We start from the raw sequence: 72089 nt of genomic DNA, 5'->3' as shown, positions 1-72089 counted from the left end.
GATTCACTAAGTAATTGAGAGTATTCATGTGTAATTCTTCTTTATCTTCTTAGTAGATTATTTTGTAATTTTGGCCCGTGATTTTTTTATTACAATTGAAGGTGCTCTAATTGTGATTTTTTTCATGTTAAATCATTGTGTCAATTTGTAATTGATTGTTTGATTGTGATTGATATTTACTGTTTTAAATTGAAATGTAATCACGAATCAATATTTTGAGATTATTTAGATTTTTCAGCTTTGATAATCATAACATATTCAATTTATCATGTTTGTATCTACAAAAGTAAACAACAGATATATTTTTAAAAATTGACCATCTTATTTTTTAGTGACAAATATGATAACGTGAATAAATTATAATTATTAAATTCATCTGAATTTTTTTTTAGTAGATAATATACATAAAAAAAATTCTATAAAATGAACGATTCAGATAATCAAAACAAAATCTATGATAAGACTCATGGCTCGAGCAACACCACTCAATTTAGATTATGGACCGAAAAGAATTTAACTCTAATATTTTACTTATTTATTTGTCAAAAGAGAGAACAAAAGTTACATTATAAGACTTTTTTTAAAAAAAAAATTATCCAAACATTATAAGACTTAAAAAGAGGTCAATCCCTTGTCCTCTTAGTCAAATTAATCACATTTACGTCTCAAAGGCTCTTGCTAGCTGACAAGTATCTCTTCGCATAAAAAAAATGAATTTTTTTATAATAAAGAACACAAATAATTTTTACTAATTTCAAAACGCTTTTCATTATTTTGTTAAAAAAAATTTCAACCTTTTAGCAATTTTCAAAAAAAAATTTAAACATTCTAATATGAGTTTATTACACTTTCTACTTATAAACTATCGTCAAAATATTTAGTTTCTAAATTATTGATTGAATATATTTAATTCTTAAAGTATATATATCAAAATCTATTTAATCTCTGAAGTATCGATTTTGTCTACTAAGTCCCTAAAGTATATAAATTAAAGTCTATTTAGTCCCTAAAAAGATTACAAAAATAAAACATATGCTCATACGTATTATAAATTAGTAAAAGACCCTCCTTAATTAAGATTTTATTACAAAAAAAATCTATTAAAATTTTATTTTGTCATTAAAAGGTATTTTATTTCGTTGTGTGTTTAAATTACTATTAGAATCTGAAGTATTGCCAATAAATTATATGAATATTATATATACTGAAGAAGTAGAATTAAATAATAACACTTCTCTACAAATATTAATAGAACAAAATAATATATTAATTAAGTAATAAAAAGAACTCAGCGAAAAACTTAAAAAAAATTAATTACTTATAAACGAAATCTGACATATAATATTAGATAAAAGAAAGTATGTATTCATTGTAAAAGATAAGTAATAAAATATTATAGATAATTACCCTTATCTTTATAAAGAAAATTCAATATATGGATTGAAGCCCATTTTTTCAAAGATAGAATAAAAATTTAAGATTTTTTTGAAATAAAATTTTAACTAAGTAGGGTTTTTTACCAATTTATAATATTTATGGACTTATATTTTATTTTTGTAATCCTTTAGGGACTAAATAAGTTTAAATTAAAAACTCTGGAATTTAATGGATTCAGTCGATAGTTTAAGAACTAAATAAATTTTAATTTATATATTTTAAAAACCTAAAAGATACAATCGATAGTTCAAGAATTAAATAGATAATTTTACCTTCTAATATTAAACAATACCCAAAGACCCTTGTTTATCATTTGTCTATCTCAATTTTACGCTACCTTTTTCTTTTAGACGAATGATAAAAAATAAAAGGGTCCAGCTCGTCTCAAGTTGAGATCAAGACTGGACCGGTTTAGTTCGGCTCATGAGGTTTATTTTTTGAACCCATTTTGATAATCCGAACCGTTCAATGTGTAGAACTCGTCGAGTACTACATGTATGTAAAAAATCACGTTGATCGGAAATCAATAGCTATGTGATCAAATCAGTTTTGTATAAAAAAAATAGACGGTGAAATAATTAACGGTTGATAAAAAACTATTTTGTTCATATAGCTATCGATATCCGATCAACGTGATTTTTTACAAGCATATAGTACTCGACGAGTTCTACACATTAAGCGGTTCAGATTATCAAAACGGGACCCGTGATGGGCTCCCACGGGCCCAACAGCACGGTCCAGTCCGATCTTGGACTGGACCAAAGCCACTGCCAAGATAAAAATGGTAGAAAGTGAAGTAAAAGAAAAAAAAAAACAAATAAAAATTTATTTTCTTGCATAGATGAACAATTTTGTAACACAATGATGGGAAAAAATATAATCACTAATAAGAGGGAGTTATAGAGAGAAATATGGGTAAAAAGGAAAACAAAATAAACCTTATCAAGATTTTTGAGAAAAAAAACAAATTTCTATGTATAATTTACAAGTGTAAATCAAAACAAAAACAGAATATGCAGCGGATTAAAATGATCAGATCATACCTTCTTGATGATAGAACCTTCTTGGATAAATCACGTGCTTCCAGGAAACTTCTTGATGAACCAACCCAGCAGTGGAGTGATATCACAGATTGAATATCACCCACACTAACCACAGTGTCAAAGACTTGATCGTTGTGTTTTTGGGAGAGAGTCAGTGTATGGGTTGAAACAGACTCAACGTTGTTTCTCTTGGATTACCCATAACCATATAACAAATATTTAATATATTATAATATCTATCCATATCAGTTAAGATACAGATAATATCTAATATATATTATATCTATCTATATCAGTTCAAACTGATAACGTCTGTTTCAAGAGTGGTTATCCTAAATAGGTTTGATTTCAAAATCAAAACCTATTTGGATAAGGATTCAAAATCAAATTTAATGGTCATGCCACATGGGCGCCCATTACTAACATCTCCCACTCGCACATGAGTTGGCATGACACTGCCACATCTCTATCTCAATCTCCCCAAAAACGAACAATCTCATACTAGCCAATGCACCGTGCGACCGCTGAGAACACCTGCATGTGGGAGCTCTATACTAGAAACTCAAAATGAGCCAGCATAGAGACATCAACCCAAAAAAAGAAAAGAAATAGTGTCTCATATACCCCAGACCCATCTAATTACACCGGTCCAAAAAACATCTCTAATCCCTCAAAAAGAGCATGTTTGACCCTCTCAATTCTTGCAATATATTCACACTCAATTCGTCTCTCATACAGAGCGATATGAGTTGCCGGCAGTGAATATACAACAGTGGTGTAATACTAGATGATCTTCCCTTTGCACTCATGCCATTTAGTTTAGAATTGACCGCTTTCCCAGTGATGTCCCTTAAGGCCGAATCATGCATGACCGCAGGCAACATACCAAAGTAGCAGAACATCAACCCCTTACCTTATGACATAGTCAAAAGTCACAAAAGGGTACATAAATGAAAGTCATATCAATAATGACACGTAAGACTCACACGGTGAGGAAGCAGGGATCCATTCTCTCACCTCATTACTCGGTCGCCAAGCACATATAGTATGAATACATGCTACGGTGGAGTAACTCTTCCATAAAGAGTGACGTCATACTCGATACACCGTACAGATATTAGTCTAGTCGCTTTCTAGCGTCTAACCCGAATTCTCTATTTGCTCGCCTTCTAGGCGCCAAATGAGATCTCGCATCTGGCTAATCATAACAGGCACAACATGGAAAGTGGGTACTAACATCCATGTTTGGTCCTTAACACGACCTCATCTTGGTTATAACCAAGGCGACATACATAGTGGATGATTTAAGCCTCTCTTGGCTCCGAATAAAAATAAACCACCAGTCTCATCCTTGCTCGCTCCCAAGCGTCAAGGGCGATTGCTCGTGTGAGTGAGCCAATCTTGCCTGCTGACATCATCATTTGCTAATCATTATGACACAAACCGTAATAGTGTCAACATCCCACCATCTCAAAATAAGTGATCGATTTTAAAAAAATTGACCACAGCTTGCGCAATTATAGATTCCAAACATAAGCCTTATCAGCACCTCTTGCGATAAGTATATACAACGGAATCCACCATGTGCGCCTCACATGAAATGATTTAAGATCACTACCTCTTGCGCAATAACCTCTCTAAAGATATTTTTGGTGACCAATTTGCGTTTATTCTTAATGCACCCAACTAGCGCAGATGCGCCCAACTAGCGCATTGAATTTTACAAGGAGCAAATTAAAATGCTTCTAATAAAGCATTTTATCCACAGTCTAATGAGCAAGGTCAATGTCTAAACAACTCAGTTGACCATTTACCAAAGATAACACTTATCATGCCGAATACGCCCACATAGCGTACTTTAGGCTCCCATTACAAAGAAAATCAAGGAATATAGGTCCTCCCAAAGACAATCCGAGGATTCACTCAATAGCTAAGGCTCTGGCTTTTACCGATAGGTAAGTCAATGGATTTGCAATTTTGCATCTAGAATCATTCTAGGATATTCTCTATGTAAGTCATCGAAGACAAACCGAGAATTTTCCTAAAACAATCCCTAAGGATCGTACATCCGAGCATATAAATTACATCACCCATGTCCATCATATCTAAAATAGAGGACTGCCCACCCTAGATGGCGACTACCTTATAAATTCCTGGCTCATAATGACTAAGTAAGGAAAAACTTCTTTTGGACCATTGATCATGCCTCAGTGGTCTTCATCGATCATCGTTGCCCTATCATGGCTTGACGAAATCTAAGAACCACTGTTTGGATAACTGTTTTAGGCTGTAAAAGATTTATTGGAACCAGCAACCTTTTTGCGCTCCTAACTTTTCACCATAAAAGCAGAAGGTAAATCCTTACGGATCTACTTATCCAATTCTCTAATGAAAAAAACGGGTCACAATGTCCACAAATCAATGTTCCGAACTTATGTCAATCATAGCCTAAGTCAAAATAACCTCACTCCCCAGGAGGAAGTCTTCTCATGGTCAACACTTTCCTCAATGGTGCGACCATTCGGTATCTAGCGAGCCTTATGCCTCAACAATGACTATCCAAATTACGCATAACTTTATAACAGTTTTGCGTCATAATGGAAAGTCAACCAAATTATAAAAATGGTTAATCCTCAAAGACTTTGTCTTAAACTGCGCAACATTGATCCACTTTCTAAAAACAGGGGACTAGAGCCTTTGGCATTATCCTAGGCTCTTTATCATCTTGCGGAGCAATCATGAATGTTTCCCTCTCAATCACCCAGTGATGACGTGGAAAATTTTCACATTTGCTACCACGCAACTAAGAATGTAGAGTATTCTGCTCTAATGGAGTAATCCATTAGTAGACACATCGCTCCCACTGTCCCTAGGATATTGGAAATTTCTTTCCATTCTCAACTAGGCTACATAGAGCGCTATGCTTGTAATTCTCCATCTTATAGAGTTCCGAAAACTCTATTCACGTCACCTTTACTAATAAAACTTTATGTGACTTAGTTACACTACCACAAAGCTGCTTACCTATATGCACATGACCCGGAGGGTTTGCATGACCGCATATAATAATGCGCCACACGACCCTTTGTGTTTACAAGACAGCATACAATAATGCGCTATAGAACCCTAGGTCTTAACTTCGCAATCTTATGAGAAGTAGAATAAAGATAAGCTGCTTAATGGTTACAGATCGCCCATAGATGGCTCTCTGCTAACCCATTACTCAAAAATGGAGTGTAAAATCTGATATGGAGGGCACTTAGTTAGGGATATAGGCAACAAACTAGTGCAATTCCCAATTGGGAAACATTTTGCGCCATTATCTACCTAACATTAACAATATTTAATTCCTTATCTCTACTACACCAGTGTGTTGTTGAGTACTAGGAATAATCAATGTTCTAAGCATCCATCTCTCTTCACAGAGTTTTTCTGAAAAAATAACTCAAATAGATACTCGCCACCTTGGTCAAAACTAAAAGCACAAAAAACTCTTATCTAATTGATCTCGACCTCATATGTGCAATGTCAAAAATCATCTCAAAACTTTTGACTTATGGGAGATCAAATAGTCTTGACTCAGATGCGTATCGTAATCTATAAATGTGTCGAGATTGAGGCTTAGCTATTGTACCCTCACACATATCTAGTCACAAAATATCATAGTGGACTAAATGCGCCAAAACAAATGACCTTCTGCGGCTTTCCTACTTACTTGTGCGCACCCATTGCGAACAAAGTTACACATTCACATGAGAGCAGGATGTCATAAGCGAGTGGGCCCGAGAAGGCCTACTCAAACCATCGTGTCATCATCTCATTAATGTGATTAAGTATAATAAGCCACTGGTTCATGACCAATGTCATAAACTAATTCCAATCATCTTAATGTGTGAGTTCTCGAAGACAAGTTTTAAAGGTTTAGGCCCAACTAGGTAATGACTCACGACTAAGTCATATTCACTAGATCATAAAAAGGATGTCATGGAGATATCAACTGCGCCTAAGTCGCAAATTTAACTAGTAAGTGCTAATCCCCTGCACCTTCAAGTCAATTTTATTCTCCATACACTTTAATACATCTAGTTGAAAGATGACGATACTCCTGTTGCCATCTCTATTTCTCGCTTCATAGTTACTTGCAATTAATTCTACTATCCACAAGAAGGAGAGAATAAGCTATCAACTATGATAGCTCCTGAAGTAACTTAAGCGCGAATTAGGCTAAAGAGTCTAATTCAACACAATGCTCTTACAAGCGATGCGTTAAATTCTTAGAGTCATAACAACCTTGTCAGCCTTAACCTTTTCATTACTATGCTGCAACGTTTGCGCTTAGTGGTAAATGTTATTCAAAACGTTAGCCTAGTAAAGGAATCACACAAAGAAGCACCTCATCCATGTTTCACACTCAAGTGTGGAAACAGTAAGTGTCCACACTTAGACAAGTTGGCAATGCTAATAGATTTTGCAGCCACTAAGCGCTAATCTTTTTACTCAGTGTTAATAGATTTTGCAGCTTCTAAGCGCTAATCTTTTAACTTCACGTGATATTTCAACGCACACTATTATAGTGCATGAAATTTCGCTCAATCCACTCCCAATAATTGGGTAGAGAGCAAAACACTGCTCGTACTGGCTACTCGTCTTACACTTAATGACTAATTTATTTAAGCTCACATTTCTTGGATGACGTGACTCTTGAATGTTACTTCATCCAATGATGTAACATTATTTACAAGTCAAATTACAAAGTCAATCCGCGCAGCTCATTAGTCAAGATCATATACAGATCTATTGAGGGCTTACTAATTTCATAACTCCAAAACTCGCCAACCAAAACTATGTAGCGTGCCGCTAACTATAGCGCACACATTAGTTTTTATTGTGCCAAACAAGGCAACAAAAACACGGCGACTTTGAGTCATGTTTCCTTACTTTGGCTCAATTAAGGTTTGACCTAAAGTCTCCAAGACTTTTTCTCATCTAAAGAATGGGATTAGTTTGTTCACATTTGAACATCTCTACTAAGTCTAGGTCAACCAAATTAACTTCCATAAGCTAAATCAATTTAGAGAGAAATTCGCATTGGGATTAATTTGATTAGCATAATATAATTTTGCCGCAAAAATCTAAATTAAATAGTGACAATATTACACAAGTCGCAAGATCGAAAATCCGCTATGCTCGTAATCATCTCTTGCGCCACAAGTGACAATTATCCAAAATTTAGTTTAATTTATGCGCAAAATATTGGTTTTCGGGAGTTAATCTACAAAGATTTCTCTCAACCGAATAACCTCCCACTGACTATGGCATATACAAAGCATGATAAATTCCATACAATAGCATTTTAATGTAAATCTACAAATAACTCATGCTATATTTATTTAATAATGGAATTCTAATAAATAAATAAATAATCATGCTCTTCTAATTACAACATATTACAAACCCAAAAAAATATGCTGTATTCAATATTTAAATTATGCCATAACAGAAAGTACATCATCCTGAAATTTTCTGGAATTTTCTGGTATTTTCTGGAATTTTAAATAACTAATTAAACACACATAAAATTAGAAATAAAAAATCCAGAAACTAGTAAACAGAAACAATATTCAGATTATGCCATAATTAAAATGTACATTGTTCTGAAATATTCTGAAATTTTTCTGAAATATTCTGGAATTTTAAATGACTAATAAATACACATAAAATTAGAAATAAAAAATCCAGAAACTGATAAAATGAGACAATATTACCAGTAGATATTAAAACATTTCAGAAGTCCACAATAAAAATTTCAACCCCAGAAAATTAATCATGCAACACCAGATGCATTTTAAAGCAAAAAAAATGCATTATTAACACAGGAAAAATATTACATATTTTTGTAAAATTTTCAAAATTTTACATAATATAGAAAAATTAATTCTGAGTCTAAGGGTACTAACCATGCTTAAAACAAAGCTATAACGAATAAATTATGGCCAATTAACGCAATTCAGAATTAAAAAACAAACAAACAGAGCCTTAGAGCCAAGCCAGCGCGGAAAAACGGCTCGGCTCGGCTCAGCGCCGCTCAGCGCAAGTCGGCTCAAGGATCGGCTCGGTGCGCGGCTCAGCCTCGGCTCGGCGCGCGGCTCAGCCTCGGCTCGGCGCGCGGCTCCAGCACGCGGCGCGCGTGCGGGCACGGGCGGCGCGCGTGCGGGCGCGGACGGCGCGCGTGCGTGGACAGCACCGCCGACGCGCGCGTGATAGCGCGTGCGGGCGCGTCAGCATGGCATCCGGCGCGTGTAGGCGCGTGGAAGCGCGTGGGCGCGCGTGGCGTCGGCGTGGTGGCGCGTGAATGCCACGCGCCGCCTTCTAGTGTGCTGACTGTTCCGATTTTTGTACTGACGGACTCCTTTTTCCAAAATAAAATCATTTATGCTCTTAAAAATGACATTAATGATCATAAAAATAAAATATTTTTATGCTCCTAATCTGAAAAAAAAAATTTCTACAAATATACATGTGTATAATATATACATATACATATAAAAGTATACACATGAGGAAAACACAAAAATATCCATTATTGGCTCTGATACCAATGTAAATCAAAACAAAAACAGAATATGCAGCGGATTAAAATGATCAGATCATACCTTCTTGATGATAGAACCTTCTTGGATAAATCACGTGCTTCCAGGAAACTTCTTGATGAACCAACCCAGCAGTGGAGTGATATCACAGATTGAATATCACCCACACTAACCACAGTGTCAAAGACTTGATCGTTGTGTTTTTGGGAGAGAGTCAGTGTATGGGTTCTCTTGGATTACCCATAACCATATAACAAATATTTAATATATTATAATATCTATCCATATCAGTTAAGATACAGATAATATCTAATATATATTATATCTATCTATATCAGTTCAAACTGATAACGTCTGTTTCAAGAGTGGTTATCCTAAATAGGTTTGATTTCAAAATCAAAACCTATTTGGATAAGGATTCAAAATCAAATTTAATGGTCATGCCACATGGGCGCCCATTACTAACAACAAGAAATTGTTAGACTAACTAACAAGTTAATTTGAATTGTACCACAAACTTAAGTTTCTATTATGTTTTAGGACTCTCTATCTAATGAAACATATAAATTTTTTTTCTTCTCCTCCTTTCGCTTTTTTGTATTATCTATCTAACTAAATTAAGAGGGATATGACTTCTCATCAGTTGAAAGTAACTCGAATCAATTAGGTCTCTGAGCCTACTATAAGTTTGACTTTTATAATCTGAGTTATTTATTTTGTAAATTTTTATGTGTAAAATTGGCTATGTAAAAAATAAGATTGATTAATTATAATCACATAATTTCTTAAATTTTTTTTTTCCCAAGAGACATTCTTTGACGAAACTATATCCCAAAAGGTGGTCATTCTATGTCAAAATTATACCTCATTTTTACCCCAAAAGGTGGTCATTCTATGTCAAAATTATACCTCATTTTTTTTTTTAATACGAATCTCATGAAATCATATAGTTGTAATTATCAAATAAATTTAATTTTATTTATAGATGACTTACATACAAAAAAAAAACTATAAATAAATGATAAATAATTTATTACATAAACCACTAATACGTCTTAATAGTTAGACTTAATTCCCATCAAGTCCTATTGAAAATAAGTTTTATTAAAATCGTCGTTAAAAATAATTTTTTGTAATGATTTTTTGCATATGTCGTTAAAAATTGATAATTAGTAACTTTTTTATCATGATTTTTATAAATTGTCGTTATAACTAACAATTAGTGACACTTTTCTATGAAGAATTTTTTTAAATGTTATTGAAAGTTAAAATTAATGATTTTTTTGTAACAATTTTTTTAAACTATCACTAAAACTTATGTAACATTTTTTGTAACAAGTTTTAAACTCTCGCTGAAAATTAACAATTAGTGATTGTTTTTGATAGTGTTTAATAAAAAATGTCATTAATTTTCATAGAACGTATTGGACAATATGTTCACTTATTAAAACTTACACGTAGGTTACCCTAATTATTTGGGTCTCATAATGGACTCGCAGGTCAGAAATACGATTAGACCAAAAAAAATCTAATACCAAAAATTTACAAAAATATAGACTTATTTGTGGATATAATTTCAGAGCATTTAAATGAAATTAACAAAATTACCTTATCGTTGCAAAATAAATTTTTTTTTTGGTTTTACTAGCCCACAATAACAAAATGTCAAATTGAAAAAAAAAAAACTACCACAAAATGTATTAAATTCCGTTTTATAAGAGTTAAACTAATAATTACTTGCAGCCATCACACTAAAATGTCTTGATTCTTTGAAAAATAATTACTTACATTTAAATTGACAATAAAACATTTTCCTATTTATTGAGTACCAATAACTTTTCAGCAATGGTAGGGAGCCCGAAATTCAGTGGCTCGAATGGCTCGAAACTGTCAAAACGGCGTCGTTTTGCTGTCAAAACAATGCAAAACGACGTCGTTTTGACAGTTTCGAGCCATTTGAGTCACAGATTTTGTGACCCTCAAACATTTTTCATAACTTTTATTGTACAAACTGAGGACTGATTTTCTGTTAGAAAATAGTTTCCTTTTGAAATAAGCATTTGAATGACCTTTTTCACGGATTTGGGATTGCTCCGCAGAGGAGTCACTGTTGTATTGTAAAATGAATTCATTTTAAAATTCATTTTAATAATTCAAATTATTTATATTTTAAAATAAATCAAGTAGAATATGTTTGTAAAAAATTAAATTAATCGAATATGGTATATTTATTCATTCACTTACATTTGTATCTACAAAAATAAATAATAATTGTGATTTAAAATTTTAAAATGAATACAAATGTAGATACAAATTTTAAAATTTTAAATCACAATTATTATTTATTTTTGTAGATACAATTATAAGTGGATAAATGAAAAAATAATATCCAATTAACTTAATTTTTTTATAGACATATATATTCCAAACTATAAATAATTTAAATTATCAAATTTGTTACATAATAAAAACTGCTATATAGTGCGGACTGCACAACTCACTCCAAATTCCCTTTTTCACTATGCAGATTTTGTCCGATTCCCATAAGAATTTTCCAACTTTCTTTAGTTGATGAAAAGTTAAAAGAGAAACAATGGTCTCATCATCTCCCCCATAAATGTGATTATTACATAACTTAAAAGCAACAGCACCTCGTACCCTTACATTATCATCGTATCGTAGCTAAGCTATTATTACTATCCAAGGCTATATAGCCTCCATTGTAATTAAAGATGCTTAATCAATTAGTGTCTTGTTTACAATTGTCTCTTTCACACTAGGGGAAAGCAAAATTTTTAGTGTTAAAATATTTTTCACTGATTTCAAGGGAAAAGAAAAACTTTTTTACTATTTTTTAAAATATTTTTTACATAAATTTTTAAGAATAAATTATAAATATATCTCCTGATATTTTGCTTAAAATATGAATTATTTCACGTGATTTTAAAAATTACAAATATTCCCTTATTAGAATATTTATTTAACATAATTAATAAAAAAATAAAATTTTTAAATACTCTCATATACAGTAATAAAATTACTTAAATTATTGGTGAAATTTTTAAAGATTTTTTTCACAAAAATTATACATTTTAAGTGTATTTATATTAGGTGTGTCTAATCTATTTTAAATAAAAAATATTTTTAGAATTTTTTATGAATTTTGAATAGAATTTTAGGTTATGTGTTTGGTTATGAATTATAAGTTTTTAAATCAAATATCATATTTCACATCAAAAATTCCAAACTCTTTTCAAAACTCATAACTAAAGTGAGACCTCATGTGTTTTTTATACTTTTTTTTATTATATTTATACTAAAAATCAAATAAATAAAAAAGGCATGTGCTAGAATACTCTACATAAAATGACTATTTTTGTTTGGCCACCCAAAATAGTCAAGCGGTTTTATTGCAAGCTTAACATTTTTTGAACAAGATCAACATTTCTTCTCTCTAAAATTGATTATAAAACCTTATTGAAAGTTGATTGTAAAAACTTTATTAGTAATTTTATATCTTGAAAGTATAAGAAAAACTAACTTTAAAGAACAATTCTATTTTTTTTAAAAAAAAATTAAAAAATATTTTTTAAATTAATATTAAATGTCAAAAGACAACTGATCAAATTTTTGCTTGAGGCCCCAAAAATAATTGGACTTCCTCTGATTTTGACTTAAAGGAAATTGATTGCAACATGCAATAACAAAAATTTACAGCCTGATAAAACTGCTAATCAAACCAATTTCAGAAAAATTAGACAATTTGGAACATTCTGAGTACCATGAATTTTTTACTTATGTTGTGTTTGGTTGAGAGATTTTGGGAGGAATTTGAAAAGGAAAAGGAAAAAGGTGTGTAAAACTATGTGAAATGTAGGTATATTTTTTTTATATTTTACCTATCTTTTCCATTTCTCTTTCCAAATCCCTCTTCAAATCCCTTAACCAAACACAATATTAAGGTTTGGTGCACATGAAAATTTCTCTTATTACCAGACATAAAAGATCATCAAATTTGACCAATTTAAAATATTACCAAACAGACCCTAGTAAACCTATGCTTCTTCTTCTTTTTTTTTTCCAAGTTGAAGAGTTATGAAGGTCAAAAATAAAAAACAAGACATAAAAGGTCGTCAAATTTGACCAATTTATTTTTTCTAAGAACTTAGTCCCTCAAGATATTGTAATTTTTATTTTATTTTTATTTTTTAGAAAATATGCAAAGAACATAAAGTATAAAGTTTGCTGGGTCATGACCTTGTGATTGGCTTTCCAAACCCGACCACTAACTAACTGGGCTTTTTGGATACAGTAACTGTTGTGAGGACCAATGACTACTGTAGAACCAATGTGGGCCCAAAACTGTGACCTTGCAGCTACAAAGTTAACACTCTTATCCAAACAAAACACAACAAAAAATAAAAAATAAAAAAACTGAAATACCATTTTTAAATTTATTTTTATTAACGTAGATTATTACATTGATTTATTTAAAAACCAACTAATTAAACCAATCCTATCACATCTGTATAAATAAATAATATTTAAGGTTAGGTTGTCAATCGATCCTATTGGTTATAGTTATTACCCAATAAGTATTAACTGAGAGTTTTATTGACATACTAGCCTTAAAAATTGTGTTTTTTTGTTGTTGAGAATAATTGAAAAATCGTGAGTAAGAATCGGTATGAATTGAGAATTGTGTGTTACCAAGTTGGATTGTGTGGGTAAAATCGAAAATGCGAGCCTATTAATTTAGAATAGAATTTGCTGAATATTAAATTCGGTCCATAATCAATCCGTAATTGCTCTTAAATTTAAAAATCAACAAAGATTCGGATCCCTTTGGGGGTCACCACCATTAGGAATGGCAACGGGACGGGGCGGGGCTGGGGATCACCCTCCCCGTCCCCAATCCTCGATGGCCAAAACTTCCCCGTCCCCGGCCCCAATCCCCGACGGGGAACCAATCACAGTCCCCATCCCCGTCCCCAACGGGGATCGGGTTTTCCCGACCCCGAAATTCCCCGATCCTCATCAACAGATCAAAAAACAACATCACCACCACCTGATCAAAAAATCAATAACAAATAAAAAAAAAAATAACAAATTTGTTTTGTTATGGTATTTCGTACAAACCCTCCACACAAAAAAAAATCGTTCAAAAAAAATAAAAAAATTCACTTACAGATCTGTTACAGAGATCTGTATTCGTTCAAAAAAAAAAATTACATACACAAACAGATCTGTATTCGTTCAAAAAAAATTTTAAAAAAAAATTGTATACATACATACACATACAAACCCAGATAAAAAAAAAAATTACATACACAAACAGAGGCTGAGGTTTGGTTTGGTTAATGGTATTTCATACAAACCCTCCACACAAAATCTGTTTCAAAACAAGATCTGTGTCGGTGGAGGATGATCGGGGGAGGAGGACGACGGATGAGGATGATCGGCGGAGGAGAACGACGGAGGAGGACGATCGGCGTCGGAGGAGGACGAACAACGGAAGAGGACGACGGAGTAGGCGATCGGCTTTGGAGAAGGACGAACGACGGAAGAGGACGATGGAGTAGGCGATCGGCGTCGCGGAGAGGTACGAGAGTGAGAGTAGAAGAGAGAGAGAGATGAGAGAGAGAGGAAGATAAAAGGGAGGAGAAGAAGCTGCGGTTCAACCAAACCCTATATATGTTATATATATATAAGGGCAAAACAGTAATTTTATATCGGGGAAAAACGGGGCAGGGATCGGGGCGAGGATCGGGGTCGGGGCGGGGCCGGGGCTGAAACATGTATCCCCGTCCCCGGCCCGTATATCATCGGGGATTTAATTTTTAATACCACCCCCGGCCCGTCGGGGGTATTTTTCGGGGAATCACCACTCAATTCGGGGTCGGGGGATCGGTTCCTCGTCGGGCCGGGTTCCGATTGCCATCTCTAACCACCATGACCCCCTTTACTTTTGATTGGTCAATAATTTTTTTTTTCTTCTCTCCCAATCCCCAACCTCCATGTGTGTGTGAGAGTGGTGGGGGTGAGAGTTTTAAGGGGGTCTCAATCATGACCCTTTAAAAATAATATTTTAAAAATCACTAATATTATTCTCAACTACACATGAGCATTACATTCTAAAACCGCGTAAGCTTATAAATCATCACTATTACAAAAACAGATAAAGATCACATTTTTTTGTGTGATGTATGTTATTTAATCACACTTTTTAAGTTTTATTAAAGTGTGATCTTTGGGAGTGTGATTAAAACGGGTCATTTTTAATCACACATTTTAAGTGTGATTAATAGTATTTAGATCACACATTTTAAGTGTAATTAAAAATATTTAGATATGAAAAAAAAAAATATTATACTCACTAGCTTCTCATTTGCTCTTGTGGAGATTCGAACCATCAACCCTCTCACACCATAAACCTTATACAACACACTCTTTCCAACATATATTATTTATATACTACATAGACTCGTATTAATATAAAAGTACATATATAAAAATAATTATTTTTTATTGAACATAATTTATGTAAAAATAAATTATTTACTAGAAAAAAAAGAGATCACTTTTGGCGACTAAACATAATTTTAGTCGCCAATTCTATACTTTTGGTTGCTAATTATTTTTTAGTCGTTAAAAAAATTTAATTCCCGGGCTAAAATTACTACTTTTGGCGACTAAACTTCTTTTTAGTCGCCAAAAAGCCTCACTTTTGGCTACTAAACATCTTTTTAGTCTCCCAATGCCTCAGTTTTAGCTACTAAATTTTTTTTAGTGGCCAAAAAATCTCACTTTTGGCTACTAAAATTTTTTTAGTCGGTAAAAGCCTCACTTTTGCGATCAAATATCTTTTTAGTCACCTAATACCTCACTTTTGGCTACTAATTTTTTTTAGTCGCCAAAAAGCCTTACTTTTGGCTACTAAAATTTTTTTAGTCCGTAAAAGCCATATATGGGCAACCAAATAGATTTTTAGTCACCAAAACCTATACTTTTGTCTACTAAATTTTTTTAGTCACCAAAAATCTTATTTTTGGCTACTAATGCTTTTTTTAGTCTCCAAAACCTATACTTTTAGCAACCAAATGTGTTTTTTTAGTCGTCAAAAATACTTTTTCTTGTAGTGGAGTGTGATTAAATATATATATATATATATATATAATTACACTTATTTAAAAAGTGTGATTAAAAAGTAGTAATATATATATAATCACACTTTAATTAGAATGTGTGATTAAAAAATATATAAATAATTACACTTTAATTAGAATGTGTGATTAAAAATATACTATATAATCACACTTATTTAAAAAATGTGATTAAAAAGTAATAGTGTATATATAATCATACTTTAATTAGAAGGTATGATTAAAAAATATATAAATAATCACACTTTAATTAGAATGTGTGATTAAAAAATATATATCTAATCACACTTATTTAAAAAGTATGATTAAAAAATAGTAGTGTATATATAATCACACTTTAATTAGAATGTGTGATTAAAAAAATATATATATAATCACACTTAATTGAAAAGTGACATAAAAAATGAATATTATCACACTCAATCAAATTAAGTGTGATTAAAATATCAATCTAATTTTTTTTATTACACTTCCAATAAAAGTGAGATATTTTTTTTATGAAAGTGTGATCTTTAACTATTTTTGTAGTAGTGCATATTATTTAAGTCATTTTAGGATTAAATTATATGGTGCATTTGTTTCTTTTAATGCAACTTATTTAAATTATTTATAATTTTTATATTTTAAAAGTTTGTGTCAAATTGTTTTTAACTTATAATTTATAATCATAAATAAGTTATATAAACTAAAAATAATAATTATCTAAAAATTAATATATATATTTAACTTATATTTTATAATTATGAACTTTTTAACTCAGAAGATTATCCTTAGCTAGCCAACTACGTGGGAATAAAAAACCAATCAATAACTCATCAAATATAATAAATCAAACAAGCACATAAATTCATATAAAATATGCAACCTTCGAATAGGAATCTTTTACCCATTTCCCAAGAAATTACTATGACTACACTGAGTTGAAATAAAGTTAACAAACACCAAAAAGTTTACACAAACTCATGTGTCTCCAACTAGTGCTCCATCTTTTTATGCCTTTGTCAATTTCTTTATTTTCCCCAGTGTGAAACACCAGTCACCATCTGTGCAGATCAAAACTCTTTCAATAATATTATAAAGGGAAAATTATTCTATAAAATTAAAAAAATATATAATTAGTTATTTATTTTTGATATAATTATTTTAATTTCTTTTAAAATTTTAATTTATATAACACTTAAACCAATTTTAATCAATAATTTATTAGTCCTATGAATAAAAAAATAATATTATTTTCACTTTTTACTATATATATATATATATATTTTATTTATTTCAGTATTTGCTTACTATTGAGATTAGTTTCGATTGTTTAACCATACTAAAAGGAGATTAGTGTAATTATATTAAAAGTGTAGAATTAATTATATTTTTTTCAAATTTCATAAAAGATAAATATAATTTTCCATTTTAGTTTTTACCACATTATCTTGTTACATTTATATATTAGATAATGTATTATTACTTTATTGATAACAAACATTAATAGTAAAGTTCATTATAAAAAATGTGATAAGATTATGTGGTGATAGCCCACTTGTGAGCAATCTAAGCCATTGATCTAGTGGGGGAAAACCTCATCAAAACCTAGATTTTAAGCCTACAATGAAGTAGCATTAAGCCTGAAATGCACCAACCATGTGGAAGATAAGTTTTTTAATATGTTGTAAATAACTTTTAATTATTGCAAAGGAGGGTACAGAATAGAAGGATCAGAGGTTCACAACCACCCAAGAGAGTTTAATAGTTTTATTAATGAGTATTAATTAGTAATTTAATAAAAATGATTAGGACAATAACTGGCATGTCAGCTAACCACAGTCATACCACAACATATATTGAAAAAAATAAATAAATAAATAAGCAAAAGCAACAAAAGAATAGAACTCAGGACCAGAATTAATTAACAATTTATCATCAGAAATTGTTATCTTCACCCTTGGATTTTGATATTCAAGGAGATGTATTTTTGTTCCCTTCTATAAAGACAACCTAGAACATTTACTATAAGATTTGAAAAAAAAATAAAAAAATAAAAATAAATACAGTTGTTTGTGAATATGAACTAAAAATAGCTATGCCCCCACCCTAAAAAGTTTGGTTCAAAGTTAAGGAAAATGTTAGAATACACAGCTAAAAAATGGTGCATGTCAAGACCGAGGGGTTTGCCTAGGATTGAAACTCTCTCTTATTAGGTGTGAAGTTTGCATTCGAGTCTTCTCATTGTGAATACAGTTCCCCTTCTCTTATTTACTTCCTTATATAGACAAAAAATAACAAGAAAAAACAAAATAAAATCTGATGCATGTCATATACATCTTAAGTTTCAACAATTGAATCCAAAAATTTACTACGAAATGGTTGATCATATTCGCTTCATTTATTAAAAAGTAAATTATCAATAGGTCCTATTTTTAGGACTTATTACCTATTAAGTTCTATTAATAAATTTATGAAGTGATAAATTTATCAGTCTCTCTTATCAATTTTTCAACCTTTCTTGTTTTTATAAATAAATTTACAGTGATAAATTTATTAGTCAGGACCTATATCTAAACAAGTCCGTTTAATGGGACTAATCGATAAATGTCCCTTTATTGAAATTGAAAGATATTAAATTTACTTTTTGTTCTTTCTAAAATATGTATTTTTGTATCATTTTATGTTATAATTTTTGAATTTTTAGTCAAATTTGACAGTGTATAGGTCATGGAAACCACTACCACACACATTTAAATAAATTAACACAATTGAAATGTTAAAAAGATTAAAATGAAACAGTAATGACAAAAAACATAATTAATCCAAGACAAAACCTAAACTCATAGCTATTCTTAAAAAAAATGGACATGTACCTGACTGTTGCGAAAAGGGAGGGTGAAAGAGCCTTGGAATGGGAAACCCATCACTACCCCTAATAGGGACACAAAAGGGAATAGCATTGGACCACACAACAACACAACACACCAATGAGAATAAAGTGCTGAAATAGCACATTTTGGTCTCCTCATTTTTTTCTGATATAGTTCCTTAGGGGATCGGACATTACCCCTTCAGGGAATGGGATGATGGTTTAGGGGCTCAAAGTTGTGGCCCTCCCAATAAAGTGTATCAAAATTTGTTCCAATTATTTGAAATATTTTTGTGTCCAAGCTAATGAATGCCAATACCCAATTTTATTTGGTGAAAACATTTGGATCACTAGTCTCACAAAAAAATGTATTGATTAATTGAGATTTATCTCAAAGGCAGATTTTGTTATAATTAGGTTTGATTCTAGTCATGTATTACATTTGGCTTGTTTAGTGTAATTTAAATGAGCTGTTTTGAAGTCGGCGTCAATTTTTTTGATATGACTTATGCTCACAATTTATTAGGTAAAAATACATTAAAATAATTTTAAAAAATTAATTATCTAAAAATTGTGAAAACAATATATTTTTGACATACTTTCTGATTATCAGCCTTCAACACCAAACAGGTCCATTTTATGTGATTTATTTGGTAATTTATTCTGTGTTTCTAACATTGTTCAATTTGAATATTTGTGTGAGGGTTAGCATTAATGGCAGCATCAAGGGTGGGTAAGTTAGCAAAAAGGTTTACTCTTTAGCCTCATCGAATGGAACTGTGGAATACATATCGTTTTTGAAAAAATTGTTTTTGCCTTTCATTTACGTCAAATGTTTAAAAATACACTAATTAATTTCATTTTGTACCAACAAAAAAATCATAAATTTGGAGAACAATAAAAATATTTCCTGAAACTTTATCAAGAATAATTTCCAAACAAGGTTTGCACGTCACTTTTTTTAAATAAAAGCAACAAAACAAAAACAATGCCAAACATGCTATTATACATGTTCGAATAAAAGACAACTATACTTTTCATCTCATGATGAAATTTGTTTTCCTTTGTAATTTTTAGTCCAATAAATTCAAAAAGTCCCATTCAACCTTTTTATTAAGAAACAAAAAAAAAAAAAAACAAACAAACAAAAAAAGACAAACTTTTAGCATCATAACACATTATTATGAAGAATAAATTAATCATTTTATATTAAAAAACCAAAAAACTACAGTTAGTATGTAAATTTTTTTTAACACTTCTTAACATATGTCCAGACACATATAAACAAAAAATTTATAAATAAATAGGGAGTGAGTATTACTATGCTCTTTGAGTAAGTTCAAGTGGTATTTCAAATTAATGATTATTACTATAAACTACGTTATCTACTACTTTTGTATTTAATTTAAGGGTACGTGGTTGATAAATTCAAATTTAGATTTTTCTTCGCCAAAGATCCACGTGTTTATTTACTTTGTCCAAAATGACAAACTCTTACAAAATGACTAAATTATCCCGTACATATATTGTTTGTAAAAACCAAACTGTAACGACCACAAATTATTACTAATAAAAATATTACTCATAACATATTACTTTTAAACAATTCATCACCAACCAAGAACATTAATCCAACGCCCTCTTTCTCATTGAACTATAACCTCAAAATATAAATCTCATGTTCAACTTTTAGTTACATCAACATTAGCATAGTTCCAGAAGTTATAGGAGATGATACAAAAATGCCCTATTGGCTTACAAATATCAAGGCCATGCCTCGTTACAACAAAATGGACTCGTAGTCCCAAAATATGTATGCTCGGCACTTCCACATAATACATCCATCAGTTTTCGTGCTCCAATCAACACAAAACTTCCACCTCCTTCTCATTGGTGTAGTGGCACATTACCAAGTCCTCAAACGTTAGATAGGAATGAGTTAGATACCCAATAGAAATTTTTTTGACAAAATATCTAGTTATTCAAAGATTCATATGGCATCATGACAATCCAAAACATTCTCCAAGTTCAACACAAGTTAAAGACTAGATCAAAGAAAACTTAGTTAATAGAATTTTTATAAAATTACATTGCAACACCGGGGGTAAATACGTCATGAAGTCCCTAAGGAGAGTCCCAATACATATGTATATATAGGTTTACATCCAAAAATATCCCCACATTTGCCGGCTATTAATACGGTGAGAAATGGGCATTCAAAATTATCCGTTTTTCTACTTTTACCAACTACAATACGATAGGACCAGTGGACACCCAAAAATATTTTTTCCACATTCGTCCGGCGATAAGCTCAAGACAGGGCAATTGGGTACCTAGATTTCCCGTGTTGGTACCAACCATACACAACACATTTCCAAAACTGACTCTCTACCCGGATTCACATGCTTTTTACCTCCCCCTTAATAATCTTTCCAAAGTTTCCGAGTATTCATACATTAGTAATCTTTCACCATCCAAATAATTGTGACAAATATAAAGTGATGATATCCAAGATCTCAAGAACATTCCCAGTTCATAATTATCCATTGAAATACCACTTTAATATCAATATCTAATTATCAATTTAAAGAATTAAGGGTCAATTTCATTTTTATTACATTATTTCTAAAACCCTAAAATTATGGTTTTTATATGATTTAGGCTTTTTGTAACAACCCTCATACTGTTTACTGATTAATGACTGATTGATTACCGATAATCACCGATTACTGTTAAACGGAACTGATAATGATTGATAACTGACTGAGAATTGAACTGATTAAAGTACTGAACTGACTGACCGAAATTGAAACTGAATTGAGTGAATACATCTGTTTGAATTGCATTTTATCTGTTGACTGTTTGTTTGATCTGTTCGTGTTTTATGTTTAAACTATTAATTGAAGGCCTTATCGGCGGCCGAACCGGAAATGGGTTAGTGTATTATGATCGTCATATTTAATATGATTTTATGATATAATTATCCGAAAACTGATTAGGTACGATTAAATTAGATTAAATATTGATCAATTGCAGAGTTGGCCTTATTTACCGAACTACCCCTAGTGGACCACTATCTCTCACACACACTTGAGCCTTATACATTGAATCAAACATTTCTTTGGCCTATTTGTGAGACCCTTAGCCGACCATAGAGAGAGAGAGACTTGAGGAGTTGAGTTCATCTCAATATTGCTTGGAAATTGAAGAATTGTTGAAGGGTAGATTGCATATTTGAGCTCCCTTCTTGAACTACAAGACTAAAGGTAGCTCCATTGTCTTCTTGTTCATGTTTTAAGTTGATTCTTGCATGGTTCATGTCATATTGATGGAGTGTAGAGCCAAAACATGGTTTAGATGTTGAATTGTGGCTTAATTGTTGCATGCATGTACATATATTGAAGTTTTGAGGTTATAGTCCACGTTTCCTCACATGCATGTCCATCTTTTGGTCATACTACATGAGTTCATCTTGTTTTTGAAGGTTTGAGCTCTTTTGAAACAGCATTAAAGCTTTGAAAATGATTTAAGATCATGCGTGTTCGCATGTTCTTCATGTTCTTGGAAAATGGTTTGAAATTGGATTTGAATTAAATACCCTTGGGCTTTGATTTCTCAAATTGAGCTTTGAACCATGTTATTCTATGTGTTTATAAATGTTTTCTGGAAATTCAGCCCAAGAGGATCGGTTTTGATGCATTTAAACTTGAGTTTGAGCTTGGAGGTGCAATCTGGGTTTTCCAGATTTCGCACTTCCGCTCGAGCGGGGAAAGTTACGCTCGAGCGTGGAATCCGAGCAACCAGCATCTCTCTGCATTGTTTTACAGTCCGCTCGAGCGGAGGATAGGGCGCTCGAGCGGAGTCATGTCTCAAGCTCGAGCGGGCGTCGAGCGGAGATTTCACCCATCCAGTACTTTTACAGTACGCTCGAGCGGGAAAGTTTACGCTCGAGCGTGTACCTTTGTTACATTACCGCTCGAGCGGGGAAACCTGCGCTCGAGCGGAACTCTGTTTTTCTGAAAATGCTTTTAAATGTGCATCTTTGCATCCTCATCTCATTCTAGGCATTCTTAGGCCTAGTTGTAGACATCTTGTTGAGGATATAGATGTAGAACACACCGAGGCATTAGGGATTAAGTTGTTATATTTCCCAACTGCGTAGCTTAGTGTGTTCAATTTGTTAACTGTGTAGGGTTGGCGACTGGGGAGACACGCTCTAGCTTACTGTAGCCCGAACTCTGTGAGTAACAATTGTGTAAAGATATGTTCAAAATGATTATCTTCTGAATACTGAACTGAACTGTTTCCTGAACTGATATTGTTTACTGAATGAATGTATGTCCTATCTTCTGAACTGTATTGTGGCATCCTTAGCACCTACTGTTTACTGTTACTGTTACAGAGATCTCTGTCGGTTCCCTCGTGGAACCACTACTGTTTACTGATTGATGGCCATCATTACTGTTCGGTCTTTAAGACCTACTGTTTACTGCTATGCTAATGGATGTACCACATATGACTGAATAACTGTTCTGACTGAAAGACTGAAGTATTGTTTAATGAACTGATTTCATTACTGTAAGGACATTTCATTCATAACCCCTTTACGCATTATGTTATTCACTGGGCTTTAGCTCACTGTTTATATATATATGTAGGTGCTCAGCCACCAGACCGGAGTTAGGAGCGTGGGTTAGACTCCAGTTTTGTCAAGCCAGCCTTTGTGCCTCACTGCGAGGTTCCGAGCCTAACGTGTGAGGGCTTAGGGGTGTTTTACAATTCCCCCTTTTTGTACTGTTTCACTGTTCTGTATAGACTGAATGCTTACCGTACTGTTATCTAGGGTTAAGTCCCTAGTCTGAATGATTGTAAATATTGTGCATACCGTTCTGTACTGTTTACGTATAAATGTATGAAAAATCTTTTCATATAGACTGTCGCAGCTCATTGGGCATTATTTATTTACTGTTTTGGCTTCCGCCAGGCCCTGTACTCTGTTTTACTGTACTACTGTTCTGCAGGCCTGTGGTAATCTCGGATTACTGGCCGGTTACGGTGCTAAACCCATAGGGCCGGGTTTGGGTCGTGACAGAGTGGTATCAGAGCGATACTTGACCACGAGTTATACCGCACACACGTGTCCAAATGAGCTATAGGGTGTCCTAGAAAGCAATTAGGGCATCACATGAGCATGATAAGTGTGTGGTTATGACTGACTGAATATATGCTAACGTGTTAAACTGTTAAACAAATGACTGCTTATGTTTAAAACTGTTATAACTGCTTATAGTGAAATGGATAATGCAACCAATGCAAATGAACCTGAATCCTCCTCTACCGAGGCAAGAATGGAAAGAATGATGGAACTGATAACTGCTAGACTTGAACAACAACCGAACCAACAGCCCCCACCTCCACCTCCGGTACAGCCGGAACCTAATGTGAATGTGAATGATGGGGATATTATTGCTCTTACCCAGAAGTTCAGCAAAATGAAACCGCCATCCTTTCAGGGAGGCCTTGAACCGCTAAAAGCTGAAGCTTGGGTTTTGGAAACAGAGAAACTATTTGAAGTGTTTCCGTGCTCGGAAGCGAATAAAGTATTGTTAGCTACCTTCACCCTACAAGAAGAAGCTAGAAGGTGGTGGATGTTGATCCGCGATACAAATACCGTTATGACTTGGGCTCAGTTCAAGGAGTCCTTCTTTGAAAAGTACTTCCCACAGTGTGTCAGGGATAGGAAAGTAACTGAGTTCGAACAACTGAAACAGGGCACCACGTCGGTTGCCGAATATGAGACGAAATTCACCGAGCTTGCTAGATATGCACCGCATATGGTGGATACTGAGTATAAGAAGGCCAGAAAATTTGAGGGTGGCCTTAATGTTGCAATACTTGACCGAATAAATGTTTTGAAACTACCGACTTTTGTGGGTGTTCTCGACCGGGCATTGATGGCCGAGTCGAACATTGTAGCAGTGAAACAATCTGAAACACCAACAACTGAATGGCATGGTAAAAGGCAGGGTTTCAAATTCAAGAAAGGCAAGCATAACCCGGCCAACAAGAAACAGAATACGGGGACGACAACCAGCCCCAGTCAAGGGAGTGGGTTCATACCACCCTGTTCCGAGTGTGGCAAGAAGCACAAAGGGGTCTGCTACAAAATATCTGGAGCCTGCTACAGGTGTGGCAAGGTGGGCCACATGGTTAAAGACTGCCCCTCTACTCCACAAGCCAGTAGTAAAGCTGCACCAAGCGCAGCAGCATCAACTGTAGCACTAAAGCCTAACCCCAGAGCTACCGGGAAAGAGCCCATGAGGCAGGGCCGAGTGTTCGCCCTAGAACCGGGAGACGTGCAAAATACAGAGACCGTTGTGTCAGGTATCCTCTCTATCTGTACGCAAAATGCATATGTATTGATTGATTCGGGGTCTACACATTCGTATGTATCGCATGCTTTCTCACGGAAATTGAATAGACCCTTAGAACCCATGAACTATCTGCTAGCCGTATCATCCCCCGTAGGAGGATCCATGACATGTGCTTATATGTACCCCGCATGTCAAATTATTGTTGGGGATATGCATCTGTTTATTGATTTACTGCCATTGAACATTGATCATTTTGATGTAATATTGGGGATGGATTGGTTACAAAAATATCATGCCACTATTGACTGTGTGACCAAGCAAGTTGTTTTCCGTCCACCTGGTTTGCCTGAATTTGTGTTTAATGGGAGTGGAGTAGTGCCTCCTCCGTATTTGATTTCGTCAGTGAAAGCCGTTAAATTAATTAGAAAGGGATGTAAAGGATATCTGTGTTCTGTGCTGACTGTGTCTACTGATGATAGTGTTAAAACTGATGTGAATTGTATTCCTATAGTCAGGGAATTCCCAGATGTATTTCCAGATGATCTGCCAGGGGATTTGATTGACAGGGAGATTGAATTTACCGTTGATGTGATTCCGGGTACACAGCCGATATCAAAAGCTCCTTACAGAATGGCCCCAATTGAACTGAAGGAGTTGAAAGTGCAACTACAGGAACTGCTGGATAAGAAGTTTATCAGGCCTAGCACTTCGCCATAGGGCGCGCCTGTTTTGTTTGTCAAGAAGAAAGACGGCTCACTAAGACTGTGCATTGACTACCGTGAACTGAATAAGGTAACTGTAAAGAATAAATACCCATTACCGCGTATTGATGACCTATTTGACCAGTTACAGGGTGCACAAGTATTTTCGAAGATTGATCTCAGATCCGGATACCATCAGTTGAAAGTTAAATCAGATGACATTGATAAAACTGCTTTTAGAACGAGATATGGACATTACGAATTTTTAGTTATGCCTTTTGGAGTCACGAATGCACCAGCTGCATTTATGGACCTCATGAACAGAATTTTCAAACCATACCTTGATGACTTTCTTGTTGTATTTATTGATGACATATTGATTTACTCCAAGAGTATAGAAGAACATGAACATCATCTGAGACTTGCCCTACAAACCTTAAGAGAACAGAAACTGTATGCTAAACTGTCTAAATGTGAATTTTGGCTTGACCATGTTATGTTTTTGGGGCATGTTGTTAGTAAAAATGGAATTTCTGTTGATCCACAGAAAATTGAAGCTGTAGTGAGCTGGCCTAGACCGACAAATGTGACTGAAGTCCGAAGCTTTTTGGGATTGGCTGGATACTACAGAAGATTTGTCAAAGATTTCTCCAAGATTGCTTTACCGTTGACTCAACTGACACAAAAGGGGACATCATTTGACTGGACTGACCAAAGGGAATCAGCATTCCAAGAGTTGAAAACTCGACTTGTGACTGCACCGGTTTTGACTTTACCATCAGGTACGGATGGTTATACTGTATTTAGTGATGCTTCTCATAAGGGTTTGGGATGTGTTTTAATGCAGAATGGGAAAGTTATTGCTTATGCTTCCCGTCAACTGAGACCGCATGAAAAGAACTACCCGACCCATGATTTGGAACTTGCTGCAGTAGTGTTTGCACTGAAAATCTGGCGTCACTATCTGTACGGGGTGACATGTGAAGTATATACCGACCATAAGAGTTTGAAATATTTCTTCACACAGAAAGAACTGAACATGAGACAGCGGAGATGACTAGAACTGATTAAAGACTATGACCTACAGATTTTGTATCATCCGGGAAAAGCCAATACCGTTGCCGATGCATTGAGCCGGAAATCGATTGGAAACTTAGCATGTTTGCTTACAGGACAGAAAGAGTTGCTTTGTGACCTTGAAAAATCTGAAATTGAAATTGTTCTACGAGAACAAGGTGGAACCTTAGCTGCTATTTCTGCTCAACCGGCACTGATTGAAGAGATTAAAGAGAAACAGCAACTGGATGACTTCTTGAAGAAGATCATTGAAGAAAGAGAATCTAAACCGAGACCGGGATTCAAATTTGAGAACAATGTACTGAAATTTTACGAAAGACTGTGTGTACCGAATGATATTGAATTGAAAAGAAGAGTTCTGCAAGAAGGCCACAATTCGAAATTATCTATCCACCCGGGGAATACGAAAATGTACCAAGATCTGAAACAGAATTTCTGGTGGCCGGGAATGAAGAAAGAAATTGCTGACTTTGTGTCCAAATGTTTTCATTGCCAACAGGTCAAAGTTGAACATCAACGACCTGCCGGATTATTGCAACCCCTACCCATACCAGAGTGGAAATGGGAGCATATCACGATGGATTTCATTGTGGGGTTACCTCGCTCCAGAAAAGGTATGGATTCAATTTGGGTTATTGTTGATAGACTAACCAAATCTGCTCACTTCTTACCTGTCAAGACAATCTATAATGCGGACAAATTGGCCGTTATCTATATTGATGAAATTGTGAGACTGCATGGAGTGCCTGTGTCTATTGTTTCTGACAGGGATTCGAAGTTTACATCGAGGTTTTGGCAAAGCCTACAGACTGCACTGGGTACTGAACTGAGACTGAGTAGTGCCTATCATCCTCAGACAGACGGACAGTCAGAAAGGACCATCCAAACTCTGGAGGATTTACTGAGAATGTGCGTCCTTGATTTTCAGGGAGACTGGGAAAGTCATCTGCCATTAGTTGAATTCGTCTACAACAATAGCTACCATTCGAGTATTGGTATGGCGCCTTTCGAGGCATTGTATGGCAGAAAGTGTAGATCTCCGATTTGCTGGGCAGAAGTTGGAGATGGGCCTTTGCTTGGGCCCGAGATTGTTTATGAAACCACTGAGAAAGTGAAACTGATACAGCAAAGACTGAAAACTGCACAGAGTAGACAGAAAAGTTATGCAGATGTCAGAAGACGAGACAGAGAGTATGAAGTGGGTGATCACGTATTTGTGAAAGTGACACCAATGAAAGGCCAGACTCGTTTCGGAGTCAAAGGCAAGTTAGCACCAAGATACGTCGGACCGTATGAGATTATTGAGAAAATTAATCCGGTGGCGTATCAAGTTGCGCTCCCTCCTGAAATGGAGCATATGCATAACGTCTTCCACATTTCCATGTTAAGAGACTACCTCCGGGATCCCTTCCATGTAATAGAGCCTACCCACGTAGTGTTGAGTGATGACTACACTTACGAGGAACGGCCTATACAGATTGTAAACCGACGGATCAAGAAACTGAGAAACAAAACGATCCCACTGGTGAAAGTTGACTGGCAAAACCATGGTGGCGTGTATGCCACTTGGGAAAGGGAAGATGACATGGCTAAAAGATATCCTGAACTGTTTCCACTGAACCCTGTTTTCTTCCAGAATGAAGGTAGCTCGAGTTTAGAGGACTAAACTCTTTATAAGGAGGGGAGACTGTAACAACCCTTATACTGTTTACTGATTAATGACTGATTGATTACTGATAATCACCGATTACTGTTAAACGGAACTGATAATGACTGATAACTGACTGAGAATTGAACTGATTAAAGTACTGAACTGACTGACCGAAATTGAAACTGAATTGAGTGAATACATCTGTTTGAATTGCATTTTATCTGTTGACTGTTTGTTTGATCTGTTCGTGTTTTATGTTTAAACTATTAATTGAAGGCCTTATCGGCGGCCGAACCGGAAATGGGTTAGTGTATTATGATCGTCATATTTAATATGATTTTATGGTATAATTATCTGAAAACTGATTAGGTACGATTAAATTAGATTAAATATTGATCAATTGCAGAGTTGACCTTATTTACCGAACTACCCCTAGTAGACCACTATCTCACACATACACTTCAGCCTTATACATTGAATCAAACATTTCTTTGGCCTATTTGTGAGACCCTTAGCCGACCATAGAGAGAGAGAGACTTGAGGAGTTGAGTTCATCTCAATATTGCTTGGAAATTGAAGAATTGTTGAAGGGTAGATTGCATATTTGAGCTCCCTTCTTGAACTACAAGACTAAAGGTAGCTCCATTGTCTTCTTGTTCATGTTTTAAGTTGATTCTTGCATGGTTCATGTCATATTGATGGAGTGTAGAGCCAAAACATGGTTTAGATGTTGAATTGTGGCTTAATTGTTGCATGCATGTACATATATTGAAGTTTTGAGGTTGTAGTCCACGTTTCCTCACATGCATGTCCATCTTTTGGTCATACTCCATGAGTTCATCTTGTTTTTGAAGGTTTGAGCTCTTTTGAAACAGCATTAAAGCTTTTGAAAATGATTTAAGATCATGCGTGTTTGCATGTTCTCCATGTTCTTGGAAAATGGTTTGAAATTGGATTTGAATTAAACACCCTTGGGCTTTGATTTCTCAAATTGAGCTTTGAACCATGTTATTCTATGTGTTTATAAATGTTTTCTGGAAATTCAACCCAAGAGGATCGGTTTTGATGCATTTAAACTTGAGTTTGAGCTTGGAGGTGCAATCTGGGTTTTCCAGATTTCGCACTTCCGCTTGAGCGGGGAAAGTTACGCTCGAGCGTGGAATCCGAGCAACCAGCATCTCTCTGCACTGTTTTACAGTCCGCTCGAGCGGAGGATAGGGCGCTCGAGCGGAGTCATGTCTCAAGCTCGAGCGGGCGTCGAGCGGAGATTTCACCCATCCAGTACTTTTATAGTACGCTCGAGCGGGAAAGTTTACGCTCGAGCGTGTACCTTTGTTGCATTACCGCTCGAGCGGGGAAACCTGCGCTCGAGCGGAACTCTGTTTTTCTGAAAATGCTATTAAATGTGCATCTTTGCATTCTCATCTCATTCTAGGCATTCTTAGGCCTAGTTGTAGACATCTTGTTGAAGATATAGATGTAGAACACACCGAGGCATTAGGGATTAAGTTGTTATATTTCCCAACTGCGTAGCTTAGTGTGTTCAATCTGTTAACTGTGTAGGGTTGGCGACTGGGGAGACACACTCTAGCTTACTGTAGCCCGAACTCTGTGAGTAACAATTGTGTAAAGATATGTTCAAAATGATTATCTTCTGAATACTGAACTGAACTGTTTCCTGAACTGATATTGTTTACTGAATGAATGTATGTCCTATCTTCTGAACTGTATTGTGGCATCCTTAGCACCTACTGTTTACTGTTACTGTTACAGAGATCTCTGTCGGTTCCCTCGTGGAACCACTACTGTTTACTGATTGATGGCCATCATTACTGTTCGGTCTTTAAGACCTACTGTTTACTGCTATGCTAATGGATGTACCACATATGACTGAATAACTGTTCTGACTGAAAGACTGAAGTATTGTTTAATGAACTGATTTCATTACTGTAAGGACATTTCATTCATAACCCCTTTACGCATTATGTTATTCACTGGGCTTTAGCTCACTGTTTATATATATATGTAGGTGTTCAGCCACCAGACCGGAGTTAGGAGCGTGGGTTAGACTCCAGTTTTGTCAAGCCAGCCTTTGTGCCTCACTGCGAGGTTCCGAGCCTAACGTGTGAGGGCTTAGGGGTGTTTTACAATTCCCCATTTTTGTACTGTTTCACTGTTCTGTATAGACTGAATGCTTACCGTACTGTTATCTAGGGTTAAGTCCCTAGTTTGAATGATTGTAAATATTGTGCATACCGTTCTGTACTGTTTACGTATAAATGTATGAAAAATCTTTTCATATAGACTGTCACAGCTCATTGGGCATTGTTTATTTACTGTTTTGGCTTCCGCCAGGCCCTGTACTCTGTTTTACTGTACTACTGTTCTGCAGGCCTGTGGTAATCTCGGATTACTGGCCGGTTACGGTGCTAAACCCATAGGGCCGGGTTTGGGTCGTGACACTTTTGCCCCTCTAATACATATATTATTAATTTTCATCAAAAACTTCCATAATCCATGGCTAAAAGTAGAAATCTTAAGAAAATTGTAGGAAAAATACTATTTTTATAAGAAAATTTCAATTTATAAACTCAAACTCATCAATGTCATGGCAACACAATATAATCATCTTCAAATCAAAGAGATACAAGATTAAAAGTAGTTTTACGTCAAGATTCAAGACCAAAAAGCTAGATTATCAATGAACTCTTTGCGAAATCTCAATCCAATCGGTAGGAAGCTTGATCCTTACCAAACTCCAACTTTTGCAAGCAATAGGGTTATGAATCTAAGTAGAAATGGAAGATTTCTAGAGAGAAGTGGCTAGGGTTTTCGGATCTAGTGAGAGAGAAAAGAAAAAGTGAAGAAAATGATCTAAAAGTCACTTTTTAAGCGGTTGATATCATGTATATTGCTCGAGCGGTGAATGAAACCTTTCAGTATCTCTGCCTGTAAAACGAGATACTGGGAACCCCCTCATCTTCGTTTTAGAGACCACTTGTTCGCTCGAGCTATCTTTCGACCTGCAAAACGAACTACTAAGAGCACTCCATCTCCGCTCGAGCGGTCACCTAAAACGAATTTTCACACAAACAATCTCATTTATCTCTTATCCTCCCTCAATCTCATTCTATTTCTCTCTCTCTCTCTCTCTCTCTCTCTCTCTCTCACTCTCTTTCCTTTATTACTACCCCCGAAACCCATCTAACACCACTGCTCTCTCTCTCTCTCTCTCTTTCTCTTTCTCTCTAACTATCTATCTTTCTTCTCTCTAGATCGATCAGAGAGATCGTCAACACTACAGTGCCGTAAGGGTGGCAGTGCGTGGTATGTGTTAGTATCAACATCTCTCTCTCTCTCTCTCTCTCTCTCTCTCTCTCTCTCTCTTGTTTTCTCTCTTTCAAGGTAACGATCTTAGAACCTTCCATAGATCTGAGATCGTTGTAGCTCCGCCTCCATCTCATCATAGCTTCACTTCACTCATTTCTTTGGCCTCAACGGTGACAGATCTTCCCGAACCACAATAAAATAATGCTGTGTTTTGTGGCTGTTGAAGATGGATTCTAATTTTCTTTTTTAAAACAAAGAGTTAGAGAAAATTGAAGTGGAATGAGAAGACCTTTACCTACCTACTACTCCTAATAAATTAGTCAGAGGTATTCAGGTTGACAGTGGAATACCCCTACAATCAGTAGCCACTACAACAAAAAACACTATTGGCGACTAAAATGGGAATTTTCGTCGCTGAAAGTCGTAGAATTGGCGACTAAAATAGAATTAGTCGCCAAAATTGGTCACTTTTGCCGACTAAAGGAGTTTAGTCGCCGAATGCAATGGTTTTAGCGACTAAAAGGCAGTTTAGTCGCCAAATATAGGGGTTTTAGCGACAAAAAAATTTTTAGTAGCCAAAGGTTAGGGTTTTTGGCGACTAAAACCATTTGGTAGCCAAACGTTAAGGTTTTGGCGACTAAAAACCACTTTGGTCGCTGATTGTACCTGTTTTGGCGACTAAAAACAGTTTGGTCGCTGAAGGTCAAGCTTTTTGGCTACTAAAAAAAAATTAGTAGCTAAAAACAGGTTTATGGCGACTAAAATTCACTTTAGTAGCCAAAGGGGGAGGTTTTTGGCGACTATAAACAGGTTTAGTCGCCAAAAGGGTAGGTTTTTAGACAGAATAGTTTTCTTTAGCGACGGAAAATTAATTAGTAGCCCAAAAATAATAGAATTGGCGACTAAATAATTTCTTTAGTCGCCAAAAGTGATCTAAATTTTTTTTAATAAATAATTTATTTTTTACATAAATTATATTGAATATATATAATTACATTTATATATATAGTTTTGTATTAATACTGGTGAAAGTAATATATAAATAATATAAGTTGCAACTATAGTCATGAGATGGTTCAGTGGCATAGTGGGGTCGAGTGTGTGGTTAAAGTTTGGAACCACCTGCAGGTCTCAGGTTTGAAGTGTCTAGGGCACAAAGGGAATTTTTTTTTTTTTTCAAAAATGCTTTTGGCGACTAAACACTGTGGTCGCCAAAAGATTGAGCATTGCCGACGAAAAAATTAGTCGCCAAATGTATAAATAATAAAAAAATTAATTCACTATTGGCCAAACGTATAATTTCCAAAAATGGAATTGACTATTGGTGACTAAAATCTTAGTCGCTGAAGACCTGTGTATTGCCGACTAAAAGTTTTTTAGTCGCCAAAGGTATTGGCGACCGTCTCTTCCCGACAAACCCGGCGACTAAAAGATTTTGTCGGGGAAAGTGGAAATTTGACATTTGGCGACTAAAAAAGGGACTTTTTGGCGACTAAAGTCGCCAAAGGTGTATTTTCTTGTAGTGAGCAAAAGTTCCTATTATGATCACATTTAATGTGGTGGATAAGGATGGAGATTGGAATGTTACAAAACCCCAAGCTTGCATCTTCAAGGTAACTATGTCTAGTTACTATGTATTAGATCATGATTGTGAAGCTGGATTTAGGTTGATATTAAAAGGAAATTGATTCTTGGCAAACTTATTATGTCCAACTAATTTTTGCAAATTGAAAGAAACTCAATTTGATTTGAACATTTTTTTTTAATAGTTGTTGATTTATTTTTATTTTTTTTGGGTAGTTGAGTTGTCACGACCCGGACCCGCCCCTATGGGTTAAGGACATGACCGGCCAGTAATCCTGTGATTACCTACGGCCTCAGACCGAAACAAGAAGAAGACTTGTCAGAGTAAATGGGCCAAACGGAAGCAAAAATTAAAAACTTTGTCCATAGAGTCGTGCTTATATGCATATCAAACAAACCATACTCAGATACGTTAATAACCCACATCAAAGGTACAGTTTCACAAAATTCATTACAGATAGGATCATCCAAACTAAGTCAACCCATGAAAACTATATACAGACGTATTCAAAACTTCGCCAACCTGACAAAATGTAAATATATAACAAAAGGGCGAAGACGGGTCTCGTGCGTGAGACACAAGGGCTGACTCTCTCAAAACCTTAGTTGCTCCCTACAGACTTCACTGAGGCTGGGTCTGGACTTCTCTTGGCTCACCTACAAACACATGAATGAGCGTGAGCGAAAGCCCAGTGAATAATATCAAATATGACAGTTACATCACAATATGTAGAACAACATGCTCCAAACGGCCTTGGGCCCAATTCATACTTCTAATTAGCAAATATATATGACTATACGAAATGCAAATCAAGTAACTGTAGTTCCGACATTCTGGCCTTTGGCCCATTTGGGTTTCCATTCATGGCAAAACGGCCTTCGGCCCATTCACTTAAGTCGAAACGGCCTTCGGCCCATTCATTTTTGTCAAAATGGCCTTCGGCCCATTCATTCATGTCAAAACGGCCTGTGGCCCACTCGTTCATGTCAAAACGGCCTTCGGCCTACTCATTCATGTCAAAACGGCCTTCGGCCCACTCACATGTGTCAAAACGACCTTTGGTCCATTCATTTACATCAGGACGACCTTTGGTCCATTCATTTATATCAGGACGACCTTTGGTCCATTCATTCACATCAAAACGACCTTCGGTCCATTCATTTATATCTAAACGACCTTTGGTCCATTCATTCATTCCTGTCAGACTTTTGTCCACAATCCCAATTAACAACTCATAAAGTTTATAAGGGAATAAACAATTGGACATTGACAAGCTTTCAAATATTGATATTACTCACAGTGATCGGCTTGTGGATTCGCCCTGGAGCTTGACCCTACACATTCCATGCACACAAAAGGGTCATTAACAATTCAATCCGTCCCTTAATTCACATATTCCTCTTTAGGCTTTATTCTTATCTCATTAACTCATTTATAATGTTTAACACACGCCTAAGAGTGATTACAAGTGAAAGAGAACGGAAAACGAAACACAGAACGCATGAACAAAATTCCAGAAATTAGGGTCCCCGCTCGAGCGTGTACTTACCCGCTCGAGCGGACCCTTAAGGCCTGCAAAAGTACTGGTTGCATGAAAAATGCGCTCGAGCGTGGAATAGAGCGCTCGAGCTGAAGGCCTGTCTACAAAACCCCACGCTCGAGCGTGAGGTGTCCCGCTCGAGCGGACATCCAACTCTGCAAAAGTGCTGGGAGCACAATTTTCCCGCTCGAGCGGCCATTACCCCGCTCGAGCGGACATCAAAATTCTGGGTTTCCCAGATTGTGTTCTTAAGCTCCAAATCAGTTTTCCAGCTACAATACTTGCATGCAATGGCTCAAATTACACATTTACACATGCTAACATGCTACTAATACAAGATTACAACACCAGGAAGCTCAATTTCATGATTTATCTACATGCATGTCCCAAAATATCTCAAACCCATCAACAACATGCTCAAATTCAAACATTCAAGACTTATACTCCCATGATTTGTACATGCATGTGGGAGATGCTCATCATTCTCAACTTAGATGGTACAAATGGCGATTACAACATGAGTTTCAACCAAAACTCTACATGAATCATGTGTTTCAAGCTCAAACATGCAGATTCAAAGTAATTTCTTACATGCATGAGTTCCAAGACTTCAAACTCAACAAAAATCAACTTATTACATGCTCTTTAACATTCTATCAACTTTGAACTTACAAATTACAAACAAGAGTCCATGAATTCACTTACTTAAGAGCTTCAACCCTCAAGCTCTAGCCAAATCTTGAGCTAGATCTTCAAATTCCCAAGTCTTGAGCCCAAATTACACAAGTCTCTCCCTTTCTCTCTCTACAACCGGCCCTCTCTTCTCTTCTTTGAGTTTAATATCAGTCAAAATGAGGCTAGGGAGGGAGAGATTGAGTGTTTAAAGCTTGACAACAAAATCCACTAAAGCCAAGATTATAATAATAAAGTAGTTGGGCTCTAATTCATCAATTTAATCGGTTTAATCTAACCCGAATCAATTTTCAATTAAATTTCACCGTAGGCTCTAAAAATTATGCCAATCACAACGGCGTAATCAATTTCGGGTTCTGTGGCCGATAAGGCCTCCAATTTAATTTCCGAAGGGGTAAAATCAAACAGATATTCCTACGGTGAACAGATAGAAATTCAAAACCACATATTTTCACATAATGGCATACAAAACCATGCTAAACACATAACCATAAACAACTTAAGGACCAATTAGCATAATACAGAACAGGGATGTCACATGATTAGTTCTGGTTCTTATTTTTCTTGTTGATGATGAATGTTGTTGAATGTTGTTGTTGATAATGAAACAGATTTGTAATAGCATTAAATAGATCTATAATAGCTCAGATCTGCACAGATTTGTTGTTGGATAGATCAAATCACTACTTGGAAAACAATGTGAATAAATAGATTTCAATAGATAAGGAAAATTAGGATAAGAAGTTCAAACATATGGCAATTGTAAAAAGTTGACATAGATTTTCAACAGATAGAAAAAAAATTAAATAGATAGATAGAATTTAGGGAAAAAAGTGAAATAGATAAATAGAATTTAGGGAAAAAGTGAACAGATAAATAGAATTTAGGAAAAAAATTGAACAAATAGATATAAAATTGAACAAATAAATAGAAATTGGGAAAAAATTGAATAGACGAATAGAATTTAGGAGAAAAATTGAACAGATAGGGAAAAAATTGAACAAATAGTCAAAAAATTTGAATAGATAGACAAAAGTTTTGAACAGTTATATAAATTTGAATAGATAGTCGACGAAAAGTCAAATAGATAAAAAAAAAAATTAAGAGGTAAAATTGAAAACAAAATGTCTTTCAGGATTTCTCACCAAACTATTTCACAAAGCGTGAATTTCTCACCGATAAAAAAAATTCATTAGACTTAATGCCTTACACTCTCCTTAAATTGGATTTATCACTAATTTTCTCTAAATTTAATTTTTTTTATTAACTAAAAATATATGAAAACCTCCACGTGTATAAAATGTATAGATTAATAAAATAAGCATTGCTCCAAAATCATTGAATTAACCTCCACATGTGTCAAAAGTGAAAAAAAAAAAAAAAAAAAAAGATTTTTGAATTTTTTGTTAAATATGTGAAAAATATATGAGTCGATTATTTTAAAATCCGTCAATTATTAACAAATATCAATTTATTCTTTTCTTTATGAACTTGTACAAATGTCTCTCTTTCATAGAGATGAAAGCGATACATTTTTATTGCTGAAGGATCAAAATTTACAAATTCATAGATAATATAATATATTAATATTTGTTTATAGTTACGAGAATCTTGATATAATTAACTAAAAATATATGAAAACCTCAACTAAATTTGATATTATTTTTATTTTAAAAGAGAAATGTCATTAACATGACCTCAATTATATAAAATTCATGACATGCCCTTGACATATATATATATATATATATATGTTCAATATACAATTTGTACTAAATGTTGTCATTCAAACCTCAAATACAGTACTCATACGTCAATGTTAGACATTTTAAAATCAAATTTGTCAACTGTATTACGAGAAAGATTATGAAATATTGATTGATGTGAGTGTTCATCTACCATAGCAAGTGTATAGTTGAACTCTTTTGACCAGAAAATAAATAAAATGTTATGACATCAAATTATTATTATTTTTTATTATTATTATTTTTTTAAAGCGTTGACATATCAATTTAAAAATTCATAAGCATGACTCCAATTGAACTACTCGTGAAGATTCTTTCTAATTCAAAGCCATGTATGATTGATCAAATTATTTGAAATTGGTAGTACAAAAAAATCATAAGAAAATAAGTAAAAAGATTATCTTTGTTTTAGTGAGTGGTTCCGCATGCGAACAATGAGCAAAATGTGAAGAAAAAAATTAGTTTGTATAAGAATGCAATAAATAAATAAACTTATAAGACTTAAGCCCTGTTTGGTAGAGCTGTGGGAAAGTGCTTATAGCTTATGCCTAAACAGCTTATAGCTTATAACTTTCAGCTTAAGCTGATTTCCAGCTTATTCTTAAAGCATCTCCTGCCCCACTCAAAGAATAAGCTGTTTTCTGACTTCCACAAAGCTATAAGCTATAAGCTATAAGCTAAACCAAACACATCAAAATAGCTTAAATTAAGCTGAAAGCTGAAATAAGCTGAAATTAAGCTGTACCAAACAGGGCCTTATTCAGTTGTTAAATTATTTCGATTTGTTTGAGTTTTTAAAACTTGTTTTGAATTTTTTTTTAAAAAAACTAAAAACTAGTTTAACAAAAATAAACATTAAATCATATATTTTTTATTTTTTTATTTGCTTTACCAAACTAGTTTTTGAAAATACAAAGTATGACTAGAGGATTGCTGCATCACTTTCTTTTACCATTTATTATTAATTTCAAGATTAGATATTATTTACTTTCATTAATTTCTTAATAATTATCTTCAAATAAGTAAGCTAATCATAAATATTCAAGTGGGGAGTGATATAAAAATATGACCCCCAAAAAATGACATATAACATTATTTATCTCACAATTCACCTCATTTGAAATTATTTAGAAAAATTATAAATCAGTAAAAAAATAATTATACTATAGATGAAATATTTGTTAGTACAATTTTGACACACATGAAATATTTACACAAGACACATGGAGAACTTGCATCATACACACAAAAAATTACACCACCATAAAAATTTAAACATTTTTTTATTATCCTATTGGTTTGTAATTTTCTCAAATTATTTAGCTCGAGAATAGAATTTTACTATGTTTGTTTCTAGTTTTTTGAAAATACTTTTTCAGATTATTTTTCGTATATTTTTTTTTTATATATTTTTAATGAATTTTTAAAAATACTTTAATCAATTCTTTTAATTTTTAGACACACCTAACATAAATACACTTAAAAGTTATAATTTTTGTGAAAAAACTTTAAAAAATTTACTAAATATCAAAAATACAAATATATATATATATATATATATAAATTCAGTATGTTTTTCTTATTTTTGTGTATTTATTAATTTTTTAAAATATTTTTTCACAAATATTTTACTTTATAGATAAATCTAAGTAAGGTGCATATAAAAAAGTAAAAAAATGTTTAAAATTTTAAAAATATTCATTTAAAAACAAAAAATACAAAAAATAAAAAATTTAATTTTCAAAAAACTAAATTTAAAAAATTAAAACCAAATGGTTTTTTCACGCTTACATATTCTCATGGGATAAAAACTGACTAGTGATATTCATATTGTATGTAAAATCTCTCACATTTTCACTAATTTTTTTAAGAAAATATTTGGTGGCTCGAATTTTTATAACTCGAATAAGTTAAAATGATATCGTTTTACTTTTTAAATGATATCATTTTGAGTATTTCAAATCATTTGAGTCATAATTTTTCAGACCACCTGATTTTTTAATATTTCACACAAAAAAAAAAATTGAAATTGAATTTCTCTGATGGATTATTAACAACCTTAACACGGAAACAAACATGGCAAAAAGTGAGGGACATTATTGGGGTGAAGATGGGATACGTGTCAGCATCTAAAAGCTTCGGACACAGTAATGATTCTGGTCCTGACGCACATGAACAAAGCTGCGTCCGTCCGTCCCTGCACTGTGGTAATTCTGGTGAAAACACAAGGACACTCTTGGATGACGACATTATGATAGCAACCCCCATTACCTCAAAGCCCTCCAACAGAGTCTTTTTTTTTTTTTTTTTTATATATATATATATATATATATGGATTGGCTTTTTGACTTTTTTGACTATATGAACCTGGGCTCAAAAGTCAGGTTTGGGAAGGGCTTTTGGCTTTTTAGATTTTTTGATTTTTTTGTGAGAGAAGAGTGTAATGATTATGGGATTGGATAGGATGTTTTGTCTGTTGTGGCTCATGAGCCTATTCTGTCTTTTATAGCTCATTGAGCCAAAAAAGCCCAATGAACCCTTGCCAAACCAACCCTTAAGATCCATAAATAATTTTTAAAATTTAATCTATAATAATGTAATAAGATACATGATAATTTTTGATTTATTATATATTTAATTTTATAAAATTTATCTTTTTTATTATATAATCGTAAATAAATTTAAGAATTATAAATTTTTAACATCACTCGTTTTAAAAAACATCTCTATGACAAAAGCTGTGATGTCTCTGGGCCCACGTAGCCTCCACCCTCCGCTGGAAAAATTGGAAGAAACAGGTTTGTTTGGTATAATTTTTTCGAATTTGAAAATTGATAAAGAAAAAAATAGAAATTAAAAGTAGGATAATACTTCCCTTTAGTGGGTAAATATACCTTTCGTTTTTTAATTTTTTTAATTTGGGACTAAAAATTTTTATTTGTGATAAATTTTTTGATTTTTACGAGATAAAAAATAAAATAATTATGATTTAAATGTGATACTATTTTATTAATTTTTTAACCTATTTTTTCCTTTAAACCCAAAACCAACATGCCAAACATAACCATAACTAGAGGTATTAATTTTAAGGTCCGGCTTGGTGGATGTAACATGAGAGTTGGAAGTTTGTTACTTTTAATTTAAAAGGCTCAAGTTCGATTTCATTTGTTAATAAAAATTTTAGAGTTACAGATCAGGAAGATTTAAAGGCTCAAGTTCGATTTCATTTGTTAATAAAAATTTTAGAGTTACAGATCAGGAAGATTTAAATCATATTTCAAAAATTTTAGGTTTTGTTTAGGAAGAAGGGTTGGGTTGGGTTGGGTAGGGTAGGATTTGAGACTATTTGAGGCACAAAAAGATAAAATAGATTTTTTAAACTAAAAAGACAAAACGTCACATCCAACCCATAATCATTACATTCTTTCTCTTACAAAAAGTCAAAAAAATTAAAAAGACAAAAAACTCTTCTTAAACAAGATTTTTTAGTCCCAAAATAAAATAACTAAAAAATCAAAAAGTTAAAAAGTTAATACACTTCTCAAATGAACCCTTACAAGGCTTGTTCAAGCTATATGAGTTATTTAATAATGCAAATTCATAGATTCCACAAACTAGAGAAAAGTTTTATCCTTAAGGTGTCGTTTGTTTTCAGAGGTGGAACGGAGGAGATTCACAGTGAGGGGATTAATAATGAGAGAATTGTTAGTGAAGGGATTGATAGTAAGGGGATTAAGTAAAATTGTGTTTGTTTTGATGATAACTGTTAGTGTAGGAATTGTTAAATTATTTTTACACAAAATAATAAAACAAATAAAAAAATATAAAAAAATTAAATATTAATGTTTAAAAAAAATTCCCAATATGTAAAAAATATAAAAATATAATTTTTTTTAATCTCTTTACTAATTTTCTAATACCATCTCTTCCTCCTCCATTCCAATCACCCTTCCAACTGCCATCTTAATCCCCTCTTCCATTATAATCCCTTCCCCAATTCTATAAACAAATACAATACTAAATAACCTCACCTCCATTTTAATCCCCTCCCAGCCAGTACACCCAAAACAAACGGGGCCTAAAAGTACCTCTCTTATGATCTCTATATAATTAACTAGTTTTAGCTTATTTTGTCTCATAAGATGTAAATAAAATTTGTACAAATAGATTGATACAAATTCTCAAAATAAAATAAAAATTTATAAACAATTCTAATTTTTTTTTCTTAAAAATATCTTTATATATAATTATCAGGTTTTAATTTCTTCAAATAATTATAGTAATTATTTTGAATCACATAAGTTGGAGTGGGACTCATGTTGTGTCTTGTTGTTTTCGTATCGTGTCATACTGGGTTCATGTTCAAAATAATACAAAACTAACATAGCCCATTTAATTAAACGTGTCAATTATCTTGACATTGACATGACCTACTTGTAATCGTTTTAACCCTAACACGACACGCTTAATACGATTAGCAAAAATTCATATTTCAAATTATAAGCAAATTGGTCGGTTACGGCCACGAAACCTTCAATCCGCTATCCGTCCACCAGATTGACGGATTGAAAAAAATCAATCTGCATCCGTCTGCCAATCCGGCGGATGTGGATTGAGCGGATTGACGGATGGATGCAAATCGGTTTGGCGGTTTAGAATTTTATAAATTTTTAACATAGTTCAATTTGTGCATTTCCTCAAAAAAAAAAAGAAAAAGAAAAATTATTACAGTCAATGACTTAAAAAAGTATTACAATTACTGCATGTCTCATCCAACGAAAGAAAGTTTGAAACTTTAGAATATCACAATCACTGCATGCCTCATTCACATATTACAATCACATCATGCCTCATCCATATAAAATATTACAATCTGTGGTTTTTAAAATATAAAAACAATTCAAACCACCAAAATCATGAATAGAACAATAGTAGAGATTATATGTCTCTGTATTGTTACATTTATATATGTTTTTAAAAATAAAAACCAACCAACATATATCATATTTTCTATTTATTATTTTTAGAGTTAGATTTAAAAACAAAAAAATATAAATAAATAATACGTTTATTTTTTTCAATTCAAAAAATATATTCAAGTTGAATGCTTTTTTTCAATAGAATATTTGAACTCTTTTTCAATTGAAAACACAAACAAAATATTTAAACAAATTGAAAATACAAAGTTTTATAAATTACTAAGGGTGCTCGCGGTTTGGCGGTTCGGTTGCGGCCAAAGGAACCTTAAATCCGCCATCCGTCAGCCAAATTGGCGGATTGAAGAAAATCAATCCGTAACCGTCCGCTCGTCATCACGCATCCGTCCAAAATGCGGCGGGTCGGTTCTGTCGATTTTGACAGATCGGTGTATCCGCTGCTCACCCATTATCACCTACTTAAAATAAAAAAAAGACTTGTTTCACATCACATGCATAAGAATAACTTGTTTAACCATTATAATATATATGCCGCCAATATCTATGAAAATAATTAAAAATATTCATCACTAATCTATTACACATCCCATCTCAATTATTGTCAATCATTAATATTAAGCAAAATAAGTTTTCATCTAATACCATACTAATAATAATAAGAATGTTGCAGTTGTGCCACATCCAAAGTAACAAGAAGTGGGGATACTGCTGCGCAGCAGCGGTAGCTGTGCGGAAACATGGACCCATTTCAATAATTTGAACCGTTTAATTTTAAAATACATCAAGTCGAATATACTTGCAAAAAATCAAGTTAATCGGATATAGTTTACCTATTTATTCACTCACTTTTGTATTCATTTTAATATTTTAAATCACAATTATTATTTATTTTTGTAGATACAAATGTGAGTGGATAAATGGATAAACGCCATTCGATTAACTTAATTTTTTTATAGGTATGTTCTACTTGATATATTCTAAAATGTGACGGTTTAGATTATTAAAATGGGCCCCGAAATATATAGGCCCATTTTACCACACAGCAGTCGCTGCTACGTAGCCCGCGCAGTAGCATCTCCACTTCCAAATTAACACTGTTGTGTTTTTTTTCACATTGACTTCTGCTACAAAAACATTGCTGCCACACATTCAAAAACTCTCATTCTACTAATATTGACTTCAATCAATTTATCATTAATTTAAGGTTGCATTTTATTAAGAATATATATAAAGATTTAAGTTTAAATCTAACGGACGAGAATTAATTCCTCAAGATATTATGATTATTAAATTCAAGTTGTATTCAAGTTACATATGAGTCAATATTAGGTTCGTGTCAACATGTCGGCACGAATATTTACGCAGATCCATCTCGGGTCTCACATGTTCAATTCAAACACAACCAATTTCATCAAACACAACCAATTTCATATCTGTATTTTTAAGTCGTGTTATATTCGGGTTCAAGTCAATAAATGATTAACACTAATTCTCTAATTACGTATACGATTCGAGTCGTGTTAACAATTTGCGTGCCAAATTCTCATCCCTACACATAAGTAATGTGTGCTCGCACCTTTGATATATTAAATTCATTAAACTATTGAAAACAAAAATAGAAATAAAATAATTCTTCGTGATTAAAATTTGAAAATGTCAAATTATTTTTAGAAAAAATTATTTAGTAAGTTCTAAAATTTAATTAAATGGTTTGATATTTATTAAATTTTGTTAATAGTAACACTAGGTGCGTAAAATAATCATAAAAAATGAATGTGCAGTCCAAATGTGTTTTAGGATTGATGCAACCACTTCAAAAATAAATATAAACGATATATTGTTTTTTGTGTACTTTTTTTTACACTTTTTTTATAAACATAATATTACTAATATATCAATTTTAAAATGTTCTTTTCTACCTTCTCTATTGTGGCGACAAATTTTATAGTGACACATAATAGTTGTTGTGTCTTGATGGTGATAGTGGTTTTGATGATCCTTGTCTTGTGGTAGGGTAAATGTGAAGGTGGTGGTGAGATAGCGACATGTGATAAAATAGGAGGTCAAGACGATGACCATTTTGGTAATAGAGATAGTGGCAAACAATAGTAGAGGTAATTGTGTGATGGTTGAATAGTCATAGCAATGAGAACAGTAGTGGTAGTGATGACAGTGGTTCTAATGGTGAAAATAATGGTGATAATGGAGTTGTAGTGGTGATAATTAGAATGTCGATCGTGTAGTTTTTAAAAATTTTCTTATTTATTGAAGGGGCACAAGTATCATATTATTATTCCATACATTTACCATTTAGGGGCAATTTGGGAAGAAGTTAAAAAAAGTTAGATTTTTAATTTTTTTATACAAAAAAATCATAAAAAAAGCCACAAAAAAAAAATTAGCATTTTTAACACAAAAAAACTAAAAAGCTACAAAAAGTTAAAAAAATTACTTTTTACCAACACTTCCCAAAACACCCCTTAATATTCTTTTTAAAGGCAAAATTTTGCTTTGTCCTCTCAAATTATTACATTGACACTTGTCTTTAACTAATCTCTCTTATTACTGTTTGTCTTTTACGTTTTAATAAAACTAATAAAAAAGATAAAATTATGTTATTACCCTTATATAAGTAAACCAAATTACCTAAATACCCTCACTCGACAAAAGTTTAAAAACAAAACCCATCTTCTGACTTCCCTCTCTCTCCCGTTAGTTCCCATCGTCACACAACAATGACCGGCTTCCAGGCCATTAGGAATGGCAATGGGGGGCAATGGGGTGTATATTAATTCTCCATCCCAATTTTCCTATAACAAATTTTTCCCATTCTCTATTCTCCATTCCCCATGGTACCACCCTCCCCATTTTTTAATGGGTATGGATTTTCCCCAACCCACTTTAATCCCCATTTTTATTTTTTATATTTAATGTTAACAACCACTTTTTTTTTTTTTTTTTTTTTTTAAGGTTCACAACAAAAACTAAATATACCTTCAATCTTTTTTCTTTCTTTTTAAATATATTTAATGTTAACAATTTTTTTTTTTATTTTTTTTTTATTTTTTTTTAAAGTTCACAACAAAAGTTAAATATACCTTCAATCTTTTTTCTTTCTTTTTTAATATATTTAATGTTAACAATTTTTATTTATTTATTTATTTATTTTTTATTTATTTTTTTTTTTAAGGTTCACAACAAAAGTTAAATATACCTTCAATCTTTTTTCTTTCTTTTTTAATATATTTAATGTTAACAATTTTTTTTTTATTTTTTATTTTTTATTTAAGGTTCACAACAAAAGTTAAATATACCTTCAATCTTTTTTCTTTCTTTTTTAATATATTTAATGTTAACAATTTTTTTTTTATTTTTTATTTTTTATTTAAGGTTCACAACAAAAGTTAAATATACCTTCAATCTTTTTTCTTTCTTTTTTAATATATTTAATGTTAACAACCTTCTTGTTTTTCTTTTGTCTTTTTTTTATAAAGGTTTTAGCTAAATATACCTTCAATCTTTTTTCTTTCTTTTTTAATATATTTAATGTTAACAACTTATTTTTTTATTTTATTTTTTATTTTTTTAAGGTTCACAACAAAAGCTAAATATACATTCAATCTTATTTTATTTTATTTGGTTCAACAACAAAATCAAATACACATGAATTAATTAATTAAAAAGTTTGTTTTATAATAATCAAATATATAATTTTGAGAAAATCAAAAAGTTTGTTTGAAGAAAGTGTTATAAGACTCATATTAAATTGCATCAGGGCATAAACAAGGAATTGTTAGCTACGGACAATTTAGACATTAAACCATCTTTCTTTTAGCAAATTTGAACAATTCATTTTAATTTATCCAAAATCTAATTATACCTTAACAAATCTGAACCACTCATTTTAAGATATCTATGCATTACCACACCCAATCCATCCTCCATCTTCTTCCTTTAGTCCCCACGAATTTTGTTGTTTGTTACTTTTAAAAAACAAAAAATGTTTTTTCAATTAAATTTTTACTAATTTCACAACACCATCACCACTATTCTCACTTTCACTGTCACACTACCATCATCATAGCCACTACCATCATCACTGCCGCCATCACCCCACCACTATGTAACAATTTCTACTTTCACCTTCGTTCCATCACCACCACCACCAAATATAAAAAAATATATTTTGAATTTTTTTTATAAAATATATTTTTCATTAAAAAATATTTTCTATCTAAATAAATGAAGCATAACATTGGGAAACAAGCTGATTTCAGTTAAATCTGTTTATAACTAAGAAAAATTCTTTTAATTTAAAAAAAATTATTTAGTATGACTTTTTATCCCCTTTCTGTTTTTCTAGCAAATAAATCATGTACCCATCATTTCTAACCAATCACAACTCATGCTTGTTTTGATTCTCTACAATTTTCTTATTTTCAAATACATTCATATATATATATATATATATGTTGTATAAATTGTGTGATAACATAAAACAAATAGATTCATACTCGTTAATTGAAATTTCAGAACAAGCAAACCATTCTGAAAATTACAATACACAACAAAATAAAATAACATAGAAAAGCAAACCGAAACCTACACTAGAAATGTCCTTAATTTTTTTTAAATAAATTAAAAAAATTCTAGATATGCATAAAATTTGACAAGAATAATGTGACAATGTTAATTAATGTGTATTTGATTTTATTGTTGAGCCAAATAAAATAAAATAAGATTGAATGTATAGCTTTGGTTGTGAATCTTAAAAAAAAAAAAAAAAAATGGTTGTGAACCTTAAAAAAAAAAATTTAAAAAAAAGAAAAAAAAATTAAATATATATTTAGCTTTGGTTGTGAATCTTAAAAAAAAAAAAAATGGTTGTGAACCTTAAAAAAAAATTAAAAAAAGGAAAAAAATTAAATGTATATTTAGGTTTTGTTGTGAATCTTAAAAATTAAAAAAAAAGATGGTTGTGAACCTTAAAAATAAAATAAAAAAAGATTGGAGGTATATTTAGCTTTGGTTGTGGATCTTAAAAAAAAAAAAAAAAAATGGTTGTGAACCTGAAAAAATAAATAAATAAAAAAAAGAAAAAAGATTAAATGTATATTTAGTTTTAGTTGTGAATCTTAAAAAAAAAAAAAAAAAAAAAAAAAATATGGGGAAATTAGTGGGTACCCATCCCCTGTGGATATTTAAAGAATATCACCTACCCTACCCAATGGATAAGAAAAAGAGGAGAAAACCCATGTATTTGGGTTGGGTCTCCATGGATACCCATAGGGTAGGTTATCCATTGCCATCCCTAAAGGCCATCTCTAGTGGGAGTTTTATTTACAAGAAAAATCCAACAACAATGTTATATTTTTTTAATTTTTTTTAATTTTTTTTTTATTTTACGAAATACCATATGAACCAACTGCAAGTGATAAGCACAAGGGAGCATAAATAACCCTCTCCAATCAAATTCATATGTCTATAAGGTGAATATAATAATATTACAATTTGTTGTGTATTGTTGAATGATTTCATTTAGAACTTTTAAATGATTGTGTTGATGTTTGGTAAAAAAAATTTTAATTGGTATTTTAGAGTTAGAATTTTTTTAATTTGGGATTAAAAAATTTGTTTGGATTAATTTGTTTTGACTTTTGACTTTTGTAAAAGAAAAAGTGAAATAATTATACCTTGGATATTTTGAGAAGTATGTTAAAAATTAATTTTTTAATTTTTTTAATAAAAAATATGTAAAAAAAATATAGAAGTGATGTGACTTAAAAAAAAAGTTAAAAGTAAACTTTTTAACTTTTAACTCAATTGTCAAATATTAACTTTTTAACTTATTTTATTTTTTGATAACTAATTTAATCTCAATCTAACTCAACTCACGTATCCAAACCACGCCATAGTCTAATCCCCTTTTTCTTCTTTGTTTTCGATCTTCATTAAAGTTTTTACCCATGTTTTCTCTTTCTTTTACTCATTTTTAGCCTAAATTGGAACGAAAGGAACAAATTTTAATAAGGTAAAATGTTAATTCTTAAAAATAATTTCAAAACTTTGGCCAAAATCATCTCATAATAAAATTTTAATATATTAAGGATAAGTACAAAAAGTTCTCTTTAAAAAGTCTAACACATATCACTATTACCAAAATATTAAACTTTAAAATAATATAACTTTTGGTTTAGATGTCGATTTTTAATAAAATTAATATTTTTAGAATCATCTCATTAAGATTGATCAAATAAGATCCTTCACGATTATGAAACTCTTTTAAAAAAACAAAATTATTACAGTTGAAATTGATGTAAATAATAACATGTTACTATGTTGGATAGTAACATGTTACTTTAGTTCACAGTAACATGCTACTTTAGTTCACAGTAACATGTTACTTTGACAGTATTGTTAAAAAAAAAATATTTGACTTTGTCTTTACTCAATTATGCGCCTCCTCCTTAGGAGGTTTATGAAACAAAATAAATTGGGTCGTCATTTTCACTAACAAGGATCTAATAAAGGAGTTTTGACTAAGGGGTGGTTTGAGATATTCTAAATAAGTGTACTTTTTAACTTTTTATAAAAAAAAATGTGTAGAAAAGTAGAAAAAGTGGATAGAAAAGTAGAGAGAAGATGTTGATAGATGTTAATAGTATATGTATGTATGCAACAAAGTGTGTAGAAAAGTATAGAAAGTGTATGCATACAAAAAAATGTGTTTTTTTAGTCCATGCCAAACAAGCACTAAATTTTCCAAATGATAATTCATAAGGCAAAAGATACAAGTGTGATAGTTTGGGTGGCATATTAAAATTTACCATAGAAATTTATAATGTTGCTAACAATTTAAGACAAAGTAAAATAATTTGAAAAATTTACCCATAAATTTTGTACGGGGGAATGTTGATCATTTAGTTATAAGAGTTTTTATTTTATTTTATAAATTAATTAGCCTCCGTTTGGGAAGTGGGTTAGCTTTTTGGCTTTTTTGATTTTTTTGGCTATTTTAGTTTGGGCTAAAAAGCTTGGTTCGGGAAGGGCTTTTTGATTTTTTTGACTTTTTTTGTGAGAGAATAGTGTAATAATTATGAGTTGGATGTGATGTTTTGCTTTTTTGTGGCTAAAATAGCCTATTTTGTCTTTTGTGGCTAAAATAGCCAAAAAAACCCACTTTAGTTCTTCCCAAACGGACCCTTAGTCTTTTTTTTTGTTTTGAAAAGTTATATTTATTTGATTGGTGTCATTTGAGTTAAAGTTAATGTTCTTTTGTAATTCATTTTTTTTTTATTTTTTTGATTCATTTTTTGATTGGAATGGAATTGTGAGGCGTGAAAGATTTTTATTTGGGGGATTGACGGCTGAAGTGTTTGTTGTTGAGCATGATTTTTTGGTGTTACATTGGAATGTTACATTTGAAAAAAGTATACTGAAGAGTTTTAGTGTATTGAAGTGTTAAGTTTGAAAAAAAATACTTGATTGGAGTGTTATATTTGAGAAAAATACACTAAGGCCAAGTTTTGCTACCCTAAATAAGTACAACTTTTTATCTTTTTTCCATCACATCATCTCTCTACTTTTCTGCACATCTTTTTATAAAAAGACAAAAAATATACTTATTTAGGTCATTCCAAACAACCCCTAAATAATTTTTGTAGAATGTTACATTGATATGTTTGAAAAAGTAAACTAAAAAGTTTTTTAGTGTTTTACATTAGAGTGTTACATTTAGAAAAAGTATACTAAAGAGTTTTTGTGTGTTACATTGATTAGAATGTTACATTTGAGAAAAATACATTAAGATATTTTTTTGGAATGTTACGTTATTATGTTTGAGAAAAGTACACCAATTTTTTTTAGTATGTTACATTAGAGGATTACGTTTTTAGAGTGTTATTTTTTTAAAAAGTAGACTAACGAATTTTTTTGAAGTGTTATGTTTAATAATTTCAATATCATGAGAAAATTCACATTTATCCCCCAATATATAACACACATTTATGTTTTACCGTTTATGTAATTCACACTAGAATGAGACATTTGAGTCCATAAAAAAAAAAAAAAAATTGGAAAACCAAACAATTCATAAAATTACTATTTGCGAATTATTGATATTTCACTTTAATAATTTTAATAATTCAAAGATAGAGTAACAGTATTAAAATTGTTAAAAGAAAAAATAAAATTTTCATTTATTTAATTAGAATAAATTACAAATATATTTCTTTAGGTTTGTTTAAAATACAAATTACTCATTGTGATTTGAAAAATTATAAATACTTCATATTAGAATTTTTTTATTTAATAGAATTAATTAAAAAAAATAAAATTTTTAACTGCTCTTTTATACAATGATATAATTACATAAATTATTAATTAAAATAAATTTATATCATCATTAAAAATTATTAATTGACTTGATAATTTATTAATAAAATAAATTATTTGTTATAAAATTAAAAACTTCTGGAATGGGATGTAATCGTATTTTAAACGAATATCAAGAGAGTATTTATAATTTACCAATTTATTCCCGTTTGGGTGCTTGATATTTTAACAAAAAATTTACAAAGTTACTACAAATTATCACATCTCTCTACTTTTTTACAAATTTTTTTTTTTGGGTAAAAAATTCAAAAAACTAACTAAGGTAATTTGAGAAGTTGGTTAAATGATGTTTTTTTTTTGATTTTTTTATCATTTTGTATGTAAAAAATATGAAAAATGATATAACTCAAAATGAGTTAAAAATTACAAGATAACTTTTAGTTAGTTTTCCAAATTGCCCCAAAGTCCCGTTTGGAAAATTGGTTGGGACTAAAAAAAGAACAAAAAGACAAAATAAATTAATAAGATAAAATATTACATCTAAATTACAATTATTTCATTTAAAAAAAAATTAATCCTAAACAAAATAATTTAGTTACGCATAATTTAGTTATGCTAAATTAATCAAAGACTCATGATAATTTTTTTTTTTCCCCAAACAAATCCTAAACCAAAACCCACCTTTAATCTTAAATAAATAAATTAATAAACTAATTTTTTTTCCATAACAAACGAACACATACTCTGAAAAAACCTAGAAACCGACAAAAACCAGAGTGGCACAACCGGAAATTCTCACTAAAACCGAGGTTGTTTCTGGAGCTATCTTTTGGTAGATTAATGGTGGCGCATTGCAGCACAGTTCCTCTTCCCCATCTAAGAAGAGAATCATCAACCAGACAGAGAAGAGAAGAGAAAACCAGAGAGAGAGAGAGAGAGAGAGAGAAGTGTAGAAGACAACCTCACCAACTCACAAACAATCCAGTTTACACAGACCACCACAGAACCCAGAAATACTGTTCCAACCCATCTCTCTCTTTCTTCACACACACACACACATATATATTTATTTATATTTCTGTAATTTCATATTTGAGTTGAAAATGGAGAAAGTCATGGCCAACTACTTGCTAATGGCTTGTGGCATAGTTTAGAGCTTCCCCACTCTCTCTCCCCCACAGAAGCTCTCTTTTTCTCTCTCTGTCCAATCACTTTCTCTCTCCTCCTCCTCCTCTCTCTCTCTCTCTCTCTAGAATGGGTTGCAGAAGAATGATCATGGGGAATTTGGATCCGGAGAGGGAGAGGAGTGGTGGGCTTAGAACCAAACAAGCTGGACGAGGCTCGTGCCGTGGAAGTTAGCCCCCACTCTCCTACTCGCCGGAAAATGCAAAATCTCTGGCACTAACCTCTTTGTTTCTCTCTCTCTCTCTCTCTATACATATATATCTATTTCTTGTTCATTGATTCGTTGACTGTTTGATTCGAGTTTTGAGCTATGGGGTATCTGTTGAAAGAAGTTTTGAAGACACTCTGTGGTGTCAATCAGTGGTCTTATGCTGTTTTCTGGAAGATCGGTTGCCAAAACCCTAAGTATGTTTCACTCAATATTTTTGTTTCCTCATCTATTATGTGAATATGAATCTGTTTTATTATTGCTGAGAAAATGGAGGGAAAAGAAGTATATTATGATCTCTAACTTTTTACTTTTATGTTTTATTACCTCTGTTTGGTTGCTAAGAATATGAAAAAGAAAAAAAAAAGGGGGGAGACAATGAAATTATCTGTCTTGCTTTTGCTGTTATTTTTGTCCATTTGCTTGTATTCTCATCTTTTTATTTTAGGTTTTGGGCATACTTGCTGTTTTTTTACCGGGAAAGGGGAAAAAAAAAAAAGGAATGCAGAGGTTACCAAAACACTGAACTGTCCTGAACTGGCCATAACTTGGTTGTATTGGTTCATCTAACCTAATATTTTCTCTTTAACCAAACAAGGGCTATAGATCACAATTATAGACTTTGTTAATATAATAATTGGTCTTATTTTGGGTTGGGGTTTCTAATATTGATACGTTTCTTAGATATGATTTGACGTGTTGTGGCTTTATTGGGTAATGCTGTCTGTTTTTGTTTTGTAATTTGAATTCCTTTGTTTCCTGTTTTTGGAGTGTTATGTCTGTTTGGTTTTGCTTTGTCTTGCAGAATCCTAGTGAAAAAAAGTAGATTTGTCTTAAGTTTGTCCAAACTCTTTTTGACCTATGCATATATATACATATATATATCTATCTATCTAGTGACTCTGAATTGGTCTTTCCTCTTGTATTTTATGTCCTGATTTTCTTGTTTCTTTCTGTAAATGTTTGTCAAGTTCTAGTATTAGGTAATTATTTGGTTTTTATTTTCTTAACAAACTCTGAAATTTTGTGGCAGGTGTGTATGTTTGATAAATATAATTTTGATTGAGTTTTTAAATAAATCGTTTTGATTTGTCAGGCTTTTAATTTGGGAAGAATGCTATTATGAATCTATACCATGTTCTTCTCTTCTGTGCATTCCTGGAATTGATAGCTCAGAACTGGCTTTTGAAGATTGGGAAGCGTGTTGGGTTTCTGCTGAACTTCGAACTCCTCAGGTTGGGGTTCAAGCAGAGGACAAAGTCGGTTCTCTTATAAACAAAATGATGATGGGTAACCGGGTTAATGTTGTAGGAGAAGGGTACGATCTTGTTTCATTCCTTTTCTAAGCTACATTTAACTTTGTAATGCTTTTTCTTTTTTCAACGGAAAAACCTAAGATTGTCTTGGGTATAATTTTTATTTGCATTTGTGTTTTCCAGACTAGTTGGGCGGGCTGCATTTACTGGTAACCATCTGTGGATTCATTCACACAACTATGACGGAGAAACTCATCCACCAGAGGTATATCATAAAACGGTTAGTAGTTAGATTACAACGTAAGTTGATGTCTTTTCATAAACTCGAACTTCAGACGTCACACTCTTTGCACCTAATGCCCTCTGAGGACCACTTGGGCTACTGACTGGGTCAAATGGGTGGTTATGGAGGGGCTAGAGTATAGTGTTATAATGGCCTCGTTTGGGAAGTGGCTATTTTAGTAGGCTATTTGGCTATTTTAGTAGGCTATTTTAATTTTTGTGTTTGGGAAGATGAGATGGATTTTATTTGAGTTCTTGTATTGAAAAATGTGTTGAAATGATGTTTGAAATTAAAATGACAAATTTGTCCCTAAAAATATATATTTTTAAATTGATGTCAAGGGGTAAACTCGTAATTTACTCATTGATGGAACAATTTCTGTAGCTGACAGTGTAGGCTGTGCCTACACTGCCGGCTGTGCAGCCTATTTTTTTTTTTTTTTTGAAAAAGCTTTCAACAGTGGGTTTTTTGGCTAAATTTTCATTTTAGGCTATAATAGCCTCTTTAGCCACTTCCCAAACAGCGCCAATGTGTCTAACGTTATGAAGATGGCATTCATATTGTCGATGGTGCTTGTCTCTGTACATTTTGCATCCATGTGTTACCTACTAAAGTACAAAACTAGAATGTGGAAGTTTTGGGGAGTATTCAGTTGATTCAGGTGTAATTGGTTTATCATTTAGAATCCTACATTTATTTATTTATTTATTTTTGGGTTGTTTCAATTGAGTCGATCTGTTTATACACTTGAAGAGGCAAAACCGAATAATGATACTAACTAAATAGGGCAAAATGCTTTTTTAGTAGTTTTTTTGCTTATTTATTTATTTATTTATTTTTTTTGTTACTTTTGTAAGAAAAAAATGTTTAAAAAGCTGTAACGTTTGGTTAATACTAAAACAATTGCTTTTTTGTTAGTGGAAAGTTGAGTGTGAGTTTTTTTTTTTCTCTTTTTGGTTGGCTAAATATATCATTATCAAACTGGCATAATTTTTAAAAACAATAGCCAAAAAGTGACTATTTCTGCCAAAAGCGAACAAGGTTATGTATAGAATTTCTTATTATGGTTTTTTTCTTTGTGAAAGGCTACAGGATTTTAAAAAATTGGTATTTAGTTTTGGAACGTAATATGACTTCATCTTTCATGGCTGCTCTCAGGTTCAAAATGAGGTGCGCCAACAATTTTCGTCTGGCATGAAGGTCTGATAACTTGGAACTGTCAAGTTGTGTGCCTTCTATTTTACTGGTCAATCACTGAATTTATTGTTTTGTTTCCAGACAGTTGCAGTTATTCCTGTGCTTCCGCAAGGTGTTGTTCAACTTGGTTCATCCTTGGCTGTAAGTTGCTTATTTCTTCTTTGTTTCTCTCTTTCCTTTTCCTTTTTCTTGGATAAAAGTATTTGTTATGTTAATACTCTTGAGAACTCATGTTATGCATGTTTATGCTCCTGTTTGCTAACATGTAGTCAACTTATTTATTATTTGATTAAAAAAAAGTGGACTAATGGTGTTTGCTTGCAATTTTAGATTATAGCTTATTTGGTTAAAAAAAGTGAGATTTTCTTAAGCTAAAATTTATAGCCTTCTTAACTTATTTGAAACCCTTAAATATGTGTATGGACAAAAGAGCTCCATCTCTTTTGCCTTAATTATACTTTTGATAGCAACTTGGATATTTCCAAAAAACCAAAAAAAGTTATGTGACAACTCATTTAACCAAAGAAGTTCAACTTTTTTTTACAGATTATGAAAAACTGCACCAAATAGATTCACAACTTATTTTAAATCTTTCAAACTAATAATCAAAAAAGTTGTAATAATAAAAATGAACTTATAATTGAAACCAAACGAGGCCTATATCTTGTGTGAGGTTTCTACCTCATTGGTCAGTTTAGTGGCAGCAAGATGTTTGAATTAGCATTTCTACAAGCTTGACTGAGAAATTGTGTGTTTCTTGTCTCATGTGACCGTCAAGACTTTGAATCAATGGTCAGACAGTTGGGTTGGTTACAAGATATTGTTTATTATGATGCTAATTGAAAATAAAATGGGAGTCCCTGCCAGTTGGTTATTTGGGTAAACTATCAATAGGTCATAATAATTGGACTTAATTTCCATCAAGTCATATTGAAAATAAGTCCTAATAAAATAGTCGCTAAAAATAATTTTTGTGACGATTTTTTTGCATGTCGCTAAAAATTGACAATTAGTGATGTTTTTCTGTGACGAATTTTTCAAACTGTAACTGAAAGTTGAAATTTAATGGGTTTTTTTGTGACAATTTTTTTAAATTGTCGCTAAAACTTATAATTAGTGGCATTTTTTGTTACAATTTTCAAACTGTCACTGAAAATTAACAATTAATAACGTTTTTTTAATAGTATTTGATAAAAAATGCCATTAATTATCATAGGACCTATTGGACAATAAGTTCACCTATTAGGACCTACACGGAAGTCCCTTTTTATTTTTCTTTGCTTTTATGGGGCCCACTGGCCAAATAATGTTATCTCATGGATTGTGCAACTTTTATTTAATGATCTTTCCCGCCAATTAGGTGAGGGGAATTAAAAAGTCCACATTTGAAAGTATTATCAATACACATTTGCCACATTCTGACCATCACTGGCTGTATTATGGAGTTGTCTGCTGTTTTTAGTTGTCTTCTGTATGTTTTCTTTCCACTTTGAAAACACCAGATTGATTATCACAAATGTAGTCTTAATTGGTCAATGCTAAAGCTGTTTACCAATTTTTCATCAAATTATTTTTTTGTTGGTACCAATTTTTCATTGTTGCTTCAAGTTTTCTAAGACTTCGGTTGTCTTTGCTTCCTCAGATCTCGGAGAATATGGCAATTGTGAATGATGTGAAGAGTTTGATTCTTCAGCTAGGATGTGTTCCTGGTGCTCTATTATCTGACGATTACACATCAAAAGAACCTGTGCCAATGATTGCGGTACCTTTATATCCAGGAAAATCTGTTTCTACTGATCCACCTGGGAGTTATGAAGTGAAAGACTATGTTCCTTTTTTTGCTGACAGCTGCAACCAACAACGCATCTCATCTCAAGCTATGGAGCTCGTGGGTCAGCCTTCTCATTCTCTAATTAGACAGATAGAGGATGACCTACATGGTGCTTCAACATTTCAAATTCCAAAACAGGCCCAAAATGTGATTAAATCCGGTAATAGCATTTGCCAACTTGAAAATGGAACAGGAGCTGAAGTTATCCCTTCATACCCAGAGCTATGGTTAAATCGGCAGGCTTCTTTGAACAATCGAAAGTCTGGATTTGATGAACAATCTTATATTGGTTCATCATCTGCAAATTATGGCAATTTAAAGAATATGGAAGAGCAGATCTTGTCAGATGTCTTACGGGAACATGTTAACAACAATTTAAGCACATCCAATGGCTTTATAACGTCTCAGCCGAGATCAAATGGGAGAGGCTTAAGTTGTAGCAGTCAGTTGCATAATGGATCTACTAGTCATCCGCGATCAATCTTAAATCTGTGTTCTCTTCCAGCTGCTGACAGATCAGCTACCCATGATGACTCTTGGACACATCTTATGGGGAGTGGGTTAAAATCTTCTAAAGCAAAGGTGTCTACATCTGATCTGAGTGATCATTTGACTTCCAATCACTTACTTTCGGGGAGCTCTGATCTCAGACATCATCCTAAAGATGACAAGTGTTCTCAAATTGAGGTGGGTCAGAGAAAAGAAAGAATAGAAAATGATTTATTTCAAGCCCTAAACACCCAGTTGGCCCATCTGGATGAGCATATGAATTTTAGTGAGAGCATTTCTGGTTTTGGTCATAATAGCCAAAAGCATGACTATGGGAATCAGCATCCAAGTTCTGAAAATGCTAAATACAAGGATGAATGTGTCCAACCTTCATCAGGGGATGACCTGTTTGATATTTTGGGTGTGGATTTCAAGAACAAACTATTTCATGAAAGCTGGAATAATTTGCTTAATGATGGGTCAGACACGAACACCAGAACTTTGGGTAAGAATAATTATTCATCTTCAAATCTTCAGGATGCAGATTCTAACTTATATTCAGTTAATGGAGGAAACTCAGACAGTGGTATTTTCTCTTTAACTGGCTCCGACAATCTATTAGATGCTGTTGTAAATAAGGTCCACACTGCTGGCAAGCAGAGCTTGGATGATAGCGTGTCGTGCAGGACAAAATTGACAAAGATTAGTAGTTCCTCTGTTCCTAATGCTTCTCTCTCCTGCGGCCGAGTTAGTGTGTCTGATAAGAAGCAAGGAGATTTACTTGGATTCCCTAAATCTCTGGCAAAATTAGGCGCGGTTGAATTGTGTTCCTTCAAATCTGAATCCAGTTCCATTTATGGATCTCAAATCAGTTCATGGGTTGAACAGGGCCAAAGTAAGAAGCACAACAGTAGTGCTTCGACTGGATATTCTAAGAGGCCTGAAGAAGTTGGAAAATCAAATCGCAAAAGGCTTAAACCTGGAGAGAACCCTAGACCTAGGCCCAAAGATCGCCAGATGATCCAAGATCGTATGAAAGAGTTGAGGGAAATTGTACCTAACGGGGCAAAGGTGCTCTTCTTTTAAACCCCTTCCTGTGTTTTTTTTTTTTTCACCTCCTTTTCTTGTTATATTTTGTTATGTTCAGGGATTGATGTTCTTTTCTGATATGATTTAACAGTGTAGCATCGATGCTCTGCTGGAACGTACTATCAAGCATATGCTTTTCTTGCAAAGTGTCACCAAACATGCTGACAAGCTAAAACAAACAGGGGAGTCCAAGGTGTGGACAATAGTTTATTATAGTTATTTGGAATTTTGCTTAGCTTAATAGTTTCTTATAGTTATTTATATACAATTTTACAACCTATATTGCGAAAAAAGATTGAAATAAAGAAAGCTACCGTGATTCCTTATTATGTTGTTACATGAAACTGCAGATTATCAATAAGGATGGTGGGTTATTATTAAAAGACAATTTTGAGGGAGGAAGAACGTGGGCATATGAAGTTGGCTCGCAATCTATGGTCTCCCCTATCATAGTTGAGGATCTGAATTCACCTCGTCAAATGCTTGTGGAGGTAGTGCCTAGCATTCTTTATTTGATTTCCCTATTGCCATTATTGTACTCTTCTTAAGCTCATTATGTTCTTTTTTTTTTTTTTTTTTTGTGCTCGCGTGTGACAGATGCTTTGTGAAGAACGTGGGTTGTTTTTGGAAATAGCTGATATAATTAGAGGATTGGGATTAACCATCCTGAAGGGGGTGATGGAAACTCGGAATGACAAGATCTGGGCACGCTTCACCGTTGAGGTAGCACATGTCAATAGTACTAGCTCATCAAACTTAATATTCATTTATACTTATGATTGGACATATATTGTGCTCTGTTCATAGATTTCTCAGTTATGATCAAACATAGTTTTCGTTAGGAAGTATAGAAGAAGAGAATTGGATCTGATACTATACAGAAATATCCTACTTATTATTTATATTATTTGTAAACAGAGGAAAATAATTAAACGCTGGAAACGAAGTTGAAAAAGAAACACTGAAATTTTATTTCTGTTCATACACCAACTTGGAAATTAAGTTTGTAGAAGGATCTAAAAGGTAAAAAAATTCACTAAAGATGAGAAAAAATCAACTTGTTTTGGCTGTTTCTTGGTCTTTAGTGGACTTTTTCCAAAATTTTTATTTTTATTTTCTTTTTTGGTCCGTTTGATCAAGAAGAACCCAAAGGTGTAGAGCTTTTTGAATTTTTTTGAAAAAAGTTCACTAAAGACCAAAAAATCCATCAAAAAAAGCAAATCCTAGACACACCTATGTTGTATTGTACAAAGGTTTTTCTTTAGAAACATATTTGAGAGGTTTAATTTGTAGAGCACAAATTAGCTGGGAAGAGGATTGTTATATTGCACAAATTAGCTGGGAAGAGGATTGTTGAATTTGGGACAGTAGGTCGTCTCTTGTCAATTTTGTCCTCGTAGTTCTAATTGCATCAATTTTACCCTTGAATCTTTCACATTGTGTCGATTCAATTTATTTAATGACCCCATTTTAGAAATTGGAGTGAAATCAAGTGATAAAATAGTGTATCAGATTGAGGAATTGACGTTCAATTTCCTTTTGAATGGACTATTTTGCCTGTGATTTTTGTCTAATTTCTTGACATGTTGTCAATGACACAATGTGAAAAATTAAAGGGCGAATTGATACAATTGGAACGACAAGGAACAAATTAACACATGAAAGCAATTTACAGGGACTGCGGGTATAATTGTCTCTTGAGACAATCAGCACTCTCGCCCTCTCTCTCTCTCTCTCTCTCTCTCTCATGGGACTGGATATGCAAGTCCTTAAAGCATTATGTATTTATACATGTTTTGTGTGAAGAGTGTGTTTTCAGTGTGATTGTTTGGGTGTTTAATTTGAGAATTCATGGGGTATTTGTTCTATGGTATGTTACCCTTCTCATCTTAGTAGTAGTCTTTAACCTTTTAATTTTTATACAGGCTAACCGGGATGTCACCAGGATGGAAATATTCATCTCTCTTGTTCACCTTTTAGAGCAAACCAGCAAGAATGGTGCAACATCAGGCAACGGCTTTGAAAGTGACAATATTGTCCACCAGTCTTTCCACCAAGCCGCTGCCATACCTGCAACTGGTAGGCCTTGTAGTCTGCAATAGTGAGCCATCTGATATTTTAGCTTTTGGGTCTGGACATGTTGAGAGTGAGCCCTTGTTTCAGCTTGCCATGACTAACTTGATCCTAGACCTATATATGTCAGGCAGTTCTAACCCTAACTGACATTCTTCTCCCATGGGCTAAATTATGACTGGGCTGGTTTTGAAGTGGGGGGAGCTTGTTTTAGGTTAAGCTTCTCAAGAACTTGTGTGTTGCTTCCTCAAAAGGGTATCTGAATTGTACTGATCAAATGCCATGGATTTATTTTCACGAAATGGTTAATGATTGCACAGATCAGATTTCCATTTCATCCTCCCCCTAGTTGGCTTTTTTATGTTTTCAAATACAATGGTAATGGGAACCTGTTTGCAAATGTATAGAAAATATGGGATATGAAATGAAGGGGTGAGGTGTTTATTTGGCAGACTTCTTTGCTTTCCTACCAGTGTCTATTTCTGAAAACATGTATTCTGGATAATGTTTCACTTGACTAGTTTGTTCATAGTTTCTTTTTTTAACTTTTTTACTATCTTTTTAGACGAGGAACTTCCCTAAGGTAGGGCCAGGGGTAAACTTCTGTTCTCAGATGAATGTTGTCGTCTACTGCTGTTAATTTCTATTAGTCGTCGTTTGTACAAAGGTATCGCTCTATGCACGCAACAGTTTTATTCATTTCGGGGCATGTGTGAATTCAAGTGCAGTGACCATTTGAACATGGTGTTGCTGCTGTTTGAACGTGGGCTCATGATTTTGAGAATCTAACCTTGTGGGACGAGATTTTCTTTTCCGACTAGCGGGGAGTGCTCGTGGGATATGAGTAATGGGATCTCTTTCAAGATCTTGTTGCTGCCGAATGGAATTTTACATAGTTTGAATCCCGTCTGAGTGTTGGTTGGAATGGAAGTGTTTTTTTTTTTTCTAGTACAGCAGTGATTCTCATAAAACTCGAGTTCTGATTGAGTTCTAGTGATGTGAAAAAAAAAAAAAAAAAAAACACAAGGTCAAAATTGTTGAAAATGGTTATAAATTCTGGGTAAAATCAGAATTTTATCCTAAGTTCGGTCTATTTTTTAGGTGGGTCTTGTGCGTTGATTTTCACGGGTCAAAGTGGTAACACGTTCTATGCCGCGTTGTGATTCATGTGGTATATTTGATTGTTCAAAACCATTACCGAGTGAATGGGAATTTGAAGTCAAAGTGTGCTCTATGAAAATGGAGTTTTGGTAGAAATTCCTTAAGGTTGTAAAATGGCTTGTCCCACATTGATTTGGTGGAAAGTTTTGAATAGGTTTATAAAGCTTGGGTTTGATACTTGGGGTGTGCCCTAAGAGATATCCAAGTGTTTTAGAGGGAGAGATTATGGGCAAAATGGGCTAGACCCATTGGATCCAAAAACTACACACGTGCGCTCCGCCGTCCGGCGCACGGGTGTGTGGTTGGGTTGGGTTTGTTCGGCCCAATATTAATCTTTTTGGGTTAAAAATATTTGTTCGGCCCAATATTAATCTTTTTGGGTTAAAAATATTTGAATTTAATTTTATTGGTTGGGTTGGGTTTGTTCGGCCCAATATTAATCTTTTTGGGTTAAAAATATTTGTTCGGCCCAATATTAATCTTTTTGGGTTAAAAATATTTGAATTTAATTTTATTTTTGATAAAATAAAATTCAGAATTCAAAATTAAACTGGTTTGGTTTTACTGTACATCCAAACAGGGTCCTTCCCGATTTTAAACCGGATTTATTGTACACCCAATAGATTCAAATCTGTTTGAATTCAAAACCAACAGGTTTCATACCTATTCAATTCAAAACCTATAGCCACCATTACATCTATAAATAGGACAACCCTCATTTGAATTTTGTAACTAATTTTCGACCTTCATAATTTTACAAACATCCTCTTCATTTTGCTGCATTATTTTCTTGTCAGAGAGTAGTGTGTTCATTAGGCAAACAATTTGTAGTGCTACTATTGTTTGTAGTAGATCATTTTATCTTGGGAGATAGACGTCCAAATTCTGAAAGCACCGTGGAGAGGACGAATCTGTCTTAAGGACATTGTGTCAAACACTGGACTTGATCAGATTATAATTCAAACAAATTATATCAAGTAAGTTATTTAATTTATGTTTAGTGTTATTATTATTTATTTAAATCAGATTTGAATTTTGTTTTTGTAACAAAATAAAATCTGTTTTTATTTATTTATTTTTATTTCGAGTTTGATTTTTGTAATCAAACAAATTCTCTCATTTCCTTTATTTCTTTATATTTTGGTTGTTGTTTAGTACACAACAAAATTTAATTTATTTAAATACAGTGAAGATTGTCCAACAATCTTAAGATAGAAACTTATTTTGTTTTTGGTATCTTCATTGTATTTAATTTTTTGTATTTTCAAAGTAATATTCTGGTTGGAAAAACAAATAGTGATTTATGCTATTTGATAGATAATAGTAATATACTGTCTCTTTTCTTTGACAACTAGTAGTGATATACTGGTGTCATTAACAATTGCAGAATATTATTTGGTGTTACAGAAAATTATTTTGGTATTTTATTTTTCTAGTTTTAGTAACAAGGAAAATAAAATTATATTATTTTCTAATTTTAGTAATAAGGAAAATAAAATTATATTATTTTCTAGTTTTAGTTACAAAGAAAATAAAATTATTTTGTGTTTTAATTTATTTTTTGGTTTTGGTAACTAGAAAATTATTTTGTGTTTTTTCTGATTTTTGTAATCAGATAGTTTTGTGGTATTTTAATTTCTAGTTTCAGTAACAAGGAAAATAAAATTACAGTATTTTCTAGTTTTAGTAACAAGAAAAATTAAATTATTTTATGTTATAATTTATTTTCTGGTTTTAGTAACTAGAAAATTAATTTTGTTAATTTATCATAGTTCTTTTGACTTTATCGTAGTACATGGGAGAATTTGTTTCTGGAGTAAAATATTAATTTACAAACAAATTTCATTTTTATTACAAAGAAACCTTTGTGGCAAGTTTAGTTTCTTTATTGGTTTTTTGAATCTTTTTTACATTTTTGTGTGTGGATCTTTTGACTTTATCGTAGTACATGGGAGAATTTGTTTCTGGAGTAAAATATTAATTTACAAACAAATTTCATTTTTATTACAAAGAAACCTTTGTGGCAAGTTTAGTTTCTTTATTGGTTTTTTGAATCTTTTTTACATTTTTGTGTGTGGATCTGTAGTCGTGAATAGTTTCTGCATATGAGTCGGAATAATATATATATATATATATATATATTCACAAGGACTTTTGCATGCATATTTAATTAGTTTATTTATGTACAAATCAAACTTATTAAATGAAGGTATGTTTTGTCATTTTGGAGTTTAAAATTCAAAACGCATTGAATTTTATTTATGAGTTGAGAATCTTTTTATTTCATGATACAAATTTTGGGATCATGCATGATTAATTTATTTTGTTAATTCATTATTTTTAGTTAATGCGTTTGATATGCATGTATGATGTCAACTCAAGTTATTTCTTAACAAAAATTTCATGTGATTTGGAATGTTAAATTGATATGTTGATTAATTGGGGTTTTTCCAATCAATTTTGAATGGGTGTTTAAACACCAGAGAAATTTAAACATAAAGCTGTATGTAGTTATATCGTTCAATTTAATTGGAAAGTAAATTTAAGAAATCTTTATGTTGATTTTTAGTTTATTTTGAATTATGTGACATGAGATGTCATTAATAATTATTTTACTTGCGTAGTAGAATTTGTTAAACCATGAACCATTTTATTAATATGGGGGTGTATCTCTTACATTAATTGAGATAATTTAATTTTCTTCTGTCACAAATATTTTTATGACAGTGGCATTTATTTGTTATTAAGTTGCAGGAATGTATACAATCAAATGGGTTTTTGAATTGTTTGATTCTTAGGTAAAATTTTTTATGAGGATATGATTTTGTCAAAACATTAATTCTGACTTGAGTAGTCATAATTATTTTGATTTTTTCTTGAATTTGTTTTGAAATTCATTGATTTATATTAGAAGTAATAGGGGTGGTGAATATGATGCACCATTAGATGAATTTTGTGCACAACATGACATTATTCACCAAACTACAGCCCCTTATTTTCCACAGCAAAATGGAATTGCTGAAAGGAAGAATAGAACCCTAAAAGAAATGATGAATGCCATGTTACTAAGTTCAGGCTTACCACAGAACTTGTGGGGGGAAGCAATATTGTCTGCTAATTATGTTCTTAATAGAATATCCCACAAGAAAACCAAAAGCATTCCTTATGAATTGTGGAAAGGTCGACCACCTTTCTACAAATACTTAAAAGTGTGGGGGTGTTTGGCTAAAGTTGAAGTTCCTATTCCTAAAAAGACTAAGATTGGACCAAAAACAGTATACAGTGTGTTTATTGGTTATGCTCAGAATAGTAGTGCATATCGGTTTCTGACTTATAAATCAGAAATACCTGATATAAATATGAACACTATTATAGAGTTAAGGAATGTTGTGTTTTTTTTACATGTCTTTCCTTACAAGAAAGGACATGAATTAAGTTCACAGAAAAGAACTGATGATTGTAAACAAAGTCAAGAGACTAATGACAATCAAACACAAGAGACTAGTAATAGTCTCGACCAACAGGATTTAACTGATGATGAACCAAGACGAAGTAAGAGAGCGAGAACATCAAAATCCTTTGGTCCAGATTTTCTGACATACCTGTTAGAAAATGAACCTCAAAGCTTTAAGGTAGCAATGACAGGTCCTGAAGCACCTTTGTGGAAAGAGGTTGTTAATAATGAAATTGAATCCATTATGAAAAATTATACTTGGGAATTGATGGACCTTCCACCAGGTTCTAAACCTCTTGGATATAAATGGATATTCAAGAGAAAAATGAAAGCAGATGGTTCAATTGACAAGTATAAAGCAAGACTTGTAGTTAAAGATTACAGACAAAAGGAAGGTTTGGACTATTTTGACACATATTTCCCTGTGACAAGAATGACTTCCATTCGTATGCTTATTTCTATAGCAGCGTTGTTTAATTTAGAAATATATCAAATGGATGTTAAGACAGCTTTCTTAAACGGTGATCTAAATGAAGAGATCTATATGGAGCAACCCGAAGGGTTTGTAGTGTCGGGGCAAGAAAAGAAAGCTTGTCGACTTGTAAAATCCTTTTATGGATTAAAACAAGCACCTAAGCAATAGCATGAAAAATTTGATCATGCAATGCTTACTAATGGGTTTAAAATAAACGAATGTGACAAATGCGTCTATGTTAAAAACACTGACCAAGGATATGTCATAGTTTGTCTTTATGTGGATGACATGCTTATCATTGGAAGCAGTCCAAATATGATCAAATCAACTAAACAAATGCTTAACAAAAGATTTGATATGAAAGATATGGGGGTCGCAGATATTATATTAGGAATGAAAATTATTAAAATATCTGACGGATATGTATTATCTCAATCACATTATATTGAGAAAATTCTTGATAAATTTATCAAGGATGATATGAATTTAGCTAGAACACCTGTAGACGTCAATCTTTATTTATCGAAAAATAAAAGTGATGCAGTGTCTTAGTTAAAATACTCCCAAATCATTGGAAGCCTAATGTACCTAATGAATTGTACTCGTTCTGATATAACTTATGCTATCAGTAAATTGAGTAGGTACACTAGTAACCCCGGAGAAGACCGTTGAAAAGCGATCATTCGGGTTCTTAGATATCTAAGATTTACTCGTGATCATGGTTTGAACTTTACTCGATATCCAGCAGTACTTGAAGGTTATTGTGATGCCAATTGGATATCGGATACTAAAGATTCAAAATCCACAAGTGGATATGTCTTTACTCTGGGAGGCGCTGTTGTTTCTTGGAAATCCACGAAACAAACATGCATCGCACGATCCACAATGGAATCCGAGTTCATTGCTTTGGACAAAGTAGGAGAAGAAGCAGAATGGCTTCGTCACTTCTTAGAAGACGTTCCAATGTGGCCAAAACCTGTGCCAGCTATTTGCATTCATTGTGATAGTCAATCTGCAATAGGCAGGGCACAGAATTATATATATAACGGTAAGTCACGACATATTTGTTGTCGACATAATACCGTAAGACAATTGTTGTCAAACAGAATAATCTCAATAAATTATATAAAATCTAAAGAGAATATTGCGGATCCGTTAACAAAAGGTTTGACAAAAGAGCTAGTATATAGTTCATCGAAGGGGATGGGATTAAAGCCTATTACATAAGAGTCGTCATAATGGTAACCCTACTTATATGACTGGAGATCCCAAGAACTAAGTTCAAAGGGACAACTAAATTATGTATGGCTCACCAGAAATCACCAAAGGATTAAGTTCCTACCCATTCCTATGGTGAGAGTGATATCTGCAACATATGTTGTATGTAGGGGTATAAGGATAAGCTTTGCTTTTAATGATTACTTATATCTTGATTAAGGCATAAAATCAAGATGAGTATAAGGAGATACTCACAATAAGAATCACCTATATGAGTGTTGAACTGGGGCCGGTTCTATGAGAATGAAAAAGGCTACATTCTCTAGAAACACTCATGAAAACCAGGAGCGTTCAAGGCCAAAATGAACATAACAGTGAGAACCACGATGTGTTAGAAGATATTTTGTGTGAAATCTATTGTCTTGGCTTACACAAACGGCTGAACAATTCAAGGCATCGCGTCCATTCGTTAGCTAGTAAGTCCGATAGGTTATCACTAGGGAAGGTTCAAGGCCGAAAACTACCTATCCTGATGCAAGATATTTTCGACTTATACTCTTTCGATAAATCTGCATATTGTTGCATTTCCGTTGTCATCAAATTCCATTCATGTGGGGGATTGTTGGAAATGGTTATAAATTCTGGGTAAAACCAGAATTTTATCCTAAGTTCGGTCTATTTTTTAGGTGGGCCCCGTGCGTCGATTTTCACGGGTCAAAGTGGTAACGCGTTCTATGCCGCGTTGTGATTCACGTGGTATATTTGGTTGCTCAAAACCATTACCGAGTGAATGGGAAATTGAAGCCAAAGTGTGCTCCATGGAAATGGAGTTTTGGTGGAAATTCCTTAAGGTTGTAAAATGGCTTGTCCCACATTGATTTGGTGGAAAGTTTTGAATGGGTTTATAAGGCTTGGGTTTGGTACTTGGGGTGTGCCCCAAGGGGTACCCAAGTGTTTTAGAGGGAGAGGTTATGGGCAAAATGGACTATACCCATTGGACCCAAAAACCACACACGCGCGCGCGTCGCCGTTCGTCCGGTCGGGCGGGCTAGGCCTGGGCTTGGGTGCGGGTGCGTGGTGTGTGGTTGGGTTGGGCTTGTTCGGCCCAATATTAATCTTTTTGGGCCAAAAATATTTGAATTTAATTTTATTTTTGGTAAAATAAAATCCAGAATTCAAAATTAAACTGGTTTGGTTTTACTGTACATCCAAATAGGGCCCTTCCCGGTTTTAAACCGGAATTAAACTGGTCCGGATTTACTGTACACCCAAACAGGGCCCTTCCCATTTTTGTTATCTGTTTGAATTGTAATCCAACAGATTCAAATCTGTTTGAATTCAAAACCAACAGGTTTCATACCTATTCAATTCAAAACCTACAGCCACCATTACATCTATAAATAAGACAGCCCTCATTTGAATTTTGTAACTCTAATTTTCGTCCTTCATAATTCTGCAAACATCCTCTTCATTTTGCTGCATTATTTTCTTGTCAGAGAGAGTATAAACACTTAGTGTGTTCGTTAGGCAAACAATTTGTAGTGTTGCTATTGTTTGTAGTAGATCATTTTATCATGGGAGATAGACGTCCAAATTCTAAAAGCACCGTAGAGAGGATGAATCTGTCTTAAGGACACAGTGTCAAACACTGGACTTGATCAGATTATAATTCAAACAAATTAAATCAAGTAAGTTATTTAATTTATTTTTAGTGTTATTATTATTTATTTAAATCAGATTTTAATTTTGTTTTTGTAACAAAATAAAATCTGTTTTTATTTATTTATTTTTATTTCGAGTTTGATTTTTGTAATCAAACAAATTCTCTCATTTCCTTTATTTCTTTATATTCTGGTTGTTGTTTAGTACACAACAAAATTTAATTTATTTAAATACAGTGAAGATTGTCCAACAAAAATATCACATCAGATTGGGCTTGTACACATATTAAAACTATTAGAGTTCTTTTTTTAGAACTCGTAAACAGTTTCCTTTCTAGTATTACTTACCACATAAACTAAAATTAAAAAATTGCACGCTCAATATTTGTGATAACAGTGCAAAGACAGAATAATTAAGGAGGCAAAATTTAAATTTTTTCCTTACAAATTCCATCACCATCGAGTATTTAGAAGTGTAGGAAAAATAAAAAATAATACACAGTAGAAATAAAATGGATTTGGGTATATTTTTTACGTTCAAAACAAATTCATGGGTCATGTGGATAAATTACGTGCTTTCATTGATGTCTTTGAACAATTTTTAGCAATGGGGTAAAACTACTGGTAGAGAGTACAAAGGCATAATTGTTCTTCAATGGCAGAGAGAGTTGGAAAGAGTCTTTTTGCAGAAAATTATTCGGTTAAAACCCATAAACATTAGAAAGAGATGTAATCATTCGCAACTCTATCTCCTCAGGAAATGAGATTGTGGGGTAGTTTTTGTTGTAAAATCATTTAACAAGAATTGCATGAACCAAGGTTCTGATGACACGCAGGTTGGGTTTTATTTCAATTGCCTAAACATGACGTCAATAATATGACAATACTAGTTGTATGATCAACATGGATGATACTCGAATGCATAATACTCCAAATAGCGTCCAAATACTAGAGTAGATGTCCGTGTAGTGTACTCTGAGGTAGATTAAAATGATGTTATTTTGCAAAAGAGGAAAAAAATAAAATCAAAAAAGAAACAACATTCATTTTTGCTGTCGGAGGCATCTCTGACCGCTTCCCTCTCTTCCTCCTCCTTTCCCTCCTCTTGACATCCTGATGCCATTCTATCTGTAAGGGTAGCCCATCCTTCTCTCCTTCCTCAAATTCCTGATTTTATTCTATCTCAAAGCATAGCCCACCACCTTGACGCCTTTCTGAGAATGATATGAATATCTGGATTATTATTTCAATGCATGAACACTTGCATCAACTCTGTTTATATACATCACTCAGAATTGATAACCAACTATATCTATCCTATATCTAACCCACTAGTCTAACTGACTCAACTAATATAACAAAATATGGTTACATCAATTGGATAAAGCTTTGGTGTGCTACAGCTCATCCTTATAAGCTCTGTTGCACTTCTTGATCAGATACACTTGATGTTGACTTAATAATCCTATTAGGCCCCCTCAAGCGAAGAAGAGAGGGACGAACCATGAGCTTGGCCTGTAGATAAGAAAAACGATTTGTGGACAAGGGTTTAGAATGTCAGCAATTTGATCAACGGAAGAGACATGCTTAACAACCACTTGCTTAGCAGCAACTTGCTCATGAATGTAATGATAATCCACAGCAATATGTTTGGACTGAGCATGAAAAATTAGGTTAGAGGGAGAAAAATAGCAGAAAGATTGTCACACCATAGAGTAGGAGTAAAAGGATGAAGATGTAATTCTTGAAAAAGCATACGAAGCCATGCCAATTCTGCAGCTACTTGAGCAAGAGCTCTATACTCTGCTTCAGTAGATGAACAAGTGACTGTATATTGTTTCTTTGTAGTCCAAGAAACAAGATTAGAACCAAGAAAAACACAATAACCAGTGGTAGATTTTTGATCTATGGCACTCCCAACCCAATCCGAATCAGAGTAAGCATGAAGATCCAAAGAACTAGTAGAAAGTTGCAAACCACAGTGCAAAGTCCCACTACAACAAAAAAAGGTTTTTACGGTGCGCATTGCATGCCGTAAAAACCCTTCTAAAACGTCTCATATTATGATCAGTTATGAAAAATCATTCACTTTCAACGGCATGCCATAGAATGCCGTTAAAAACTATTTAACAGCAGATTTTGTGCGTTGTTTTACTTTTTCTAGGACTACTTTTGCACGCCGTTAATTGGTGAGACAAATAACAACGCTGATTGAGCGCTGTAGAATATGTAATACAACGACTTGCTAAGCCTGCCGTAGATAAGTAGAACATACCACGGCGTTCTTAGAATACTGTGGAATATGTCATATAATGGCCTAATTTGCTTGCGTAGAGTGTTCATTATTTTTTATTTTATTTTATTTTATTTAGCAGATTCTATTTTGACCTGTTTTATACAATCTAACAAATGTTACAAATAAGCTTCACAAAATATCAATCAACCACCAAAATATTGCTTCAAGCATACAAAATAAACTATATCAATAAATTATGGAAATTCAAAAATTATCAATATATACATTCCAAACATCCAAAAACTAACCGTAAGTTTCAAACCATCCAAAAGGACTATCCTTAAGTTCTAAATTGTCCAAAAAGTTATAACCATCCAAAACTATTCAAAGATTATAGAAATCTATTCATCAAAGTCCTCAAAAACTATCCATAGATGTTAGGATTTCTACTCAAAGTCAAAGCTAATGAAACGGGTTGGCCAAGCAACTGTGTTTCCAATTGCATCTTCAAGCACAAACATCTCATGATTAGGACGAAACAATAGCGCATTGACTATGATATGGTTAACCCATACTTTCCAACACCCAGGGCCAAGAGGCACGTGATGTACTAATGCTTTAGAATCTGTTGATGCGATTGTGCCTTCTGCAACCACCACCTTTGTTCCATCCCAATTCAACAATTTGCATTGGTCATTGTCCAAGGATCCACCATTTCTAATTTCATTTGCACCATGCAACTATCATGAAAGCAATACATAAAATAAGCTAATGAATTGAAGACAAAATTAAAGTTATTATTAATGCCATATATAATTTATCCAAATATCTTCATTGCCTTCACTATTTTCATCACCCTAAAAAAATTGTAATATAATATCAAGTTATATTTATTTACTCAAATTTAGAAAAGCAAGTAAGCAAACAAAAGCACAAGCACGAGAAAAATGCAAATAAGTAAATTAATAATGCCATACAAAATTTACCCAAATATTTTGTTGTGAGTGCATCCTACGTTCACCACCTCTGTGCACCCTATGTTCATCTCTATTGTTTTCCTCACCCTAAAAAAATTGTAATACAATGGCAAGAGGCATTTGTTTACTCAAATTTAGAATCTTAATGTAATCCATATACAAAATGACAAGCTTGAGTTAAAAACCAAGCAAGCAAAAGCACAAGCATGAAAAATGTGCAAGTTTATCTAGATTTCTCCATGTGA

At 32.9% G+C, this 72089-nt stretch overlaps 1 protein-coding gene across 2 annotated transcripts; it reads left to right on the top strand.

Annotated features, from left to right (window-relative positions):
- The first annotated feature begins 51781 nt into the window (after positions 1-51781).
- Positions 51782-61113, top strand: LOC114309351 (transcription factor LHW). Of its 2 annotated transcripts, none has more exons than XM_028255062.2 (10): positions 51782-52641; positions 53541-53762; positions 53884-53965; positions 55142-55183; positions 55262-55321; positions 56823-58571; positions 58681-58782; positions 58940-59080; positions 59187-59312; positions 60515-61113. In XM_028255062.2, the coding sequence occupies exons 1-10, from the start codon at positions 52547-52549 to the stop codon at positions 60689-60691; spliced, it is 2796 nt and encodes a 931-aa protein (XP_028110863.2). In that variant the 5' UTR covers positions 51782-52546; the 3' UTR covers positions 60692-61113. The 2 variants fall into 2 exon arrangements, with proteins under 2 accessions (XP_028110863.2, XP_028110862.2); XM_028255061.2 differs by having other exon boundaries at positions 51920-52641; positions 53884-53980.
- The last annotated feature ends 10976 nt before the right edge of the window (positions 61114-72089 follow it).

Source organism: Camellia sinensis, chromosome 14, assembly GCF_055761805.1.
Source record: "Camellia sinensis isolate YWXY chromosome 14, ASM5576180v1, whole genome shotgun sequence".
Taxonomy (NCBI): Eukaryota; Viridiplantae; Streptophyta; class Magnoliopsida; order Ericales; family Theaceae; genus Camellia; species Camellia sinensis.
Note: the sequence above shows the minus strand (reverse complement) of the source record. Positions and strands in the feature narration are given on the sequence as shown.

Coding starts and splice junctions, on each gene's coding strand:
- LOC114309351 (XM_028255061.2), top strand. CDS start 52,547: ATGGGGTATCTGTTGAAAGAAGTTTTGAAGACACTCTGTGGTGTCAAT. Junction 59,081..59,186: donor CTCGTCAAATGCTTGTGGAG/GTAGTGCCTAGC, acceptor CGCGTGTGACAG/ATGCTTTGTGAAGAACGTGG. Junction 59,313..60,514: donor GGGCACGCTTCACCGTTGAG/GTAGCACATGTC, acceptor ATTTTTATACAG/GCTAACCGGGATGTCACCAG.